This window comes from Gordionus sp. m RMFG-2023, chromosome 1, assembly GCF_954871325.1.
Source record: "Gordionus sp. m RMFG-2023 chromosome 1, tfGorSpeb1-WG-v2, whole genome shotgun sequence".
NCBI lineage: Eukaryota > Metazoa > Nematomorpha > Gordioida > Chordodea > Parachordodidae > Gordionus > Gordionus sp. m RMFG-2023.
Window position 1 is genome coordinate 35,947,423 of NC_088775.1, and position 68,395 is coordinate 36,015,817.

Sequence of the window (68,395 nt, forward strand, 5' to 3'; positions counted from 1 at the left end):
GCTAACATCTTAAACGTAATTTTGAATAAAATTATATAATTGAACTCAGAATTTAACTCTCTATCCAAAACCGCTTAGATGTATTTTTTTACGTTTCCGGTTTACAAAATAATTTTTATGTTGCGAAATCATTTTAAAGGGGAAAGGCTAACATCTTAAACGTAATTTTGAATATAATTATATCATTGAACTCAGAATTTAATTTTCTACCCAAAACCGCTTAGATGTATTTTTTTACGTTTCCTGTTCACAAAGCCTTTCCCCGTTAAAATGCTTTCGCGATATTAAAGTTATTTTGTGAACCGGAAACGTAAAAATATACATCTAAGCGGTTTTGGGTAGAGAATTAAATTCTGAGTTCAATTATATAATTATATTCATAATTACGTTTAAGATGTTAGCCTTTCTTCATTAAAATGCTTTCGCGACATAAAAATATATTTGTGAACCGGAAACGTAAAAAATACATCTAAGCGGTTTTGGATAGAAAATTAAATTCTGAGTTCAGTGATATAATTATATTCAAAATTACATTTAAGATGTTAGCCTTTCCCCGTTATAATGCTTTCGCGATATAAAAATTATTTTGTAAACAGGAAACGTAAAAAATACATCTAAGCGATTTTGGATAGAGAATTAAATTCTGAGTTCAATGATATAACTATATTTAAAATTACGTTTAAGATGTTAGCCTTTCCCCATTAAAATGCTTTTGCGACATAAAAATTATTTTGTGAACCGGAAACGTAAAAAAATACATCTAAGCGGTTTTGGATAGAGAATTAAATTCTGAGTTCAATGATATAATTATATTCAAAATTACGTTTAAGATGTTAGCCTTTCCTCTCTTAAATGCTTTCTCAAATTAAAAATACCTTAAAAAAATTTTGTTTCTTATTTACTTCTTTATCAAGTAATTACAATATATTTATACTTAATATATAAAATCATAACCAAATATTAATTTAATTAAAAAATATTAATTATTATATTATATTATATTATATTATATTATATTATATTATATTATATTATATTATATTATATTATATTATATTATATTTTATATTATATTATATTATATTATATTATATTATATTATATTATATTATATTATATTATATTATATTATATTATATTATATTATATTATATTATATTATATTATATTATATTATATTATATTATATTATATTATATTATATTATATTATATTATATTATATTATATTATATTATATTATATTATATTATATTATATTATATTATATTATATTATATTATATTATATTATATTATATTATATTATATTATATTATATTATATTATATTATATTATATTATATTATATTATATTATATTATATTATATTTATATTATATTATATTATATTATATTATATATATATATATATTATATTATATTATATTATATTATATTATATTATATTATATTATATTATATTATATTATATTATATTATATTATATTATATTATATTATATTATATTATATTATATTATAAATATGGTTTTTAGTATGTTAAATAAAAAATGACAATTTTAAACTCTTTAACATATTAAAATAGAAAAGACAATTTTTAAAAGGTATTTTGAATATCTAAAAACCTTCAAAAAATATAAATATAATATGACATGTAAATTAGTCATATTCAACATCTCCCCCTTTTTCTAAGTGACTCTTCCTCCATTTGTCATCTCCTTCATAGCTCCATTATTCATTTGTCGATCTGGCTCGAATTAGTTTGTACCTTGTATCATCGCTCGTCTAACATCGTTTGTTGATCCGTTGTTTGCATTTGACCTTTCCATTTAGCTTTTAAAATTTTATATACATATTTTATTAAAATCTTTCATTTATTTTTAATCATTTTTTAGATCGTAAGTCATATTTCCTGTTTTGAACTTGAATTTTTGTTTGACTTTGACTTTCTTCACCTCTTCCCCCTCTAAAAATCCGTGTAGTATTATCGTTTGTTATTGCGTTTATTGTTCTTTTCTTTATTTGATCAAGATGTCTCCTAGTAATGTTGTATCCAATGACATTAATACTATAGACTGCCGATCGTAATGCTAAAATCAAGAAGTGGCAAAAATTGAAGTGACTGGTGGCCATTTTGTGTTTGTATCTTTTACGAAAGAAGCATATGATAATTTCATAAATTTCAGGTATATTTTTCAGAGACCTGCAGGCCCTGCCCTAAGCCCGGCCGTATTTTAAATTTTTTAAATATACCCGGGCCGGGCCGAGCCTATTTTTTTAAATATATCCGGGCCGGGCCTAAAAAAAATTTTTTTAATATATCCGGGCCGGGCCTAAGATTGTTAAACCCGGGCCGGGCCTTAATATTTTTTATAAAAATTTTTACATTATGAGTTAAATAAGATTATATTATATTATAGTTATGATTAATATAATATTGGGTGATACCTAACACCCACAGATCGATCTAATTATTAATTTCCTGCAAATTTATTCAAAGTATTAATATATTTTTTTATAATTCATATCTAAATTTTTAGAATATTTACCAAAACAATCAAATAAAGGAATATCATGGCACAAAATACTAATGATATAATTAATAAAATTAAAAATAATATTTATTCTTTTAGAAATACAAATAATAATTTAAAATCTGAAATATGGACTAAATTTAACATCATCATAGATGAAAATAAAAAAAAACATTGGCTACGTACAATGTAAGAAGTGTTCAAGTATATTATCTTATAATTATTAACATGGTACATCACATCTAAAAAGACATAAATGTGATGGTAAATCCATGAAAATTAATAATTTATTTTTACACCTCAAAAACCAACCTATAAATGTAATATATTTTATTTAAAATTTATAAAATAAATTATATTAATATTGTGCAATTAGATTTTTCAAAATACTATTTATTATACATGCATTTTTTTAAATAGCGATTTATTTTTATTTTATAAATTAAATAGTAAATTAAATAAAATAAAATAATAATATTCTCAAAATATTTTCCATTTTTATAAATTAAATATTAGTTTTATTTTTTTAAATGCAATATAAAATATAGTATATGCTCAAAATATTATTACCATTTTTATGAATATTAGTTTTATTTTTATAAATGCAAAAAATATAGTATATGCTCAAAATATCCATTTTTATAAATAACAGTTTTATAATTTTTATAAATTCAATATAATATTCTCAAAATATTAGCTTTTTTCATGTATTTTTTAAATAATAAGCGATAATACTCGCTGAAAAATATGGTAAAATACCTCATAGGTGAATTTTTGTTTATACCAGGTCGAAAATAATTTTAAAAAATTCCGAGCCGGGCCTGAAATTTTTTTTTTAAAAAATATCCGGGCCGGGCCTTTAATTTTTAAATCCGGGCCGGGCCGGGCCGTAAAAATTTTTTTTTAAATTTATCAGGGCCGGGCCGGGCCTTAAATCTTTAAATCCGGGCCGGGCTGTAAAAAATTTTTTTTTAAATATCCGGACCGGGCCGGGCCTAAAAAATTTAAAACCGGGCCGGGCCGTGCAAATGGTGCCTCTGCAGGTCTCTGATATTTTTATTATGTTTATATTTATAATATATATATATATTCTAATTAAACACCAATTTATTATTTACCTTATATATTATAGCATATATGAATCAAATAAAGGTCACTACTGAATATTTTCCTTGAAATATTTCTGCTCTTTATTAACATTTGCAATTTATTATTTAATAATGAATATCTTTTAAATTTAATATTTTTTAATTACTAAAAGATTTAAAATGGTAGTATATTGCTGAGGAAGCAAAATTTCCTTAAGTATGATATCTCAAATTAATTATTCTATTGTAAAAATTATTTATAGCAGATTTCCTATGAAAGATAAAATATTATTACAATAGTGGACCCATGCTGTGAAGAGAGAGAACTTCAATGCAACAAAATATAGTAAATTATGTTCAAAGCATTTTACACCAGATTCATTTATTCCATATGTTACAAATCATGTTCTTAAGAGAGGGAGCAACACCATCAATTTTTAATTTTCCAAGGCATCTTCTAAAAGTAACAAAATAATGAATAATAAATTATAACATGCAGGTTTCCTAGAAGCCAGATTAATTCAAAAATACATGAATATTTTTTTTTATAGAAATCAATTCTAGATTTCTTTTGTATTTTTATAATTTATGTCTTATGCCTTTTATGTTTTATTTTTGCTTATAATTATGTTATTCCTTAATAAATATAAACTATCCCTTTCTAAATATATTTCTTTATTTAAATTTAATTCATTAAAGTATAAAAATCAATAATGTAAATATATATCATGAAAAATACAAATAATATATATTATGTTATATTTACATCAAATAAAATAATTGTATTATTATAATTAATAAGTATCGCGAAAAGAAAATATTAATCTTATAAATCAATAATAAATACAAATAATATATATATGTTATATTTATGTCTAATAAAATTAATTTATTATAACCAATAAAGTCATTAGAAATTTTCAGATAATTTGTTCTTCACCTATAAATATTTAAGTTAAATAACATATTTTTATATTATTTGGTTTATTGCCCTTGAAAAAGTACAGCCTTGTTTAGTTTTTGCCTGATATTTAATTGTAATTTTTGATTTACTTTATTACCAAAATGATGCATTCTTATGTGCAGGTATCTGAAAATAAATTTTTTTTAAAAGTAAATATTATATATACCTATATTTGTGCCTAATATTTTTGACAATATTAGACATTCTATTTTTTTAACAGCATGTCTTTTGGTTATTTCATCTACTTTTTCAAAAGCCCTGAATGAGCTCTCGGTTATTTTGCATAAATTTGACACGCTTTGGGATGGTATTATCAATCCACCATAATTCTTAATTTTTATTAATGTATAATTATTGTCGTTTGCGGAATTATCAATTAGGGAATGTAAACAGATATCACATCTAACTTTCTTTTCTTCATATTCAGTAGTGACCTTTATTTGATTCATATATACTATAATATATAAGGTAAATAATAAATTGGTGTTTAATTAGAATATATATATTATAAATATAAACATAATAAAAATATACCTGAAATTTATGAAATTATCATATGGTTCTTTCGTAAAAGATACAAACACAAAATGGCCACCAGTCACTTCAATTTTTGCCACTTCAAATGTATTAATCGGCAGTCTATAGTATTAATGTCATTGGTTATATCCATTATCTATTCTATATGTCAAGTTTCCTTCCTTTTGTACTACTACTCCTTTATCCCAAATATTTTCTTTAAACGTCTTGTACCAAATCTTGTCTCCTATTTCTATTTCTCTATTCTTTGATATTTTGTTGATGTTTAGCCAAATCATTCACCTGAACATCATCTTCACACTAGCTTGTTCATCTCGTTATTTATTATCATTTTATCAATGTTTGTAAATATATATTATGATCAATACCATATATCTCAAATAATTTTGGAATAATGATAATGGAATAAATAATTTATCAGAAACATTCATAAGTATAAGAATCATGGAATATAGAATATTAGAATATTTGGAATTGGTTCATTTTATATTATAATTTTTTATTTAATTATTTTTATTTTTAAATTTTACTCCTTTATTTTTCAATTTAAACACTTTTTTTATATCATAATTTCTCTTTAACTTGTTCTTTATAACAATTCTCTTTCTCCTTCCATTTTCAACATACGACCTCCATATCGTACTCTTAATCTCCCTTTCAACATCACGATATTTAATCACCTTTGTTTTGATTTTCTTTTCCAAAGTTTATTTAAATTTTTTATTAATTATAAAATTTTTTATTTTATTATTTTCTTCAATTTTTATTTCATTATTGTTTTTAATAACTATTATTTCTTCAATTGTTATCAAATGATTTATTTCTTCTAATTTATAAGAATTTATTTCTTTTTTAACATTTGGTATTAATTTACATAATTTAATTTTATTCAAGTTTTTATTATTATGATATTTATAATTATAATTTTCATGCTTTTTATTATAATATGTACCTTCATAATTTTTACTATCTACTTTACTATTTTCCTCGATTATATTCACGAATTTATTGAGTATGTTTCCAAAAACTTTTATCCACGTCCTTCCCAGAATTGCAATTTTGTCATTTTGGACTACAAAAGCATCTAAGTTTTGAGTTTTGTCTTCATATCTCACTTTTATTTTAACGATTCCTAGCACCTCTATTCTTTTCCCATCATAGCCAGTAAGTTTCATATCCGATTTATTTAAGACTTTGATTCCTATCTTTCTAGCAATATTAATCGGCAATATCGAAAATCGTGATTCAGTTTGTTGCCTGTTAAATCTATTATTATAATCACTATAGTATCGATTATCATTATTATTATTTCTATTATTGAATCTCGAATTAAAGTTGTTTCGATATCTATAGTTGTTTTGGGGTTAATGATGCTTACTACCAAGTGAATGTATGGAAATATTTTAAATACAAATCTAATTTGCTAAATACCGACCAAAAATTATTTAAATGTAATAAGACCCTTATTATTTAATATATTAATACGGAATCACGTGGTCGAGTCCTGCCTTCTATATATCATCCCCCCAAGGATGGAACCACCAAGTTAGAATAAGAAAAAAAACATGATCATTCCTGGGATTCGAACCCGGGAGCTTAGGATAAGTAAGCCAAGCTCTTGCCTACTAGGCCATAGCGGCTTTCCAAAAATCACGATTTTTCAAATATATATTATAAATATATTTGGTAGTGCCTATCCAAATGAAAAATGAACAAAATTCAAATTTGATAGATGGTACCTTAAGGTACCAAGCATCATTAACCTTGTTTTGGTATCGCGGGTTAAAATTTTGTTGTCTTGGGTAGTAATTGTTTTGATACCTTGGGTTGTAGTTGTTCCCTTGATAGTTATTCCCTTGATAAATGTTCCCTTGATAGTTGTTCCCTTGATAGTTGTTCCCTTGATAGTTGTTCCCTTGATAGTTGTTACATCTTGGTGTCCATTGATATCTATTTGTATAATTCATTTGTGTATTTGACCCTTTGTTATGATCGTCATACTTTACCATACGCCTATCCATTGTATCATCTCTACGTCCTTCTATTTGTTTGATAGCTACATTATCGTTTTCTATTTTTATATTTTCTACTTTATCAATTATATTTACGACAGCCTCTTGTTCCTCAAATTCCATTCCAAATTTTAATATCTCTAGTATTGTTATCCCTTCTGCCCTTGCAATTTTTTGTCGTAATTCTTTTTTAATGGACGCACTCTTATTTTTTCTATTGCTCTATCAAAATTAGCATATTTACATTTATTGTTTAATCTACATATTTTGCTTACCCATTGTCCGAACGTTTCACCTTTTACTTGTTCGGCTGCATATATGAATCCACCGATTTCTCTGGATGTAAAAGCTTGAACCTTTCGATTACGATTGACGGGTTAGTAAATTCTGTTAGCTTGCAAATGGCTTCTAATTTTAGATACTCTTCTTCCGGAAGTCTCTGCCGCTTTTTCTGCGTCCGTGTATTGTGGATCTTTTAAAATGGCGTCGAATTCCTTAAAAAATAATCAATGTTATTAGAGTATATAGGGCATTCAAGTAGGCAATTTTTTAACGGTTTCATTTTATTTTATTTTTATAATATTTTAATATTTTATTATTATAATTTATAATGTAATTTATAATATATATGATACTACAACTGTTTAATATCTCTGATACATTTTCCCTTTTATAGGGTAAATTATTAAAAAAAAACAATTAAAATAAAATAACAATATGTTTTTTTATTTTTGCACAACCCTCAAAAAATAAATGACAATCAAATATATAATATATAACAAAACAGATTTAAAAAATACATTAAAAATTGGATATTTTAATTTTCGTTTATATATATATTCTCCTTTTTCTAAATTCCTTTAAAATATATTTCAATATAAATTATATTTTTATAAATTTACCTTAATTCATTGGTTGTCCTCGATAACCAATCTCCAAAAATTGATGCATTTTATTATAATAATTTGAAAAATCAAAAGGAATAGTAAATTCATTAAGAATTGATGTTACATTATTAATTATTTCGTTTCGAGTATTTGGTCGGGGATTGATCGACCTATATTTGTTTTTTAACACTCCAAAAAAATTTTCTATCGGGTTTAGTTGCGGCGAATAGGGTGGCAAATATTCTATTCGCGCTCTAAAACAATCAATGAGGTGGCTTTTATGGATGGATGCATTGACCATAACAATAACTGCATCACTCGGTTAGAATCACCACTTACAGAGGAAGAATTGATCATATGGAAATTATTTGTAATATTAGGTATTGAATTTGAGTTAGATAAAACAGGATCAGAATTTAATGTAAATAAATTTGTATTACTAGATAAAATTTGTCTTATATTAAACATTTGAAAAAAATATTAAACTCTATTTTATAAAAAATATTAAGTTATATAAAAATTGTAAATGCAAAAAAATTACCGTATGTATTTTATAAAAAAAATTAAATTATATAAAAATTGTAAATTCAAAAAAATTACCGTATGTATTTTTTAAATCTGTTTTGTTATATATTATATATTTGATTGTCATTTATTTTTTGAGGGTTGTGCAAAAAAAAAAACATATTGTTATTTTATTTTAATTGTTTGTTTTTTTTAAAAATAATTTACCCTAAAATATAAATCGTTTTCCGTAATCATCTACATATTCCTTGCCATTGATAGACCTATAAACGTGTAGCATGTCTTCTATATTATCATAATATACAGGTGCGATCGTCTTGATTTGTGTCGTACGTAAGTGTAATCATCTTTGATTGCATCATAAAATCGTCTAATAGTATATTTTGATGGTAATTTTATAACTAAAAGGTAGTTCTTTTCTGCCACCATATTATTTTATGGAAGGCATTGCAAACAAGGTACGAGTAAAACAAACTTTTATTGAAAAATTTATATATCTGTTTTTTACAAAAATATATTACACTTTATATACATTTTCAGTAATCAGTTTTTGTAACTATTCACAAAATAAAATGATATAAAAATAAGGTTTTTAGTATGTTAAATAAGAAAAGACAATTTTTAAAAGGTATTTTGAATATAAAAACCTTCAAAAAATATAAATATAATATGACATGTATATTAGTCATATTCAACAATTTTATTTTATTTTATTTATAATTATATATTATCAAAATAAAACTATATTATTTTTTAACATGGCTAAAATATATTGTATTAAAAAATATAAGAAAAGGTATTTTGAATACAAAAACCTTCAAATATAAATATAATATGACATGTATATTAGTCATATTCAACAATTTTATTTTATTTTATTTTATTTATTCAAAATAAAACTATATTATTTTTTAACATGGCTAAAATATATTGTATTAAAAAATATAAGTTTATTTATATGCAAACTCTGGCTACGAATGGTTGGAAGCCATCCCCAGCGCCAATCTCGGCCTCCTCATGACTGGCGAATAGCTACGTATATCTATAGCCCTCCGCCTCGGCTGTAATGTCTTAGTTCCCTCAATCTGCATCGACTGTGGTCAGCCCATTGAATCGAAGGCTTACCATCTCTTGCACTGCAAGTTCTCCCGTGGACGACAACCTCGTCATAAATCTATAATTTTTAAAAGGTATTTTGAATATAAAAACCTTCAAAAAATATAAATATAATATGACATGTATATTAGTCATATTCAACAATTTTATTTTATTTTATTTATAATTATATTATCAAAATAAAACTATATTATTTTTTAACATGGCTAAAATATATTGTATTAAAAAATATAAGTTTATTTATGTGCAAACTCTGGCTACGAATGGTTGGAAGCCATCCCCAGCGCCAATCTCGGCCTCCTCATGACTGGCGAACAGCTACGTATATCTATAGCCCTCCGCCTCGGCTGTAATGTCGTAGTTCCCTCAATCTGCATCGACTGTAGTCAGCCCATTGAATCGAAGGTTACCATCCCTTGCACTGCAAGTTCTCCCGTGGACGACAACCTCCTCATAAATCTATCAATAACATTTTACTAGCCGCCCTCAAAAAAGTTAATATCCCATCTACCCTTGAACCAGTGGGTCTTTCAAACGAATACGCCATACGCCCGGATGGTATTTCTCTCATACCCTGGTCTAATGGTCTTCCGCTAACATGGGATTACACTTGCGTTGATTTTGCAGCCAAGTCTAACCTCTCATTTTCTGCTATCGAAAAGGCAGAAATCCTTAAAAAAATTAAAAACGCTGGCCTCGCCAACACTTTGTTCATTCCTATCGTTACCAATACCCTAGGCATGTTTGGAAACGAGGCCCTCAATTTCATCAAAATCATATGAAAAAAAATGAGACAGATCTCAGGGGACCCCAATGAAAGATTTTACCTTCGCCAGCAGATTTCCCTGGAAATTTGCCGGTCTAATTTTTTAAGCATTCACTCTTCTCTTGGATGATATATACCTACCTTTTTTTTAAATATATATATTTTTTTTATAGTATCCATTTTAATATATATTTTTTAATCCTCTGTAAATTATATAATTTATTTTATAATATTTTTTTAAAAAATAATAAAAAGTCGAATAATTTTAAAAAAAAAAAGTTCATTTATATTAAATTAAATTTAAAAAAAATTTATCATAAAATTTTGAACGGTTTTATGAACGTGAACGCGTTCCTTTTTTTTGAACATGAACTTGAACGTGAACGCGTTCGATTTTTGTCAATGAACGTTACGTAAACGCGTTCGATTTTTTTAGAAATGTTTACAGCACTAATTTTTATACATTCATTTGCAATTTAAAACCTAAAAGATTTATTCTTACTAGATAAAGGGTTTGCCTAACTAACCCGACTATTCTGTTGATAGAATGAAAGATATTGGGTTGGTGAGTGGGAGTGTTAAAAATATTTTTAAAAAAGTGGGTAGGTTAATTTGAAATATATTTCAGGCAAAATGGTCAACTGACATCTATTATTATTAGATATTGTTTTTTTATTTCATAATTTATAAGTTTAAGTAAAAAACATTAAAATAATACATAAAGAACCAAATCAACCAATGTAATAATTTGTAAACATTGGACAGGCACAAATTTTATAAATAAATGAGCAGGCAGATGCACCAAAACTTGCCCATTGCAGACCTCTAGTGAGGATGACATCGGAAACAGCAGATCACAATCGATTTTACCTCTGCTAAAAAATACATTTATAAATGATATACGTCTGCCATTTTTATTTTCCTATGCATTTACCACTATGGGAATTTAGTTAATGCTCATCCCAAGTTTTGCTTGGTCCAATTTCAATTTTTTTAAAGATTGTAACAAAGTTATAAATTGTATAAAGTGGGAATATTTATGATGGAAAGCTCAGAGCACTCCTTGTACAATGTTCTCCATAGTTTTGAGATTTTATTTATCTAAATAAAATTAGTTAAAAATTATGCTTTTGAAAAATGAATATTTCACCTGTAAGAATTCAGTTAATGATAAATACTACCAAATCAAAGTATAGCAATTTTCTAAATACCAACCTAATTTGCTAAATACAGACCAAAATTTATTAAAATGTAATAAGACTCTTATTATTTAACATATATTATAACGGAATCACATGGTCAAATCCGGCCTCTTATATATCACCTCCCCCAAGGACGGAACCACCAAGTTGGATTAAGAAAAAAAATGATTTTTGCTAGGATTCAAACCCAAAGCCATAGGATTTGTAAGCGACACTCTTGCCGATTAGGCTACAGACGCTTTTTAAAATTCACGATTTTTTAAATATGTATAATAAATAAATTTGTCCAAATGAAAAATAAACAAAATACAAATCTGATAGGTACTACCTTACGGCAATACCTATCATTAACCTAAGAATTCTAGTACACATGTTATGGTAGCTTAAATTAATAAATGTTTGATATGGCATGATATTATCATTGACCGAACAAGCTATGATGATTTCTATTAGACGAATATTTTTTAAAGAATACTATTGGTTATTAGGTTGTGACACTGTGACTGTGACACGGCTTTTATATATATTATTATAGATATAGAATAGATAGATAAATATAATCATCTCCCTAAGGATGGAACCAGCAAGTTAGATTAAGAAAAAAAAAGAACTTTGCTGGGATTCGAACCCGCCATCAGATTTATATGCGACACTCTTGCTGATTAGGCCACAGACGCTTTTTAAAACTTACGATTTTTAAATATATATTATAAATTGTGACACTGTGGTGATTGTGACACGGCTTTTATATATTTTATACATTTCGACTTTCTTTAATATAGTTTAAAACCTCCAGTTCAATGTTATTTGTAAACTCAGCAACATTTATTTCACCAAAGAAAAATAATCATCATTTTCTTTATTCGATTTTAAATCTATTATAGTTTGAACTTGATTATATACTGTGGTACTACATTTAGGGTTTCTTTTAATAGTATCTTATTAAAAATGTCATACAAGATGCAAAAGGATATTGCATCTTAGTTACAGGTATTCGCGGTACTGCCCAACTCTGGCAATCATAACACTTCTACGTTTTTTTGGGGGGTGGGAAGGGGGGGGGGGGGGGGTGTACATTTTCAGAGCTCATGGGAAAAGAACTTTGTGAGTACATTGCATAGCCAAGGGGGGGGGGGGAGGGGGATAAGAAACGCCCTTACAAAAAGGTTTTCCTAAATATTATCTAAAAATTATCTCCCTACACACCTTTCACCCCCCCCCCTTCCAATGAATGCAATACTTCATAAAAAATAAAATTCATATAAACAATACATATTCTTTCAACCATATAATTACGAAATAGATTTTTTATTATGTTATCAGATAATTATTTGTATATATACAATATGTATAAAACCTATATTAAACATTTTATAACTATCTATAAACAAAATTTACAATGGTGTGATGTTAAGATTGATTATTAGAGAGATCTCATATAAAAATAACTTTTTGGCTATATTTAAATTTGTGGAAAATATAGTCTATGGACAATTGTTAGGCTATCTGCTTTGCAAACAATATCTTGTTCGAGGAAATTCAACCATATTTTGACTAACGCCAAGTTCTCTGTTACTCACAAACCTAAATATAAGGGTAAATAAGATTTATATATATTGTATTATAAAATATACATTGTAATATGGCATGCATAAGATAATTAGGACGTAATAAAATTTACCAACTTCATAGAGTTGATATTTATTTTATTATGTAATAACAATGTATACAAATACCAAACCCCCAAGGATTCATATATGCATTAGATGAACTGAAAAAACTATCTAAATTTTGCATTTTGAGAGAAAAAAAAAATATTCAAAAACAAAAAATTATTAATTGCAATAAATAAATATGGATGGTTGATATAATAAAAAGAAATTGATGACATATCGAATCTAAATAATAATAAAACATAGAGACTAAATTAAGTTGAACGTAGGTAAAACAAAAAACTGATTGGTATAAAGCAGGATAGATGGAAGAATATATCGATTTAAATATTTTATTGAATGAGGATTGTAAAAATAATCAATAAATTAATTTTTCTAAAAGTGCTAAACTCAACACAGATTCTTAAATTTAATTTGAATAATACGAAAGAGAATTAACACGGCAAGTTTTAATATATTCATACCAATTAGCTCTAAGGATAATATCCCGATATTGCGGATATCGCTGACACCAATATTTGGTCATATTGACAGCTGCGGCTAACTCTTGCTTACTAAAGTTTTGAAATCGAACGCAATTCATGACGGGAACTAAGTAGTGACCTGGGTCATTAGTATTTTTTAGCCAATTATGAGCTGCTAAAAATATCGCAAATTCATTTCGAGCTAGTACGTAATCGTTGGATAATGCGTTCACAACCTTTTCCAAGCTGAGATCATAAAACGATTCTACTAATCCAGGTTCAGGTCCTGATTTATTTAATTTTGCAATTAATGTAGGTAATTCCCGTGGTGTGGATATAGTCGGAAAGTACGTTTCACGAATAAGAGCTGAGAGATGAGGCATTTTGAGAGCTTCTGAGGCCAGTAATAAATTATCGGCATTGTGTACTGTTATTTCTAACACGTCCGTGTACATGTACTTTAGTAAACTACTGAATGTGAAAGCGGAGACAGGAATACTGTCGCACAGCCTAACGGAGATAGTTCCGGGAGCCATCCGGAAAACGTGGGCAAAAAAGCGACTGTGGCATGTAAGAACAAGTTTATGAGCAGCAAACTCAACCCCACCAGCTATAATTTTAACATCAGAAAGCAACTTGCGATCTTGTTGCCATATTAGATCTAAAAAATTTCGGAAAACTTTTTGTTCCTTTTTATCTTCACATCTTTCTTCGTTTTTTTCTTCTTTATCTATTTGAGAGCCCTGGGGCCCATCTCTTTCAAGCAATAATAACGCAACAGAACCAATTCTGTCTCGTCGTTTAATCCCTCCTATGGACTTTTTGGAATATCTATTCTTTCTAATATACTCTTCACAAATGCAAGTACATTCTGTGCACCCTAAACTAACCGACGCTTCTTTGATTTCGATAGAATTTTCTAGGTTAAGACATGATTCTTGGCCATACAAAATTTGTAGCAAATCTTTGAAGGTATCCGCTTGAATGTTTAACTCCCGTGGTATTTTTAATGCTTTTTGATCCGGGTTCTGACATAAGAGATTGGCGAAATATTCGCTGTATATAAATAATATAAATTTGATTGAAAAATATAAGGTAAATCATTAAGATGTATATATTTTTGACACTGCTCACTATTATAGAATCTAAGATTGAACCTTTAATCATTTTCTTATAAATATATAGTGCTGTACACATTTCTAAAAAATTGAACGCGTTCTGGTTCAACGTTCTTTGACAAAAATCGACCGCGTCCACGATCACCATGAACATTCAAAATTTTATGAATCAATTTTTTAAAATTTATTTAATATTTAATTTAATATGAATAAATGCCTTATATTTTTCAACACAATATATTAGCGATGTTTTAAATTAATAGCTTTATTATGATACATCTAAATCTCTTTAAATTAGAACTTGAAGATTTTGAAACTAATAATATACTTTTGGACACATTTTACATCTTGTAAGAATAGAATTAGTTTACTGAAAACTATTTATTATATTTGGACCATTGTAATGTTAATACTTTTATTTTCAAATAAATAAAATTAAGATATTCTAAAATTGAACAAACGCAAAAATTCACGCATTCATGTTTAAAGTTCGTCAAAAATAAAAGGACCTTTCGTCCTTTTTTCAAAAAAAAGAACTTGAACGCGTTCGTTTACATTATAAATATATGATTAAAATATAATGATAACCTTTTGTCAGCTAAAAGGAATTTGTGGGCTCCAATATGTTCTCCGCTATTCAATTCTATCGTTACATCTGGGTCCAATGCTCTTCCATTTTCCCATATAAATTCAAAGTAATTTGTTCCTATGTTCTTGTTTTTAGATAACGAATGACTGGCCATATACCGTAGGCATTGATTTTTTTGTTCAATTTATTAATAAGTGTTCATGCGAGGAGTCGGCTTTAATCAAAGCTCTTTAAAACAAATAGGAAATTTAAAACATTACTAAAATGCGATAGATAATCTAAATAATATCAAAATTTTATTAGCATTTCTTCATAATAAATTATCAAAAAATTAACAAAGTTGTTTAAAAAAAACCGGTAAAAAAAGATAAAAACTTAAAAAGACGATTGAAGAATGGGCACAAAAAAATATTTTGTTATAAAAAATACAATTATAAGCATTAAAATAATATAAAAATTGAACAAACCTAATGCGACAATGATTGAACAATCATTACATAATCAACGTAATTTTTTATTTATCATTTTTTTCTTAATGTTCTTAAAGTATTATTTAGTATAGAATCGGTTTAAAGTAGTTAGTTAATGTTTTCGTTTACACTTAATATTATAATAAAATTTTAATTTTTTATCTATAATTTTTATGTCTTGACTTCTGAGTCCTGCATAAATAGTGATATGAGTATTGGAGTAAAAAACTATCTGACATTTTTAAATAATATATTAGTTGTGACTTGTGAATTTTAATTCATAAGATTAACTATTAGTATTTTTATATCATAGTTTATGATGACTGAGGACTCGGGGTATATAAGACCAGGGTTCCTAAAACGATATTTTTATAGATATAATCAGATGTTCATCAGACTTAATTATATCTCAATTAAAATCAGGTAGAAAAAAATAACACTTTAAAAAGTAAACCTTAAAATTATTAATATACCTTCTAAATCAACTATTATATATAATTTTGCAAAATATTTACATTTTTAAGTTGGATAATGGTTAGAGAAAAAGATTCTCTCTTAATTGTTTAAAAAATGTTACACATATTGAACAATAAATCATATGAACAATAACAGAATTCCAGTTGAATCAATGAATTACATAGGTTTATAAGTAGGAAGAAAAGTGTCAAATACTCTGTCTATATATATATAAATTTAAGTAAGCTTATATTAAATATTATTTGGTAAATCGGTTATTAATAATTGATAACATCAAACTCCTATCTCGTAATTCAAGCTTGGTTGATTCTAATTTATGTTCCAATTTGATATACAGTTGAAATTATAAAAGATGGTTTAAAAATCATATCATGCAATATCCAAGGCTATCTTTAGGTTCAGATCTTAATCCTTTATAATGCAAGGACCTGAATCATTATATATAGTTTTAGGTTAGGTTTAGGAGAAAAAAAATAAAAAGGTTCTTGTTCGGTTAATTTAAAAAATATATATATATCCGGGTTTTATAATATTTGTATATTATTTATATTATATTTTTGTTAAATAAAAATAATAGGCATACAACTTGGATATAATTTATATAAGAGATTGAAAACACCATCTTGTAATTAATTTTTATTATAAGCATCTATGAATTATATATAAAAAAAATATATAAGATTCAAAATAACTCTAAATATATTATTTGAACTTATAAGTAATATATTTTCAAGTATAAATGGATTCCTTTTTGTTTGTTGTGACGATAGCACAAATTTTAGCCCCGAAAAAGCCCTCTCTACAGAAACTTGCGTTGTGGGAACCGCCAGTACTATAAGAGCACGTTTATATAATTCTGGATATTCAAATTATTTCCATTTCTAAAATATAAAAACTGAACCGGTTTAACCGTTTTTTATAAAGGTTCTTTTTACTCCTTCAAAAAATAATTATATCGGTTCGGTTACGGTTGTGGTTCAGATATTTATAACAAAAATAAAAAATTTTTAAAAAAAAATTTAAGGGGATTCGGAATCTTTTTTTTAAAAAAACAATTAAATTATATTTTTTTGCCACCTGACTGGCACCAGAAAATTTTATTTTTTAGAGATATTTAACAGGGATGTGAACCCTTCAACAAAAAAGGGTCCGGGTTCGGGCCCGGTAATAAATTTAAAAAGGACCCGGGTCCAGGGTTCGGGTACGGGTTCAGAGGAAACATAAAAATAATGACTCAAAATAAGACTTTTTTTCATTCATTTTTTATTATACTTCAATATATACACATTTATAATTCGAAATGAGATAATTTATATTTTATTCAATCGCACAATCATGATATCTTCTAAAATATCATCCTTCAGATTTCCAAGTAAATTAGTCAACGATGAAAATCCTCGTTCTACACTTACCTAAAATAGATAGTCATTTTTATAATACATAAATTATTGTACTTGTGTCGCCGGTACAGCCATGACGATTCTAGAAAAGGTATATAATTCTGGATATATTGAAGAATTTTCCTCCCAGAATTTTAAAATGTTTGCATCTCTATTTATTCACATAACTTCCGAGAACTTTTCTATAAAGATACAATAGATTTTTTGCGCCTTTCTATCAGATAATTTAATTTTTTTTCTCTATCTAATAGTAAAATTTCCAGATCATCAATATCGTTATCATATTGTTATCGCTACAACCAGTAGATATTGTTGTAACTAGAGAACTGCACGGGCTGTCCGTAGCCCGACCCGACCCGACCCGACCCGGCCCGAGCCTCGGGCTCGGGTCGGGTTCGGACATCAAAAAAAATTTTTCTCGGGTTCGGGCTCGGGTCGGGTTGTAAAAGCTGTCCGACCCGAAAACCCGACCCGACCCGAAAATATATATAATAATATTAATATCTTAAATAGTTAGTATAATTTATAATATTAATTATAAAATCATATTATTTAATATTTATCACATTTTAGGATTAAAATGTCAATCATATTATTTAATATTTATCACATTTTAGGATTAAAATGTCAATCATATTAACATGTCATGTCATTATTAATTATTATTTTATAAACCTAACAACCCGATACCAAACTATTTTATTACTAAATTGTGTTTCTCGTAAATTACAAGATAAGACATATTTTATGTAAGTTTTATTTATTATTTAACTAGCCTATACATTGTCTTTTTTAACATTTGTTTTAACCCTTCACTACAAAGGTAGAAAAAACTCCCTTAACTACAAAGGTGGGGTCTATTTTACCCCAAATTTTGATTAGATATATCTCAAAACATATTAAAAATTGAGATCTAAAATTTTGAGTATATATTTAAAAAATATTGGAGATAATAAATACAAAATCTTAGATTAATATTTACTTCCAAAAAAAAGTTAGACAAATTTTCCTAAAATTACTGAAATAAAATTTTCTTTTTCAGTACTTCCTTTAATTATTTTATTATCACTAAATAAAATTCAAAAAATTCAAATTTTATTAAATCAATGTTGAATAATGATAATTACATAAATTTTATAAAAAAATATCATATATCAAAAAAAATATTAATCATCAAATATGTAAAATTATTAAAAAATAATAATGTAAATATATATCTTAATATTATTATTGAATATTTTTTTCTTAAGAAACTACAGAGGTGGTAGATACGTTTTTGGACTTCTCTCTATGGGAGGCTGACAATGCGTATTCTGATGCTAGCGCCGAAGTTGACGAGCTAAAAAAATATCTAGATCCGAAATTATGTGTTGATGACGATAATATTTTAAAATGGTGGAAAACAAACCATTATGAGTTTCCAAATTTAAGTATTTTAGCTCTTAAATTCCTGGCTATCCCTGCTTCGTCGGCTAGCAGTGAAAGGGCGTTTTCAGCTGCTGGTAGGGCCTTTGAGGAGAGAAGGACTCGTTTAAAGCCAGATAAACTGGACGCCTCTTTATTTATATATCATAATTATTCACTTTGTGATAATTTTGATAATGATATTGATGAGGTCAATATATAATATAATATGTTCATTATATTTTTTATATATTTATTAACTTTTACATCATATCTATATTCGCATAAATGATGCTTATTATATAATCGTTATAATTTTTAAATTCGCTTGTATATTAATCGTTTTATAATATTTTTTACAAATTTTAAAAATGCAAATATCTTGAATAGATTATGGCCGTCAAATAAACTTTTATTTAAGGTGGCTGAACTGAATAAATACACATAAATTTTTTTTTGGTTATTATAATATTAAAACTTAAATTGCAAAATTTTATTCGGGTCGGGCTCGGGTCGGGTCGGGTTGGATTAAAAAATGTGTGCTCGGGCTCGGGTCGGGCTCGGACAAAAAAATTTTTTTAATTCGGGCTCGGGTCGGGCTCGGGTTGCGAAAAAATTACTTTGCAGTTCTCTAGTTGTAACCACCAATGTATTGTAAATAATAGAATTTTGGGTATGCCATAAATCTTCAAGATGGTCTATAGCCATTTGTTTTTGCTCACTACTTAATAAAACCTGATATCGCGGGTCTAAATATATAGAAGCATATACAACACTATTTTGTAAATATCGTTGCTCTCTTATTTTCGTATTTTCTAATACTTCATTTGAAAAAGAACTTGTTAATCTCCCTAACTCTAATCGACATCTTAACCATATGCCATAAAAATCCGATGAACATAATTGTTCTGCTTGCACTCTTAAAAGGAACCAGCACACTAGTAAGCTCTTTTACTTGATTCCAATTATCACAAAATGATTTCACATGCTCCTATGATAAAATCATTACAGAAATCTTTCAAACTTAATAATCGCTCTAGCATCATACATATAGAGGACCAACGTGTTGTGCAATCTAAAATTGCCATTTACCTTTTCATGGATTTTAATATTCTAACAATTGTGGGAGTTCTTAAATATTTTACAACATACCTTGCTTTATCAATTATAGTTTTAAAGTGATTATTTTTTAGGGAGATTCCACGAAAAAAATTAATAAAATTAAAAAATTATATTTTTACATTAATTTTAAAAAAAAAATTTAAGTTAAAAATTTTTAGCACCCTGAACCCTTGGACCCTCCACTTTTTAAAAGGGTCCGGGTTCACATCCCTGATATTTAATATGTATTACTTTTATGCTTTAAATCATTAAATACTCGAAAAAATGGTCTTAATATAAATTAAATGTACAAAAATAAATGTGGCAATGAAAATATTCACGCCCATTCACGCTTACCACTAAAAAAATTTCGACCCGACCCGCCCGCTCACGAAAGGCAATATTTTGTTTCACGCCCAAAAATTCACGGTGTTTTTAAATTTCTCAAAACATGCTATAATTTTTTACACTTTTTTGAATTTATTCTATTTATTTCTTTAATTCCATTAATCCATAATAACAAAAAATAAAAATCTTTTACTTAGAAAAAGAAGAATGTATATTTTTTTTATTTCAATTGTGTACGCCTTTCCTCTAATAGGCGATTGGCTACAGAAAATAACCTTTCACTAGAAGCCGAATTTGCCAGGGCTGACAAAATTTTACTCTCTAATTTTCTCAAAAAAAGGAAATAAATTTTCCTGCTTCCAAAACTTCAAAATATTGCCATTGTTATTTGTTTTATTTTTTAAATTTTATTTTGATAATATTGATATTAGTATAATTTTAAATAAAATGATAAAACACTAAAATATTAAAACAACTATATAAAAATATGTAAAAATATAAAATTATTAAATAAAAATATATATTGGTCCTTAGCCTTTTTTTTAAAAAAACATTTGGATAATCTCAACTTAAAATTTGTTCGTTGTTATATATAATTTAGTTTTAACAATCTCTAAATGAGTTTGACCTTATTTGACTCAACCTAAAGATACATAGTATTTTTCCTTATTGATTTTTAAAAACGTCTAACTCAATATTACATCCAGAAAAATAAATCATTATAATTTTTTATATACTGAACCGTAACGGGTCACTGCTTAAATGTAATTGTTGCAATAATTCGGATTTTTTATAAATATATTTTGTAATATTTTTTTAAAACAAAAAAGTCAACCTCATCCCTTTTCATTCATTATATGCCTTAATTTTATACTATTTACTTTTAAATTCTCTTTTTAAATCCCTTATTTTGGCCTTTTAATTGTATGGTGCCAGCCGCAAAAAAAAGAGAAGAAAAAGTAATTATATTATTTTATTTTTTTTCATGGGGATTCGGAATATTTTTTTAATATTTAAAAAAAAAAATCCCGAATAAAACGTGGGGATTCAAGATCTTAAATCCCCACGTTGGGATTCCGAATCCCACATGATTATATCCCAATACGACATATATATTGAAATATAATAATAATAAATGAATGAAAAAAGTCTTATTTTGAGTCATATATTTATGTTCCCTGAACCTGGACCCTTTTTAAATTTTATTAATATACCCGAACCCGGACCTAGCCCTTTTTTTTGTCGAAGGGTTTACATCCCTGCTTCTATGTCTTTAAAAAAAGAAGTTAATACAGGTGTTAAATGTAAAACTATGATAAAGGAGATAGAAAATATCGAGGATTAAAGCAAAAAGAATGCGAAGGAGAGGGTTATGTTACAAGAAGAATGGAAGATTTTTGGATAGAAGAGATTATGTAGTTAAAGCGAATAATTGTGGTAGAATGACTGTCGTAAAATGAGATTTTTTGTGATGGTTGATGTTTTTGCAGACGCAACTCCCTTGCTAAAAATGTTAGTAGAGCAAGCACTGGATATGAATGAGTAAAAAGGATCGATTTGGTGATTTTTTGAGATTCAGCGAGTACATCAATGGATAGTTGGATGGAGCATTTGAATTAATGAAAGTGATATCTCAAACCATAAACTGGCCCAGTGGCGTAGCTAGGAATTTTTTATAGAGGGGGTCCATACATATAAACTGGAGGGCTTCGCCCCCCAGACCCCCTTTAACGGGCCTTCGGCCGGGTTTATCTTACAAATCATAACCATATCTTCGATAATATATAATAAATATATTTTTTAAATGCATCAATAATATGTTATTATAATTTAGTAGATTATTCTCAATGACTTTATAATAATACTATCCAGAATAATTTCAATAGTAATATAATATCCTTCCACAAACATCAAAACTAGAAAAATATAATTCATATAAAATCACTTTTAAGTCTTTTGAACGTATAATCTCAAAAGAAATTTTGCTCTGGGAGGGGTCCAAACCCGAAAACCACCCCCGTAGCTATGCCACTGAACTGGCCCCTCGATCAAGGAATTGAGGAATTCCGTCTGAATGTTCCCCATCGGTTCCAAAGATACAGGTTGATTCAGGTTTAAAGAAGATGCCCGTTGACTTAAGGGCATGCTTAATAAGGTTATTGCATTTAATATGCCGCGGGAAACGGTCTCATCAAAATCGGCAGTTACAACAATGCTGTCCTTAATATCAACATTGGCTCCATAGTGCCTGCACTGGCAAGGCACCAATTTTGCATTAAGCCTTAGTCCATTAGCGAAACTTAGCTTATCTGTGGAGAAGTAAATGAGGGTTAAAGGGTATGATTTCCATAAAATCTTAACTTGATGTTTGGTTCACGTGATAAAAAAATTGAGATAGTTGTAATGAACGCTTGATTTTATGCAGGCGAGGGTGCCTTCATTGTGTGGAGGATCCCAGTCTTTGTGTATGTAAGAGAAAGATCGTTGATTGTTTATGAAAAGGAATCCATAAATGAAGGTGCAGTTTTAGAAAGAGTTAAGAGTGATCGTAAACCAAAGAAGCGATACTTATAGCCATGAGTCATGATTAAACCAGAGATGGATCTCTTCAATTTGACAAAAATTTCGAATGATTAGCAAATTTGAAGATGGATGTGGATCCAAAGAATGTAAATAATTTTAGAAATATAGTTTAAAAAAATTAAGAAAAAAAAAGCTTGATGAAAAGGAGGTATTTGTAAAGTGAAGTAGGGAAGATAAGCATCAGAGAAGTTATTGATTATTTAAAATCATTAATTGATAATTAAGATTGATTAGGAAGGAGAGCTAGGTTTTAATTCTGTATTTTATTGTGATTTACATACCTATTAATATTACAAATATTTTTTAGAATTTATGCACAATTTTATGTTGCCTTTTATTAATATTTTACTATATGTCTTCGAAATGAATACTTTCTAAATGATTAGTTCTGATAAATTTTAAATGTTCCAAAAAAATGATTTTAATATTTATAATAGAAAAAATTATCACCCCCCCCCCACCCCTCTCCCCGAAGAAAATTTATGGCCAGGTGCCCATATATAACTAAATAACCTAATCACCAGTTTATAGATTTTCATGTATATTAATAATTTTAAAGCCTTTTGGGACTTTCTACCAACCTTTACGATAAAAGATACCATTTTATACATTTAAATGAAAAATTTAACAAATAAAACTCAAAGCAAAATAGGCTTTGTTGCACATAACCCTAATATTCAATGTCAATGCTATTTTTGAAATATTGGTCCAATTAACTCGTGGACAGTTCATCTTCAGATCTTAGATTGAATATTATGTTTTTTTCCCAGCACACTTTTATTACAAGAATTTGACTAATAAAAAAATAAAAAAATAATAAAATTATAATACAATAAAACATAAATTAACAAATAATTTTACACGACTTTTTTTCATTTATAATTTTTAAAAAAATCAACGTCGCTTGACATGGTTCATCTTCTTAAAACGTCTATTTTGTTTAATGGTCTTTTTGCGTACGTCCTCCTTTTCTTTGAAAGACCGAGCACGACGTTTTCCTCGCATTTTAGAGCGCACCATCATGAAGGGTTTTAATTTTCGTTTGCCACGATTTGTGGTTGCCCGTTTAGGCTGGCATGGGTCATCAGCGGCTGAAAGTTTGCTCATTCTCAGCGCCCGAATCCTATCAGCCTTTTTCATTTTGGGCAACTTGTAGATTCTTTCAATGTCACCAAGACTGGGTAAGACTTCAGAGTCGTCCGATTCATCGTCAGAATCATCGTCTGTTTTTGAAAGATTTTCGTTTGTTATATCATCTACTTTATCTGATCTATTGGCCTTTTGGTTAAAATTATCTATACTTTCCGTCATTCTGGCTTCTTCGTCAAGATGGTCCGATTTCGTCTCGTCATCATTATAATCGTCTGATTCGGAGGATACCACTTCTTTGGCCGAATCAACTAATTCTGATTCTTCAGAATCCCTATCCAATTCATTATATTCTTGCCTATTATAAAAGAAAATTCATTTGGATGAAATGAGGGAAAAATAAAACTTTTTTTAACCGAGGGTAAGGGGGGCAGAATAAATTTTTCCTTGCCCATAATCAAAGATTTAGAGACCCCGCCAGGGTAAATTAGTTTTAAAACTGGAATGTCCGAAGGAAAATAAACGAATAAAAATGTTGGGCCAATGGGGGAGGGGGGGGGCGAGGGTTGGAAAGTTATTTTGGAAAAACATTACCAAATGTACTCGCACTTGACAATCTTTAAAATTTCGGGTCAGGTCTGGGAAAATCAAGTCCGGGCATGGCCTGCAGGTCTATGGCTACATAATAAATATCCATCCATGGTCGCCTTATAAGTAAAAGATAATATTCATCATCCGTGAGTTAATAAATTTATCTACCTTTGCAAACATTAAAGTAATACATCTTGCAACAACAAATAAAAGCATAAGGAAAGAAATGTATAGTTAACAACCATAGATGAATCCAAAGCCAAATGATAGAACTATTTAGTGTTGTTAATTAGTCGAGTTCTTTCGACTATGACTAATAGTTGTGGTCATGGAAATCGACCAAAAACTTTAGCGACTAAATTACGAGTTCTTTCGACGACTAATAGTCGTAGTCATGGAAATCGACTAAAAACTTTAGCGATTAAATTAGTCTATTAGTCGACTAAGTTGATCTATTTACTCAGCATAATCGACTCATTTAGTCTTCATGCTTAATCGATTAATTTAGTAGATTAAATCAATTTTTTGAGCCTAACCGAACCTTCTTCCGACTACTTGAGATATCAGAGAAGATAAACCATAGAAAAGTCACAATATTCGTTATTTTTAATAATCTTTTTGGATCAAATGGGCAAAAATATTCATGTTAAATTAAAATTTAAATTAGGATGTATCATTGAAAAGTGACAATTGTCATAATCGTTATTTTTGAAGTTTTTTGAGTTATTTTAAAGTAAATAAATAAAAATATGTTTTGTAACCTTAAATTAAAATTTCAGTGAAGATGTACCATAGAAAAGTGATAATTGTCATAATCGTTATTTTTAATTTTTTTAAAACAAATAGGTAAAATATATATTGTAAAGATGTTAAATTTAAATGAGGATGTATAAGAAAAGTAAAAATTGTCATAAATCGTTATTTTTAACTTTTTTCGAGTTTTTTGCTGAAATGAGCTTGTTTCTACCCCATGCCCATCAGTTTAATTAAGCTGGCTAGCTAGATAATTTTAAAAAGAGCGAGCGAACCTGTTAAAAGATTTTAGGAATGGGCGGGCTAAAAAAATTTAACACATATATATATTATTTAAAATCTATTAGCTAAACATTAATAAATATGTGCTTCATATACAAATTTTTAATATCAAATTATCGGTAACTGTTGTGGATGTTAGCGTAGGATAAATTAATGAGATAACAAAACTTGTTGGATTTGATTTGAATGGAAGAATATAACATCGAAGTGGGTGAAAATATGAATTCCATTTTCCCAAAAGCAAAAAAAAATTAAATTTTAAAGGCAATGTTTGAAATAGGTATCATCTACGTCAAGATTAAATCACAACATAAGGGTTGATGAGATTGAAAGTGAGGAGAGCTCACTAATTACTTAACAAAACATTTAAATTTTAAAGTAAGGAGATTGATTAATAATTCTGCTACTTAATTTATTTTAAAATTTATAAACAATTTATTTAAATTTAGCATCATTACTTTTTTTAAAAAATATTAACGGTTTCACGATCTTCCTTTAATTATAGTATTATAACCAAAAGAATTTAAAATTCAAAGTTTCATCTACCAAAAATTTATCTTACCCCTATACCCTCTTTAAAAACTTTGTAGGCATTAAATAATTTTCCTAAAGTTGATAAATATTTTTTTATTTTTATTATCACCAAAAAAATTTTAAAATGCAGAATTTTATCTACCGAAAATTTTGTAGAAAAAACTGTTTTTAAAATATCTTAAATAAAAAAAATGATATATTAATTTTAAAAAATAACAAAAAAAATTATATCACCTTCCCACGAAAGTAGCAATAACCTCAGGGGAGGAATTGATTATTTATTTTCTAAAATAATAATTTTAATAAATATACAAAAGATATTACAAGAATGGCGCAGTCGATTAAAAATAGTGCACACAAATTGAGCCTTTCAAGAGCAAATAATGGATTTCAAATGACCTCGTGCAAATTGGTAAAATTACAGTTTGGCGTTAGCAACCATTTTAATAAGTTTGCTTTTTCATTATTTTATTATTATTCGCTGTGTAATATTATATAAAATGTAATATAAATATCTTACTTATATCCCAAAAAGGAATATTTAGAAATTAAAGAAATAAGAACGCAGACGATAATATAATTTTCAAAAGACAAATCCTTTTTTTAAGAACTTATGTAACGCTCAATTTGTGCGCACTATTACTCAAATTTTTTCATCCTACGCTTAATTTAATTGAATTTTTATCAATATAATCAAAAAAATGAGGAAAAATTAATAGATTATATTCAAAATCTTCGAAAATTGGCAACGACTTGTGAATTTGGGGAATATTTAAATACTGCATTAAGAGATAAATTTATATTCGGAATAAAAAATCCTAAAATTTTACAAAGATTATTATCTGAAGATATATAGACATAAATAAAGCTATTCAAATAGCTACTGCAGTAGAAACAGCTATAAAAAATACAAAATTAATACAATGATGAAACTAGAATCGATCAGTTAGAAGTGGAACATAATGATAATATAAATAAAATTAAAAAGTTAATAATGATAATGATAAACAATCCAAGTCATATAATAATTATAATACTAGCTACAAAAAACTAAATTCCTGTCATTCCTGCGGCGGAAACCATAGAAGGGAAAATTGTTTTTTTCAAGAATGCCACTTGTTATAAATGCAACAAATTGGGCACATTGCTCGAGTCTGTAGAAAAGAAATAGTGAATTTTATTAATAATAAAACAAACGAATATAATCCAGAATTTTGGGTTAATGTTAAAATAAACAACAGCGATGTCAGAATGGAATTAGATACTGGAGCTGGGGTAAGCATAATTAACGAAATATATTGGAAAAATAAACTTAATTGTCCTGGATTAACAAATTGCAGGCTAAACTTAAAAGCTATACAGGAACCAATATACCGCTATTAGGTTAGACTGTAATAAAAGTACAATATAAAGGACGAACATTAGAACTAACTCTCATAATTACAAAAGGATATACCAAAAATCTCATTGGAAGAAACTGGATAACTAAATTTCCCAAAATGACTGAAATACCTGAAAGGACCAAACAAATAAATAACATTAATATACAAAATGAATTTCCTCAATTATTTACCAAAGAATTGGGCTGCTTGGAAGATTTTAAGGCACAAATATACATGAAAAACGAGAAACCAATTTTCTGTAAATCACGTCCCGTACCATACGCATTAAAAGATAAAGTTGAAGAAGATTTAGACGGATTGCTAAAAAAAGGAGATTTTGAAAAATAAAAAATTGCGATTTCGATATTTCTATAAATTACTAAATAAGACACTATTGCGATTTCGATATTCCTATAATTACTAAAAAAGACATTACAAGAATGAAATAATTTTAAATTTATATTATAATTTATATTTAAACAAAAAATTTTTAATGTATAAATCTAATCTAACATTATTAATTTTATAAAATTATAGTTATTGAATTTATTTGATAATAAAAGGTAACAAAATATGCAGGCGCGTATGCAGCGCCCCCCCCCCTCCAAAGCCAAAAAATGCAGATGCCGGATTATATTTTATTGTTAATATTTATTCCTATCTCATATATATATTTAATTACATTTATTTATCACATTCATCTACTAAGTTATTTTATCAATTAATTTCGATTTCAAGTTTTCCCAAGCGTAATTTACCTATTATAATTTTAGTGGCGTATTATTTATCTAAATTTCTAATCAAATAATAAATATCTCTGAAACTCCTTGTCCAACAGGGAGAAAGAAATTGCAAGCTTGTCCAACGAGATTGAGTCTCCGCCATCAATAAGTAACAGCTTTTATAGAGTTAGAAGAGCCGATTATTAATGCTATTACTGAAATATCACAATGGCTTGAAAGAAATATTTCTTCAGAAGCAAGAAAATTATTGGATTCAATACCTATTCCAAATTTTTTTTCTCATTAGAATGTATTATTTAATTATACAACTATTTTATGTAATACTTTACAAAAACATGACATTGACTTGATTAAGAAGATGAGAATAGCGAAGAGCATTTTATTAGAACTCAAGGAAATTAGAGCTAATTTGATGAAGAATTTCATATTTTATATGCTATTGTTGAGTAAAAAGCAGAGCTATACATGTTTAATATTTGCCCCCCCCCTTGACTTGTAGCAAGCAAGAACATCGTCAAAATATTAATATAGGATCAGTAGAAGAGTATTATAAAACAAATGTCCCCTCTCTTAGATACATTTATAACCCAAATAAATGAATGGTTTTTAATTCATCATGCAGCACTTACCAATCTGCAGATATTACTTCCACAAAAGTCTTCCCAACCTTTTTCAGATGGCGAAAAAAAATAATATTTGTTAATTTTTATCATGAAGTTGTTAAAATATCCTATGATGCTTTATTAGCTGAATAACTATGATTAAAAGATTAACTATGGTTGAAACAGTCCCAAAAAATGCTATGGATGCTTTGCAGTATTTCAAGCACATTTTAGATTATATTCCCAATGTATTAAAATGGTTATATATATTAGCAACTCTTCCCATTAGTAAACTAATGAGAAAACATTCTCTTTTTTAAGAAGAATAACAGAGCCCTGCAGAGGTACCATTTGCAGGGCACGGCCCAGATTTTTTTTAAAAAATTTTTTCGGCCCGGGTTTTTTTTTAAATTTTTACGCCAGGCCCGGCTTTTTTGAAAATAAAATTTTCAAGCTCGACCCATTTTTTAAAAATAAATTATATTTATTTTTGATTTTTATAGCTAATAATGGCGATTTCAAATATTTGGTTTTAAAATATACAGCTCGACCCGGATATTTTTTTTAAAAAAATTGTCAGGTCCAGCCCGGGTGTTTTTTTAAAAAATTCGGGCCCGGCCCGGGTATGTTTAAAAAATTAAAATACGGACCGGCTCGGGGGCCGGGCCTGCAAGTCTCTGAAAAACATACCTATGAAATACAACTTCTTAGATTGAATGATTTGGATCTTTTGAATATTCATAGGCATTTAAGGTCAAGCAAGGATAGATAATTGAAAAATTAGCTCAAAACATACAAAATACAATTATTCCTAAGAAACTTTTTGCGTGTTAATTTATATTTCCAACATTTAAATTTTTAATACTTTATATATTTTAAAAGCTAACTTTTTGGGTGTTAATTTATATTTCCAACATTTAAATTTTTAATACTTTATATATTTTAAAAGCTAAAAAAATTTCAATTTCAATTTTGGGTCATTTAAGTGATTCATATCGTAATTATATTCACTTTATATTTTATAATTCACATTTATTTTATAGTTTTTCAATGCCGGTTTATATAATACAATTTTTTTGTAATTCACATTAATTTAAAATTGTGTGTTAGAAAAGTTATTAGTCCTAATAAATTTATAGTTAGTATTTTTAATTAACAATAATATTTCTTAAAAAATTTTATTATCCCCCACCAGACCAAATTCCTGCTTACGCGCCTGAAAATATGAATACCAAAACATAGTATAAATAAGAATAAATATATGAAAATTACAGAATATACTATTTTTTCACAATGTAGTTTTTTTACAAATATTAGATTATAAATAATTGAACATAATAATTGAAAAAGTATTCCTTTTTTGTAAATTTAAGGTATGGTTTGTTGGTTATTACATGGTCATCATATTATAGTTTTAGTTATTCCAAAATTTTCACTTGGAATCAAATACCAGATTGAGAACAAAAAAAATGGATTAGACAAGTTGCAATCTTTATATTCTGGGGTTTTACTAGAAAGTAATTCAGATAGGTGATCGATCTCACTTTTACCTAGTTTTGATTTTGAGCCTCACAATATAAATATTGTAAAAGACTTTTTTATAAAGTTTTTTTAAGTTTTGAAAGTGGTTTAATTTATTTTAAACTTTTATTTTCCTGATAAAAAGTTTTAAAAGAATCGAATTGTTAATTATGAAATATTTATTATATCAATTTCTTTAAATGAAAAGTTTGCACCCTTCTGTTGTGATTTAATCTTGACGTAGATGGATGCTAAGTATTTCAAACATTGCATTAAAAATTTAATAATTGAATTTTCTTTATTTTTGGAAAAACGGGTAAAATCATATTTTTATCCTGTCGATGTTATATTCTTCAATGCAAATCAAATCTAACAAGTTTTTTAATTGCATTAGCTTTCCCCACCGATAACATCCACAACCGTTATAGGTACTTAGGTATCAAAAATGTTAATATTTTATGAAGCATATATTTTTATGTTTACCTAATAAATTTCAAATGACAAATAAAAGTTATAATTTTTTAACCAGGCCACTCAGACTATTAAATATAGTTTAGCTAGTCCGCGTAATTAAATGGACCGGCGTAGGCTAAAAACTAGCTCGTTTCGAAATAATTGAAAAAAGCTTAAAAACAATTATTATGACAATTGTCACTTTTCTATGGTACATCTTCACTGAAATTTTATTAGCATGTTTACAATATATATTTTTACCTATCTGCTTTATAAAAGTTCTAAAAAGTTCAGAAACAACGATTATGACAATTGTCACTTTTCTATGGTACATCTTCACTGAAATTTTAATTTAACATGTTTACAATATATATTTTTACCTATTTGTAGTGTTGTTAAACTATCTAAAGTCAACTATAAAACAGCGTAGCCATGTTTTTTACCAAAAATATCCCAATCAATCTTCAAGTTTAGACTCAACTTAGAGGCTTAATTCAATTTTTTAGGCTAAAAGCTTGACTATGCCACAATTAAGATGGTCAATGTTAGGTAATTTAACAACTCTACCTATTTGCTTTAAAAAAATTCAAAAAAGTTAAAAAATAACAATTATGATAATTGTCACTTTTCTCTGGTACTTCTTCACTGAAATGTTGTTTTAACATCTTTAAAATATTTATTATTACCTAGTTATTTTAAAAAAAATTCAAAAAAGTTAAAAAATAACAATTATGATAATTGTCATTTTTCTATGGTACATCTTCACTGAAATTTTATTTTAATATCTTTACACTATATATTTTTACCTATTTACTTTAAAAAAATTCAAAAAAGTTCAAAAATAACGATTATGACAAATGTTATTTTTCTATGATGGTGTAGATCTTCACTGAAATTTTATTTTTACATCTTTACAATATATATTTTTACCTAAAAAATTCAAAAAAGTTCAAAAATAACGATTATGACAAATTGTCACTTTTCTATGGTACATCTTCACTGAAATTTTAATTTAGCATGTACAATTTATTATTTTACCGTCGCTTCAAAATATTCAAATGATTACAAGTAACGATGATAGATAAATGCCAGTCACTATACATTGATTCATCTTCTATGATATCTCAAGTAGTCGGAAAAACTAGACTAATTAGCCACACTAACCCCGATTATGCAGGTTCGGTTTGGCTCAAAAATTTGATTAGTCGACTAATTTAGTTGCTAAAATTTTTAGTCGAATTTTTCGACTAAAACTATTAGTTAGTCGTCTGTTAGTCGGCTAAATTTAGTCGATTAACAACACTAGAACTATTAAATCAAAATTGAATTTTGTTAGATGTATAATATAAGAACTTCTTATGTAGAGATTGAGTCTTTTGACGTTTACTGCTATTTTTAGTCATTTTTTCGTAATCATCATCAGCATTTAATCTACGCTTCCTGTAATTTTTAATCAAACGCAATTCATCTTGTGTTAATAATCGTGATGCGGAAATTTCTTCTAATTGACTTATAGAATTTATTTTATCAATCGCATCGATATTCGTAGAGAAATTAGTGTCGATTGTGGTGTTTTTAACCTGTATATGTAGATGTTATTATTTAAATATAAGAACAAAAGGCTAAAGTTATTAGTCATACATAATAGACAGATAATCAATGTATTAATGGGACTTAAGCTTCATTTATAGGAATCACTTGTAGGGCTCATTGGCAATGATAGCGTAGTTGTATTTTTATATTTATTTGTATTTAAAATGTGCAATGCCATGCTGTGCTATTTTCACGGTTAATAAAAATGAGGCCTAATTGAAATTTATGTCGTTATTTTGAATAAGTTTAATATCATGAAAATAAGCATATAGGATTTTATAATTATATACCTTTTATTGTTTTAAAAATATCGGATATTTTTAAAAAATTCTGCCAATATATATTTTATTATTTTTATACATATTTTTTATTTATTTTTGAACTAATTTCTCTTTCTCGTAATAAATCTTCATAGCTCTCATAAAAAAGCGTGAAGGAAAGAGCCATTAATAATATAAAAACGCTTAATAGTGCACACAAATTGAGTGTTTACGTTTTGTTGTAATTTTTAATAAAAAATACGTAACGCATTCCTTGTTTAAATTGAGGTTGCCATTTTATTAATATCGTTGATTCAAAATTTTTAATAAGTTCTAAAAAAATGGATTTGTCATTGAAAATTATATTATCGTCTACTTTCTTATTTTTTTTTAATTTAAATATTTCTTTTTAGGATATAAGTGTTATTTATCATACATTTTATATAATATTACAAGGCGAAGAATAAAAAAAGTAATGAAAAAGCAAACCTAATTGCGTTTTTTAAAATGGTTGCTAACGCCAAACGGTAATTTTACAATTTGCACGAGGCTATTTGAAATGCATTAATTGCGCTTGCAACGCAGCGTTTGAAACGCTCAATTTGTGCGCACTATAATGCATTTTCTTTTTACATTTTGTGACGAAGAAGATGTAAAGTATATTAATCGGAGACATGAGTGGTGCATGGCTCGAATTTGCTAAAAAAATTGGCCCGGCCCGGGTTTTACAATTTATCTTATATAAAAATTTGCGGTCAGTGTGAGTCAATTTTTTTCGACCTTGGCTTAAAAAAAATTAAAATATATATTCAGCATTTCGCGGATCGTTTTTTAGCGAATATGCCATATATAACAACTTTTTAAATTATCTTTCTCCCCATTTGTCGTAAAAGGAGTGAGTTTGGATCACCACACTTTTAATTCAACTGGTCGATAGTAATTCTTTATTTACTGTTCCTATTGTAATTTAATAGTCTTTTATATAAGTATCAATCATTTTGCGCTCTCTCACTGGCAACATTTGTAATTGCCTGAATTTGAGACATAGAAAAAGAAAAAAATGATACTTATATTAAAAAAAAATTTCCCTTAAAATGTGTATTATCTTATAAATATTGAGTGTATCTTTGTTGCTTTTAATTTTATTAAATATCACCTAAAATAATGATTAGTTAATAATTAATTTGAATAATATTTTACTAGAATCTAGGGAAAAATGGAAATTGGATGTGATAAATGTGATATATTGTTAGCAGGGATTCGAACCGAACCCGAAGAAGAAACCCCGGGTTTTGGGGAAAAATTCCTGAACCCGAGCCGAACCCCGTTTATAAAATTTCTAAAACCCCGAACCAAACTGATTTTTTTGAATGCGGGTTCAGAATTTTATATTTAAAATCATATATTAAGAAATTTGTATAATTATAAATACAAATATTAATAATTGAAATGAGATTTTTTAATATTTTCAACTTATTTAAATATAAACGGTATAAATCCTTAAATATTATAGATATTACTTAGTGATAAAAATAATTTGCAAAAGGCATCATGTTAATATATAGTCCATTTTATGATGATAATAATTCGAATGAAGTTATTATAAAAGATGATTTAGAGAGATTGATATAACTTAAAGAAAGGCATGAGAAAATATTTGAAAAAGGGATAACGATTGCAGAGAATAGTATTGGAATGATAATTATTGGATTTTGCGATTTTAAAAGTTTAGATAAGAAGGAAAATACTTTGGATTTTTGGAATTCTGCTAAGCTGGAACACTTGATTTAAATATTTTATACAAAATCTTATTTGCTGCTCCTGCAACCCAAGTTAATTTATCATATTTCCAAATAAATATATTTAATATAGGTTAGCACTGAAAGATCCTTTTCACATTTGATATTCAGCCTTTCACTTAGATCGAGGTTGAGCGAACAACTCTTGGAAGATATTATGCTAATATGTTTAAATAAATATATCTAGCCTCTAAATAAAATAAAAATTTTATTATTTATAACAAATTTATGTCTAGTTTTATAATTATGATTTAAATATAGAATTTTTTTACAATTCAATTATTCCTAAACCCGAAACCAAACCCGGGTTCAAAAATATTCCCCTGAACCAAACCCACTTAATTTTTTTACCTTGAACCGAACCCAATTAATATTTTATCTGGTTCACATCTCTGATTTAAAACATTAGGACTGGTCCTATATTCAAAAAAAATTTAGGCTTAGTCCGGGAACCAAAAAAAAATAAAACCTGTCCCAGGTATAATTTAAAAAAAGGCCTGGCCCATGTACCTGGCGTTCAGGTCTATGATATTAATAAACAAATATAAAAAAGTATATTTGTCTATTGTTTTTATTATGAGAGAACTTATAAAAAATATAAATCATGTAAATTTAAATTATTAGCTTTGGTATAATTGATTAAAGTCCAGCTCAAGGAAATTAATTTTAATCACATGACCTGTCAGATTTGATAAGTTATTAATAAAAACCCCATTTTTAATATCTTAATCCTAGCCCATATCTCACAAACCTTTAATTATCCCCAACCCTAACCTTTAATCCTACATACTTATTTAACTATAAATATATTTCATCCAATTAAAAAATTTCCTTGAATAGAGTTATTATCGGCATGACTTTATTGTAATTAATAATATATTCTTTTAAAATCTTTTAATTATTTCTATTATGTCAGAAATCTAGAATTTAAATTTATTCTTATCTTTATAAAGAAAAATATCCAATATTATAATTTTAATAATTAGTTTATATTTCATTATTATATTATTAATTGATATTTAATTTGTTTTACTTTGTATTCAAATAAAGTTACATGGTTTGTTATGAAAAATAATATCAATATATATATATAGTGTGCTAGCAGGATTTAAATTTATACTTATTTGTACTACGGAAAATTCTGTTCATCATTAAAAAAATAAATAATAATATGTAACTATATTTATTCAGTAAGGGCTATATCTTAATAAAATAAGACATTATTCACTATCAAAGATCTGCAGTCCCGGCCCTGTTCTAAGCCTGGCTAAGGTCTAAAAAAAAATTTTTTAAATGTCGTGCCGAATATTTTAAATTGCCATTATCTATAAAAAATTAAAAATTTATATAATATAATTTTAAAAAATCCGGACAGGGCCTGAAAATATAAAACCAGAGCCGAAATTTTTTTTCAAAATCCGGGCTGAACCGTGCAAATGGTACCTCTGCAGGTCTCTACTATATATTTATAAATACAACTCTTTATCTATAAATTTTAAGATAAAATATTTAGAATTTTAAAGCCTTGAGACCTTTTTTGATTTTTAAGGGCCAGGATAAGTGAATATTCTGATTATAACGCCTTAAATTTATACACCGATTTTTTTATTCTATTATCTTATATTATATAAAATAATGACAAAAAATAAATGTAAATATCGGATCTGATAAGTAAAAAATTGTGGAATGGTGCAGTCCTAAAAATATTTAATATAAAGCAAAAGTTTAGGATAGATAGTTTCATAAATATATTTTAATAAAAAGATTCAACATTAAATTCTATATATACTTTATTGTAATCAAAATAACGAACAGCTGACTCTAACTAGTAACGTTTCATATTTTATGTTAATCTAACGATTGTCAATCTAATGCTATACTTATAATATTTTCTGTCATAGGAATGTGTATTTTTAAAAATTAATGTCACAATTCACAACATCACTTATTTATATTAACTCTATGAAGCATGTTAAATATTAAAGTACTTGTTCTTTCGTCAGCCCTTGGTCTTTATCTAAATTGTGATTCCCTTTCGAGGATAATTCCAGACATTCGATACCTTCGATATAGGACTTCAAGCAAATTTTATAAATTATATATTTAATTGTTTTGAATTTCGAAAATTTTATACAATAAGGTGATTTATCCGAATTCCTAAAAAAAAATTCCTAGTTATGAGCAATTCTGGTTTTAATTGCTTATATATTTAAATTGATAGCAATAAATATAACTTACTATCACATCACTGTGACCATAAGGTTTGGGTTTAATATTTTTCCAATCCTTGGCCACCTTTCCCCTGTCTTTCCTGAGAAGCATAGATGGATCTTTTTGGCGAAACAAGTTTATCAATGATCTCGAAGCCATAACCACATTTTTATTTCTTATATTAAAAAAAAAATTGTTAAATTAACACAAAGAATCCGCGTTAGTTTAATTTAGAAGAGGAAAGAGGTATTTATATAATATAATATAGATTAATAAAGTATCCACAAAAATGAATAAAATTATGATGATTCTATTTAAATCTTAATATTTAGGGGATCTTTTCTTTTAAAAAAGGGGGGAAAAGGTATGTTAAAAGGATTCCAAATGATTGTCTGTTAGACTTCTTATTTTTAAATATAAATAACAGAGTCCTGCAGGCCCGGCCCTAAGCCCGGGACAGGCCATATTTAAATTTTTGGGCCGGGCCTGAAAATTTTTTTAAAAAAATACCCGCGCCGGGCTGGACCTGAAAAATTTTTTTTTAAAATACCCGCCGTAAAATTTTTTTAAAAAATTTATATAACATGATTATATTTGTCAATTAGATATGGTTATAATGATTATATATAGTTATGATTAATATAATGTTGGAAGAAAGTTAACATAACACTATATTATCTATTACATAATATAATTATAGTTTTCCTGCTATGGAATAAATACGCAAAGGACAATAGGTAATAAATACATTATTATATAATATATAATATATGTTATATTTTTTAATTAAAATATCAGTTTTATTTTTTTTATAAATACAATTAATATAGTATATACTCAAAATATTATTTACACAAATTTTTTATAGTATCAATTTGTAATATAATAAATATCTGTTTAGAATAAAAAAAAATAAAATATGTAATTAATCCAGAAAAATATTACGCAAGCCTGAAAATTTTGTTCATAGAAGGAGCAAAGGTCTAGACATATAATCGAAATTTCGAAGCTAAGTCAATATTTTTCTAGCGAAAATATTGAGTTCGCCGTTTTGAAAAATCGGCTCAAAACGAGCCGTTTAAGAACATTAGCTAATATGCTTGCTTATTTAGGTGAATTTTTTGTATATACCAGGTAAAATATGATTTTAAAAAATTCCGAACCGCCTAAAAAAAAATTTTTTTAAAAAAATCCAGGCCGAGCCCAAAAATTTTTTTTTAATATCCGGGCCGGGCCTAAAATTTTTAAACTCGGGCCGGGCCGTGCAAATGGTACCTCTGCAGGTCTCTAATAAATAATAATAATCAACACTAATATTGAATACTGGTTCGGAAGCATACAATATTATATTTGATTAGCACATATGGACTGGCCACAATCGATGCAAATGGAGGGTACAACTGCATTACAACCAAGGTAAATAGCTAAGGTTATGTGAGTAGTTGTTCACTAATCATAAAGAAGCCGAGATAGGAACTGGAGATGGCTTCCAACTGTTCATAGCCAGAGTTTGCATTTAATATTATGTTATTGGGGTTCCAATAAGGCGCCTGTTCAAAATGGAAATCAACAGAAGAAGCATCGAAGGAGCATCCCAGTCTTTTTGAATTATGGAGGTTGGGCAGTAGGTGGTGGGTAAGCTGTTGCTATCCCAAAAGATAAGAATCTAGATAGGTCAATAGAAGTGGATTGTTAATTATAACTTGAACGGCTAGAGAGGATGAAATAAAGGCTGAAGGAGAAAGTTCTAGCGAAGATGAATACCGATGCCACCTGATTTAAAGCCTGGATGAGTATGGAAATTTTATGTTCAATATATTTTCGAGGACACTCTAGATTTGGATTTCATGATAAACTAGCAAATTGCTGCATTTGTAGATCGGTGTCGATCTCAGGGCATAGAGGATTTTGAGAATATTAAAAGTTTTTAATTAAAAAAGGATTGCAATGCAGGAAGGTAATTAAATAATAAGCTTAATTTAAACAAATTGCTAAGGAATTTTTTAAATGTTTAAATGGTTTTTTCTCTGTCGTTGGGTGCTCCGAGATGTGTCTCATCCCTGTTGATGACTTGGTAAGTGGTGTCTGATGGAATGGACGTAGGATAGGAAACATATCTCACACTTAAGGTGATTGAGTGAAAGACCTGTAATATGTGGGTTTCCCAATTATAAGTGGGATATGGTAAGGTTGCCAGCAACGATGTCATCATCGATATACCAGGAATTTAAAGTGATGTTGGAGTTAGATTGAATTTCCTGAATTATTTTGTGGATACCAATGCAAAAGAAGGTAGGGCCTAAGGGTGCTCTTTATTGAATTCCCTCTGGAGATATGATTATCTTATTATTGTATTTTAAAAAAGTTGAGTTTGATTTGTTGTAATAAATGTATGATGTGTATTCTGGATATTTTTACAGAATAAAGGAACAAAGTGTTGTCGTTTATATATTGAATCAAGTTTTAAAACTATGCTATCTGGAATGTTATTTGTAATCGTTTTACGAAAGTGATGAGCGGAAGTTTCTGCGCCTCCAGCAATTTCAAATCCTAATTGGAGTGGCAAGAATGAGGAAAGAGATTCTTTGATACGAAGCAATGATTTTTGAAACAGTTCTTAGAAAGAAAGACCCTAGCTTGGATGAATCCCTCCGTCCTTTTTTAAGCTATTAAACAATCCCCGAGAATAGAAATGATGGGTGCCAGAAGAGGTCTATTGAGGATTCTATTTAATAACCGGGTAAAGTTTGGTAAAAGTGCTTTGCTTGGAATGTTGGATTGGATCAAATATATTAATCTTTGAACAAAAAGGCAAAATAAGGGTTGGAAATTTAGAACAAAAATGGAAATTTTTTTTTATCGAAATTGAAACGAAAAAGTCAAAAAATTATATATTATCAAACTTTAACTTTTCAAATAAATAAAATTCAGTGATCAAGTATATAATAACAAAGTGTCGGGTTACCAAATGACTGAATGATAAAATGACATCGTGATAAAATATCATATAGATTTTTTAAATAATATAATATACCGTATATATTGCATTGAAAATAAATTGGTCAAGTGTCATTTATATTTTTGCTAAAAAAAAATTATAACTTTTTATGTTAAAAAAAAGAATGTATATAGTTAAGTCTAAAAAAAATGTAAATAGTAAATAGTTATGTTTTGAAAAATGCTACTAATCACTAATTATTTTTGAAAAAATGTAAATATGTACGTTAAAAAATTATAATTGGTAACTATAGTTGGGTAATAATTATTATATTTTTAGCCGTATACATTTTTTAGCCAAAAACTATCACTCTAGTCTCAGGGTTCTTCTTAAAAATTTAGCAGCTAAAATTTGAAAGAAAATAATATAAATTAAAACGTCTTAATGTTAACAGAATTTCTCCGACATGCGCCTGTAGATTGGGCCAAATTCGCCAACATTTAGCCATTACCCAACTATACTGGTAACTAGTTACTTAAAATTTGCTAAATAATATAATATATCTCATTCATTATCTTTACATGATAATTTCCCAAATTTAAAATTATAGTTTATTAAATATAATGTCTTTAAAGTGCAATTATTTCAATATTTAAATAGTCATTTAGATTCCTTTGATTAAAATTTGTAAATCGCAAAAATATTTGTATTATTTTGTATTCAAAGTAAGAACTAGTTACCTTTGAGACATAATTGCTTTTTTGGAAAAAGTAATTTTCATCAACAAAAGAAGCTAACTATAAACATAATGAGATAGAAATAGTTAACAAAATTAGAACAATAGTAAGAAGTTAACTATAATATAAACGTATTTATTTAACATTAGGTAGGATATGTTAGTCAGACTTTAAAATTTATTAACAATTAAAGTTAACTATATGCGTGTTAATTATAACAAGATTATACTCTATATATCATAAATATTCGCTGAAATTAGATAGGATATATAAAACATGGAGAATAAAAAAAATTTGATCAACATAATAATTTATAGTTAATAAAACTTATAGGATTTATAGAGCTCAAGATCATTCAGAAGATCTTTTTCCATGACCAAGGGGTTACGGTTGCACAATTCCCTAATACTGTTAAGACCGACGGTTATAACTTCCCCACTATTTTTCTCAGTTATAAAATTATTCGCGATTTTGATTATAAGCGGTTTTAGAATCTAAATTTAAATATATAAAACATTCGAGGTTAAAAAAATAAATAGATATTAGTTCAAACTTCGGCTGGAAGGAAATCGTGAACGGATTGAACGAGATACAGCAAAAGACGAGTGACATTGGATTGATGTGGTTGTATGTAGCGTTCCATGTAGACATAGAAATTCAAAATTTGCAACTGTAATTAGAAGAATAGTTTGGAAATCATTATTTTTTACTTTTTAAAAATGTGGGGGGTGGGGGGGGGGGAGGCGGATTATGGAAAGGGATGTAAAAAAAAATTGCAAGTGATAACATTACTTTATGCAACCCGATGATTCGAGACACTAAATCAATGGTTGCCATTCTATGATCAAAGCCTTCGTTTCTTTGTTGCAATTGTCGGAACAATTTTTCTGCGAATTCTAGATTGAAAGTTCATTTTTTAAAAGTTATAATATACTTGTGATTGATTGTAGTTTATAAAGCTAAAAAAAATTCAAATGAACATCTCTAAGGCAAATATTTCTTTATATTGGATGATGACTACAGAAGTGAGATATTATATAGACAGGGAAAATTCGGATTAAGGCTGTTAAAACTCTTACCAATAATAAGTGTATTTATTGATTGATTTCTGGCGAGACATCAAAAATATTTTTTAAATAAAATGTATTTAAAAAACAATCTTGTAAAAGCAGCTATCAAAATATTTTTAAGTAGCAATCGTAAATGAGTAGCTAATTAACAGCACCGTTATTTTTTCGAGTAGCTATAGATAAAAAATAGCTAAAAATAGCTACTTTTAAAAAAATAGTTGCTAATTTTTAAAAAATTTAATAAATTTATTAAAATGATGAATTTACTAATTTATATTTATAATTTGAATAAAATTCGTTTTTGTAGGTAATTTATTTTTCATGTTGAATTTATCGATTATATAATATATCGTTGCCCGAGAATTAGATTATTCCATCTCAATTTTTTATAATTTTACAAAACGAGAAATCGTGTTCTCGAATTATTAATGATATTTCCTAATAAAAATATTATTGATTATAATAAATTTTTTGAGATCATCCATAACAGATTTCGCAATATAAAGAGTTCTCTCTTTTAAACCCACTCTTGATAAAATATAATACCCCTATCCAATCCAGTTTTACTGTTGAGAGATTATTTAATTTAGAAAAGGATGTTTTTGGTAAAAAAAAAAGTTTTTATTAGAGGAACTTTGAGAGACATCTTATCTTTAAAAGCAGGTTTGTGTATTTGACGGGCCAAATATAGTCAAATTCAAATAAATGTTTTTTAAGACAATATTAACTTAATTTTATAAATGAATCTATAATATTTTTTAAATTCATTGTCATTCAATAACTAATGTTTCGCTCTCAATGCCAGTTTTATTTTGATTCATATTCAATATTAAAATTTTCTTTAATATTTATTAATCCGTTTTCCTGTTGTCGAGATCTTCAATCGATTTTTGTTTTAGTAAGAATATTCCAAATCGATGAAACGGGAAATTGTTAGTGAATGCTACTTCTCCTAATGGGCATGGTGGGCAAAACCCTATCCAATAATTTGAGGACGGAATCTGATTCTTCGTATATTTTCTATTAAACATGTCGCTTTTACTTCTGAAATTTATGTCACTTGAAATATTTTGATTTAGAGATCTGCAAAGGGCCTAATTTTATTTAAAATAATTGGGTTTGGGCCGGGGCTAATATTTTTTAAAAAAAATCGGGCTGGGTTCGAACCTTAGAATTTTAATAAAAATATTTGATTTTATTTATTGAAACTAAACGACATATAACATATGTCTTTTATTTTAAGTAATTTAAAAAATTAATTTCTATATTTAAATAAATTCGGGCTGGGCTGGCAAATTTTGGGTTCGGGCCTTACCGGCAAAACATTTTTAAAAAATTTTCGAGTTCGGACCGGCAAAACATTTTTAAAAAAAATTCGGATTCAAGCCGGACCGGCGAAACATTTTTTAAAGAAAATTTCGGGCCGGGCTTGAAAAATTAGGCCCAGATCACTATTTTCATTATCACCACCCTGTAAATGCCTAATTTCAGAGTTATATCACTAACTTCATTAAAACTAGTAAGATGGTCCCTTGATATTGCGGACCCATTAAATAAACAGCATTGTGATCACATGTATTTATATCTTTTTTAAACATTATTTTAATATTTTTTTCTTTCATTATTTTAGAGCATTTGACCGTGTTTGATCAAATCAAATATTCCTCCTGTCACCAACCCTGTTTAAAAGTAAACTAATTAAAATTATATATAACTAGTGCTGTAAACATTTCTAAAAAAATCGAACGCGTGCGCGTTCAACGTTCATTGACAAAAATCGAACGCGTTCACGTTCATAAAACCGTTCAAAATTTTATGATAAATTTTTTTTAAATTTAATTTAATATTATAACTTATATTTTTTAATACAATATATTTTAGCCATGTTAAAAAATAATATAGTTTTATTTTGATAATATAATTATAAATAAAATATAATATAATATAATATAGCGAATAAAAAGATATTATTTATAAAAAAAATTTCTTATTAAATTTTAATAAGAATTGTTTTCAAAATATTTATCTGATAGACAGGAACACTTGGCAGTTAATACGGCATTAGCTATACTAAAAACGCGCTCTACAGGGGCAGATGAGGGGATTGCGGTATTATACTTAATAAACAGCTCTTTTAACGTGGAGAATTAATTAAAAACATATTGTTTTGTTATTTGCAAAAATTTGAGATAAGTTATCCTGCTCCAATCCATTCTCTATTCTACAAAAAAAAGGATATCTCGAAATTAACAGTTCTCTATGGTTTTCATAGCATTTTTTTCAATGACGCTATATGTTTATTTTTAATAGGTTCGTTCTGTGGAAGTTTTATCCATGGCCATTGAAGTTTGAATGCTGGATGTATAATTGCAGAAAGAACATATTGATCCTTATATATATGTTCAAATCTTTAAAAAAATAAAATATATGTAACTAATTGAGAGTAATAGGTTTAATACCTTTTATTAATCCCATTTAATACGGCATCTATCAATGGTTGACTATATTTGAGGCCACTAATTTTTTTAATTTTAAAATAACTATCGTTACTGTTAGGGTCAAATATCCCAAATGCATTATTTCTTGAAATTTAATGATTTAACTAAATTTTTAAATAAAACCTCATAAGATAGGAAAATATCATATAAAATCAAGTAATTAATATTAAAATCAAATGTCGTTTTAAATTGGAACCTGAAGATTTTGACAATATAATACTTTTTGGCCACATTTTACACTTGGTAAGCATTGGATTAGTTCCTTCAATATAGGATGTTAATGTAAAACATTTATCATATTTGGCCATAGTAATGATAATTCATCTGATTTTGGATTTTCAGAATCAGATGAGGAGGATTAAATAAAATATCCATGCTTATGCTAATCTATTATAAAATATAAACAATAATATTCAAATTAATAAACTATGTGTTAAAAAAATTGAAATGTGAAAAGGAAATACACAGCCGATTAAAAAATATAAATAATACATTTTTTAAAAAAATTCGGAAAAATTAAATTTTTCAAATAAATAAAAATATTTTAAAGAACGTTAAATTCGAACGCGTTCGTCATAAAAAAGGAACGCCCTCACGTTCAAAGTTCATCAAAAATAAAAGGAACGCCGTTCATCAAAAATAAAAGGAACGCCGTTCATCAAAAATAAAAGGAACGCCGTTCATCAAAAATAAAAGGAACGCCGTTCATCATTATTTTCAAAAAAACGAACTTCGTTCATTGAACGCGTTCGTTTACAACACTATATATAACTAATATTTTATTATAAAAATATATTTTTATATTACGAATTTGAATAAAAATTTCATTTATGATAAAAAAAATATTTAATTGGGGTTGCAATGTTATTAATTGTCCTTATTTGAGGGATAGGGGGGAAGGGGGGGGGGGGGGGGGGGTGTAGACATATTTTTTAAAGTAGCTACTAAAATAGTTATGTTAAATTTAAAATGAAATATCTATAGTGCGCTATATTTTTAAGAAAGTAGCTAATAGGAAAGCTACTTTTTGGGGGAAATAGTTGTAGCTATAGAAATAGCGTAAAGAGTATTGATAATAAACACCCACTTATCAATTCGTGCTATATCAACATGCCAATCATGTTTATATGTGGGGAGGTAGTCACTTAATTTAAATTAAGATAATAATAATAGAAACTAGGCCTCCATATAAATAATACCTTGAGAATCGTGCAACAAATTTATGAGGGTGAGAGTGTTGACATTTGTTTTTTCTATGCTATTCTCATTTTCTAATCTTTTATTATGTTTGATTGACTTTTTCATTTTCCGAATTCGGCTTTTGGTCTTCTTGACAATTTTGCTGTTTTGAATCAACTGTTTAGTATCGATTACCGGCTAATGAAATAGAAAACATATAAAAATAACGAATGCTATATTTAATATTATATAGTAATTTTCCTAATATTAACTTTTAATAATTTATAAAGTTTAATAATCAGAATAGAGAATTTGCAAGAGACAAATTATTTCGAACTAGAGGTGGGTGCGGGCCAAATTTTTCATTCACGGCCTACCCGCTCACGGTGGCAAATAAAAAAAATTAACGCCCATTCACGCTTACCACTAAAAAAAATTCGACCCGACCCGCCGGCTCACGAAAAGCAATATTTTGATTCATGCCGTTTTTTAACTATTACTATAATTTTACACTTTTTGAATACATTCTATTTATTTCTCTAATTTCATAATCCATATTAATAACAAAAAATTAATACAATCTATAAATCGAAATTTATTTAGAAAAAGAAGAATGTTCATCTTTTTCTATTTCAATTGTGTACGCTTTCCTCTAATAAGAGTTTGGCTACAGAAAATAACCTTTCACTAGAAGCCGAACTTGCAGCTGACAAAATTTTACTCGATAATTTTCTCAAAAAAGGAAATGAATATTCCTACTTCCAAAACTTCAAAATATTGTCTTGTTATTTATCTTATATCTTTTAAGTTCATCCTCACAGATTTCATCGGTGATGTTGATGCTTCGTCAGAATCATCTAGAAATTCTCTAACATTTAGAATATACGGTCTTTTATGAGTATAGGATGAATTAGGACAGTTATAAATGATACCATTTAGAATATACGGTTTTTTATGAGTTTAGGATAAGTAGGAAAGTTATGATAGTTGGCATCGACTTATGCATATCATCTAATTTTATATCATTTAGCATTTTTAAGATTGTTTTATATATATCATCCTTTTCTTCTTTTCCTAAAAACTTAAGTGTTTTGAAATTCGGATCTAGAATTATGCCTACCTTATGTAGTGGTTGCATAATAATCTTTTAAAAGAAATCTTGTTCTGTATTTTAAGGTTTTGATTATTATTGTATCACGTTCAGAAGGTTAACAAAATTTTACTAATTTTTGTTTCCATAGACAAACCTCATTTATTGTGGGACGAGAATCTGTTCTCAGATTATACGAGCATTCTTTGAATAATGATAAAATTTATCTAACTCGCGTATGATGCTGATATCAATTGTGGCTAATCTATTTAATTCTTACTTACTAAACAAGTACACCTGTATTTCAGAATATGATTTTAAGAAACTCTGTATCATGATATATACAGAGTTCCATCTCGTTATGACATCTTGTATAAGGGTGTGGCTTAGTTTGCTATTAGCTGTAGATTGTTTGAAATATTGTACTATTTTTTTTACACCATTTATATTTAAGGCTATTTCAGTTAAACAATTGTCAAAAATATAATGCATAATATTATTTATGGCATATACATGCTAGCGTTTCGTTATCTTTGAATGCACTTATAAGATTTGCTCCGTTATCACTCACAATTATACATTTATTTAAGTAATTTTCTACTTCTGTATATTCTCCTAAAATTGAATTGACTACAATTTTAATATTGACGTTTTTTTTCATCCATTGCCCTTGTGGCCAAAACAAATGTTTTTAATTTAAAATCTTAATGAATTTGTCCTGTAATGGTTAAAAACTTAGATTTTTATAGTCATCCGTCCAAATATCCGTGATTATGGACAAGTAATTGATCATGCTTTTAATCTTAAATTTTATTTCATGGTATATTTTTGGACCTATAGTATTCATGAGAGTTTTCCTGTTCACAACTTTTATATTTTATTATCCATATGTAACACCAACATTTATCTCTTAAACTAGCTTGTAAAATCCTTCACTTTCTGTTGCATTTAAAGATTGAAGATCTTTACAAATAAAATATAACTGACTTTTCTGTAAAAAGTTTAAGCAACATTTAGCATAAAGTCTAGCGATAAAAAACATCTAAACATAAAAAGAAAAAGATACCGGATGTTGTTTATAAAATGCGGAAGATTTTTAGTTTTCATAAATTATTCTTTTTTAAAAAAGAACTAATTAAATAAGAAAATATATAATATAAATATAAAATTGCAAATTTATATTTATAAAAAAACATTTTAAAAATTAAAATTTCCGTGATTCACGGGAAATTTATGTTCACGCCCGATCACGCCCGGGGAAAATTTTGAGAAGGCCCGTCACGCCTTGGAATTTAAAATTTAATCACACTCACGTAATTTCACGGCCCGCACCCACCTCTATTTTGAACCAACCTGAACCGTAGAAAGAAACAATTTTGTATATCAAGTTAGGTAATGCAAAATATCCATAATTGCAGTGATATCTATATTGGTATTATTCTTAGCTCCGGAGAGCAAAGTAAAGATATTTTTGGTACTGACTTGAATATAAAAATAATTCCATATTCATCACCTAACCTGACCCCATAATCAAGATATAAAAAATTTTTATTTATTTTAGTAGTATTTTTAAAGCCAATTTTTAGCAGTAAACTATCATTTGGCCTAGAAGTTCTTCTTAAAAATTTAGCAGTTCAAATTTGAAAGAAAATAATGTAAATTAAAACGCCTTAATTTTAACGGATTTTCTCCGGCATATGCCTGTAGATTGGGCCGAATTAGCCGACATTTAGCCATTACCTAACTATAGTTATAAGAAATAATCTAAAATGAACAAAATCGTAAAATATTTATAGTCAAACCATGATTTATTGATAACACTGAATAAATTCAAAATCCTTTCCAAATCAAAACCATCAAAATTTCCCAATCCGATTTAACCCTAGGCCAGATGAATGTTTTTCGGAATTCAATTTATTTGTAAAAAAACCTATATACTAACCTTTTGATTCTGATCGTCGGCTTCCTGGTAAAATTCCGGATTGAGAAAAAAATTAATAGCCATTGACATTATCTTTTAGTATTTTTATTTTAAAAGGTATTCATTTTAATTAAATCAAAATGTCATCTTGTTTTTTGCGTGGATTCAAGATCAAATTGTATCCGGTCTATATTCTTTTAATTCTATAAATTGTTGATTTATATTTTATAAAAAAAATGATAGGACTTAAAACTGTTCATTAAAATGAAAATTAATTTGATTAACTGTTAACAAAGTTCTCCGTATCAATATATAAAAAATATTAATTAAGGATAGGAGCACAGTGAAAAAAATTGTTGTATAAATTCCATGAGGTTAAGGATTTTCAAATAATCTCTAAAAAATGTTTTTATAAACTATAGCTCAAATATGATGTAAGTAAGCAATGTTTCGTTACAAAAATAAATTCAATAATATATCAAATTATGACTATCGATAAAAGTGCGAAAAATATTAGTATATGAAGCAAGCTAACTCGACTCGAGCTCGAAAAACAAGCGTGAGCCAGAAAATTAACAGTTTTGGCGTCTCTCCAAATGCCCTTGGCATACAAGCGGGTCATAATGCGCAAGGCAAGGCCGGCTAATCCGCTGGCTTCATCGTCGTTCGGGGGAGGTCCATTATGAGGGTATGAATGCGACGAAGAGGTGGCAAAGCGGTGCAACAGATTTTGCAAAGCTGAGTTGAGGTTATTATCCCGGCGTTTAAGGTTGCGCGACACCGTGTCAGAAATGAGAAATTCTCCAGCGATTTTTCGAAGCATTTTGTCGCGTGTATCACCAATTAACTCGACCGCATTTCCGCCTACGTATCCCCTATGCGGCAAAAGGTGATCAAAAAGGAGACGAGATAAATCGAGGAGTTCCACCAGTTCAGTGCGTCTCAGAGTTATGAGAACCTTTAGAAATACCTTTTATTAAAGTAGATAGATGTGATTGATAGATAATATAGCAAACTAAAAATTATCATTTAAAAAATTCAACGAATAAATTTAGGGATGTACCGATATTTTATATCGGATCGGGCCGATATTTCGCTCATTTTAAAATATCGGTTATCGGCAAATATTATAAAATTTTCCGATCCGATATAAAATGGCGCTTTTAACAAAATTTAAAAAAAGTTATATCTAAAAAACCATTTATTTTTATAAATAAAATCGAAATACATTTTTATGTTTAATTTTTTTAATAGAAATAATTAGTTAATAAACATTCTGCAATATAGTTATTTTTTTCGCATTCTGTAAGTGTTCATTAATCTCTTCAGTATCTGTTTTTAGTGATGCTAGTGATATTAACAGTCCCCATCACCGCCGACATATCTCTGATATGAAAAGAAATCTTCGATATATTAATTTTAAATATTAATTTCAAATTTTATAATATATTTTTTTATTACTAATTATGTAAATAGATTAATGTTATTACTTATTATATAAATAATAGCAATTGAATTGAATATAAACTATAACTGACCATTATAATATATTTAAATGACATATGTTATCGTATAGTAAAATTATAGATGTTGTACTAATAAAAAGTATATTAAAAATTAAAACCGGTATCTTTGCAGAATACAAAATTAGATATGATATCGAATCGGTTATCGGCTGATATCAATTTAATATCTGAAATATCGGATCGGATCGGCCTCCAAAAAGTGGTATCGGTACACCCCTAAATAAATTATAAATTTTTTTAAAAATTTGCTTGAAATGGGTCTATTTTCTAATCAAGCAATAATTTAGGTAAAATGTTATATCATCAAAAAAACTATATTAATTTATTCTGAGAAGAAAAAAATTGCAATAAGACGCGTTCGGTAGAGCCCTGAATTTTCTTATCAATTTATAAGTCCAGCCCGAAATTTAAGCTCAATCCAAAATTTTTATTTTTAATTATGTTGTTAAAAAGCCAAATTTTGATCGATTTTTAAAAATGGCCCGATTAAGATTTTAGAAATATCATGCAAACCTTTCTGCCAACTATGAGCAAAATCTCCAAGCTCACATAACATTTATCTTGCTTTTTAACAACTCTAACTTTTAGGCCCGATTTATTTATTCTAATTCCAAATAAATATAATTATCATTTAAATTTAAGCCCAAGTATACGACTGTATTTTTTTTAAAAATTTTGGCATTGCGGGAAATCAGTGACAAAAACTGTGGGTTCTTGAGAAAAAAGAGCAGATGGGGATGGGATAAACTATTCTCAACACTCCAGGTGACCATTAGCGAAAGGCTTAATTGTTAGATTGTTTAAATTAATGAAAAAATGATAAAAAGTAGAATTTTCATAATCGAGTAAACAATCGCTTTTACCATCCGGCGCTAAGAAAATTTCGTAAATCTACATTCATTTTTATTCACTTCCTTTAAGCCAAAAATTGATTTTTTTCAAAATCTTTCAAAGATTTAAAAATTTTAACGAAAACGAATGTTTATTCTTTTGGAATCTTCTAAGAACATGTTTTGTACATGCTTTTATTTTTCGATTAAAAAATAAGGATTATTTATTTATTTTCATTAGTCTTCGAAATTTGTGAAAATTTTTTTTCAAGCTTTGGGCATATCCTAAAAAATTACTCACATATTACAAATATTACAACAAATTTTTCACCGATCTGATATTTAAATTGATTTCAATTTACCATCAATCTTTGAACTAATGTCATAAAAGATCAGTATATATTCTATGCAAAATAAAAAAAAACTATAAACTATGAACAACACCTAGTTGCAAATAATATTATAAAAAATAATATCACATTTTTTAGCTCTATTTTCTATTAGAATAATACGATTTTTTTAGATATAGAAAAATTGGTTTTTGATTTGTTATAAAATAATCATAAAATAAATCGCATCGGCCTGGCCGGCCTGATTTAAAAAACGGTAAATATTGGCTCCGATCTGATCCGGTATTTAAAATCAGCGAAGCCCCAATTTTTATATTATTGATTAGTAGTTAAATGCTATTAAAAAGATTTTTTCTTAATACTTCACTTTTACTTTGAATTTTAATTGAAACCTCTCTCTATAACTTATCATATTCAATAGCTTTGTCTAATTAATTTGACACGTTTCAATTGTTTAATCGTTCTAGACTGTAATACCTGTGATAAAAAGTGCAATTTATTTTAATATACCAATCATCGGAGTTTTTAAAATTTTCAGCAATGACCTTCTAGCAAATAATTTACAATAACAAGCATGTAAATTTTAAAATTAAAAATACTTAAACAACCAACTTAATCAAGCTACAACAAGTCGAAGCTGGTTACATTAGTGGATAAAAGGTTATCGATGGGTTAAAATCGATTACTTATTTAAATTCAAATTGAATATCCATGCCCCCTTTATGGGAGAAAAATAATGTTTTGAAGAAACTGACAAAGTTAAACAAATGCGCTGAGATTGAACATGTGCGCAAATCGACAGCAGCCGCTTATTTTTTCATCGACGGGCCGAATAGCGGCAAATTTTTATTTTAATAAATTAAGTTAATTTTAAATTTAATGCATTTTTATAAAATTTATCTGGTCACTCTTACACTATTACCAGAGTTCCTGACTTTTTGCCCAATATAAATTTAAGTTATTTCTCATTCTCCCAAAAGAGAATGTAGTGGAATTTGTATCAAAATATTCAGGAATAGTCTTAAAATTACGAAATCTTGCTTCGCTAATAATTAGTATTCAAAATATTATTTAAAAAAATTTATTAATAAAAATATTAAATAATAAAACTTGAAGTTCGGTAAATGGAAATGTTTTATTTATCAAATTTTCTTAGGGAAATTATATCAGAGATATGAGATAAAATAATTTGTAAATCGGTTTCCATTTAGCTAGTGTTGTTAAGACTCGATTAAGATTTTAGTCAAATAATATTATGTAACCTCGAGATTTGGCAAATAGTTGTTCAAATCTTTGTGTCATCTATGAGTAAAATCTTCAGGCTTGAGAAATACTTTTCTAAATAGAATACTGAGTTGGTCGTTTTTAAAAATCGGCTCAAATGGAGCGATTTTACATCACTGCTTTCGATACTGTGCCAACGGGTAGGGCAATTAAATTATAAGGTTTTAATATGAATCGAATTGTCACTGTATTGCAATTTATAACATCACCGAATAAGAATTGTTAAAAAAGTGTTCACCCACGTGGTATAGATCAATTAGAGTATCAATATCTAAAATTTGCCCTAATTTTTGATCATTCAACAAACAAATAAAAAATATTTGCAAAATACTTCTTGAAAAAATTATAAAATATATCTATTTTATTTCAAAATTTAAGCCTGGCCAAATTTTTTCATAACCTGGCACGTTTAGAATTTAGTATTTTTCCGGCTCAGTTTGACCAAATTTGTATCCTTCCAGGCTCGTTTTTTTTTAATTCAGTAATATATCCTATGGAAAAATAACCAATCATAAGGATTTCAGTTTCTTGATTATCTTATTTATAGTAATAAACACAAAATGTAGGAAAAGGAAAAAGAAATCGTATTTATGAATGAATGATCATAGTAGTAGGTCATTTAATCATTAACAAAATTATAAGCAAAATAAAATTTATTATTTTAGCAAAATTAGGCCTTCGAATAATTTTTTTTCTATTCTCTACTAAAGCATGGCAGGCATTTCTAATTTTTTCAAGCCTTACGGTTAATTATTTTGCCTGGTCCAAATAATATAAATTGATAAGTTATCTGGCCCACGCCGACCTATGAGCTGATCGGGCATTGCAGATCACTATCAGGAAGAATTAAAACCCGGCGTGATTATGCGAGGAGGGGCTTCAAATAATATACATGAGTTTTTATTGACGGGTTGTAGACCAATGTGCAAGATGAATGAAAGAAATTAACTTACAATATGATTAATTTTTTGTACTTTAAGAGCTGCCTAACTAAAATACTAAATTTATAAATAAAATTTTAGTTTCATAAAAAAAATTATGATATGATTTAATAGAAAAAAATAATACAGATATAAAACGATTAATATAAAATGGTTGTTATAAAAATAGATAACCATAGAGTAAAAATATAAGAGACTTAATGGGAAAAATCATATATAGATATCAGAGATGTGCATGCCTGGCAAGGCTAGGCAGTATCGTGGATATTTGTATCTTTTTTAAATTTTGGAAAGTATCTTTATCCAGTATCTAAGATACATATTATTTAAAAGTAATTGTATCTTAACCAACTTTGTATTCAAAAAGATACAGATACTTTTAAAAAAATTTATATTATATAATATAAATAGTATTAAAATTTAAAATGATATAGTTTTAAAATTTAAATGAAAAATTTAATCAGAAATTTAGATATTTTAAGATAATGTATGATATATGACGTTGGTCGTCATATAGCAATTTGCTAACAATTAGAACTTCCATATATTATTTGAATCGTTTTATATCCGTCTATTTTAAAATAATGGAAGAAGAAAATAGAATAATATGTTTATTTTCGTCTTCAGATGATTTTCCAACCAAAAAATATTACTATAAATTTAAATTAAGTATTTTAAATGGGAAATTTTTTCAAGTACTTCAACATGATCATAATAAAATTACTGCAGAATGTAAAGAATGCCACAAATCTATAAGTGGTTCAACAGACTCGTCCTCAAATTTTGTCAAGCATCTAAAAGTATAATATATAATTATATATAAATCACATTTAAAATCATATTAATTATCATTTCATATTCCATATATCTGTTGCTAAATTTAGAAGTATTTTAAAATTTGATTGATAATGAAATTAAAATGATATATAAAGGTCATCTATGAAAAGAATAAGAAAACTAATATTTATAAAAAAAGAGGATGTTAATTTGAACACTAGGCCAAAATATAATCTAAATATTTGGGGCACCATTTTTATATGATAGATAGTACTTAGCAATATTTAATCCACCTTTCATATGTATTTTTTTTAATTTTTACATATATGCTTAAAATATAATTTTCTTTATAAAATTAATAGAAGATCATTATATTGCATTTAAAAAAAATTCTTACAAATGTATTTTGTAAATGATTTTACAAAATTATTTATAAAATTTTAATGAGTATTAATTATTATTTATAAATAAGACAAAAGTTTCATAATTATTTTAATATAAATACATTCCATCTAATTTTATCATTTCAAAGTAGAATTTTTTACAAAAAAATTAGTAAATATCTAATATAAAATATTTTATTACTTGTTTCACTTATAGAGACGTCATCTGTAATCATATAAAAATTATATGACTCATCATAAAATATCACACAAACAGAAAAAACAAAAAGAAATAGTGAAAACTGCATCATTAACTCAAAAAACATTAGAATTTTCAAATGATAAAAAGAAAAAAATATCTCAAGATAAATATAATAATTTATTAACTTCATTTGTTGTAAAAGGAATGTATCCATTATCCATAGTTGAGCAAAAGGAATTTGTCAAAATGATGGACGGTAAATTTAATTTTTTTTTCTCTTATCCTTATCTCTTCTACTTGTCAATTTATTAGAAATATTATCCTGTATTGGATTACCATTACCAATTAAATTTTTTTCTCGAAGATCTTTGCAAAGAAAAATTGATGAAACTGATTAAAACAGTTATTGAAAGCTCAGACATATATTTGCACTGCTGCAGATATTTGTTCTACTAAGACTAGAAGCATTCTTGGAATGACTTGTGGGTAATAAAATAATAGACTATTTTATTTATAAATTCAATTAAATAAATATTTAAATAAGCTCTCAAGTGATAGTTTAAAAAGACAATCTCGGGCCCTTGTTGTAAGAATATTTTTAGGAAGCCACACATATGATAAAATAGCAGAATTAGTTGATGAAATCCATTGGAATTGGTGAAAAAGTTATAGCAACTTTTACAGATAACGGCTCTAACTTCAAGAAAGCTTTCAAGGAGTTTGGATATTCCATGGTAGGTGTGGAGAATATTTTTGACATCAATGAAGAAGAATGTATAGAATTCGAAATCATTGAAAGTATTATTTAATACTTCTTTTATAGTAAAATTTATTATGATATCGTAAATTTAGTAAAAATTTTTATTCAAATAAAATTATTGATTTGTTTAAATTTAAGGGTCTAAAGAAGCCTCAATAACATTCATCTGTACATTCGATAAGTCTGGGACACATTTGTATTTTTTTTTTAAAAATAAATAAATTTCTTAAAATAAGGTTCATTGATAACTTCATAGGATGATCGGGAGACAATTCCTAAATAAAGTTCGCGTCGAGAAAGCTATTAAGGATTCTCCTAACATTTCTAAAATTCATCATCCCGCAATAGCCAAATGTACTAAGCTATGGAATGCTAGTAATAAGTCCAAAAACTGCAGAACTTATCAAAGCAATTTTAGGAAAACAATTAGTTACACCTTGCTGTACAAGATGGAATAGTATGTTTGATAGCCATTGTAGTTTATTAAAATTTATAGGCGAACTTCCTAAATTATGTCAAAAATTAGAATTTCCAAAATTAAGAGATATTTAAAATTAATATTTAAAAGAATATTGCAATATAATGTCCCCATTGGCTATAGCGATTGACAAAATACAAAGTGAAATCAACTGCTATTATGGAGAATCAGCTCCAATATTAAATGTCGTAAAAAAATTACAAATTTAATTCAAACTGTTTGCAAACCATAAGCTATTGCAGTTGAAAATTCTTTAAATAAAAGTAAAAATGTATATGAATTTGATAATAACTTTAAAAGCGCATTTTTGACAACTATTTCTCATCCCTATTTTAAAAATCGTTGGATTGATGGTGAAAAGGAAAAAAAATACCTTCAGGATTTGTTAATACATGAAGCTTTAATTATTTTTAAAAATAATATTGAAATTAATACGTCAACAAAATCTTCAATTGATGAAGATGATAATTACTTTTGTTCTAAAAGTACCACATCCAATTCTAATAATTCAATAAATGATATTGAATTAGAGGTCCTAAATTATATGAAAGATGACAGGCGCAGTATAAATATGTTAAATAGTTATAAATATATAATAAAAATATTTAAAATATAATACAATATAACACAATATTACCCTCCTCTGCTCCCGTTGAACGATTATTTAGCTTTGCTAATATGGTTAATAGACCAAATCGTCAAAGATTGAACGATAGATTATTTGAAAAATTAATAATATTAAAAAATAATGCTGATTTATTATAATTTACTAATTATACAATTATTAAAAAAATATCGCATTATCTTGTATAATAAATTTGTTATTTTCTACAATTTATTTTAAATTTTTTATAAATTTATATTATAGATAAGAAAATAAAGCTTTATACATTTTGATTTTGACTATAAAAAAGAAAGTATCTTGTATCTTATATTTTATTGAAATTTTTCTAAAGTATCTAGTATCTTGTATCGTAAATATAAAATTTTATAAAATTGTATCCGAATACAATTTTCTGAAAATTTGCCCAACCTGATGCCTGGATGGGCAAGGCTGTAAAAAAAATTTTTTTGAATAAACCCGGACCAAGACTAAAAATTGTTTTACTAAAGCTGGGCTGAGCCTAAAAAATTTTTTAAATATCCAGGCCAAGCCAAATATTTTAAATCGTGACCATTATATAAATTTAAAAGTTGTTGTATCATAAAGTAATGTTTGACATACATCCACTTCTCATATTTCCTATTTTCATTTCGATCGTTAGAAAATACTTAATAAGTTTATAAAATAAAGATAAAATATTTTAGAAATTATTCAACTAATTATAAATTTTATATTTACACCTAGATATTTCACAACTTTTTCTGATATAAAATTAAAAATAATCTTCATCTATCATTTTAAAATAAAGAAGATAGTTTTAAAAGTTATTAGATAAATATTAATATTTCATATAAAAGTGAACCATAAAATGCCAATTCTAAAATCCAAACCAAAAATTTTTTAGAAACATTGGCCATTTATTTATAAACCATGGTTGTAAAAAAAATTTTTACATCTGGACTGGGCCATAAAAAAATAAAATAAGCCCGGGCCAGGCCTAAAATTTATTTAAATATTGGGGCCAAGCCTGAAAATATAAAACCCAGACCATTGGCCATAATTTTTAGGGCTGTGCCGATATTAAATATTGGATCGGCACCGATATCTAGCGTTTTCAAAATCGGATCAGGCCTACATTTTTTAAAAACCGATCCTATATATTTTTTTGTTTCTATGAAAAAACTAATATAAATTATAAGTTCAAAAATCCATGACAAAATTATACTAAATTCATAAGGTAGGTATTCCAAACATGATGGAATACATTTCCGGTAAATCAGATTTTTAAAATTTAAAAAACGCGCTCAAAAATAATTTAAAGTTGAAAAAATAACATGTTGCTGGAAAACATTGCCATTAACATATATAATCATATTTTTTTTATTTTATAAATAATTTTATAATATGGAACTAAAATACAATTTATCTGTTGTAATGTTTACAAAAAAAAGTTTCAAATTTAACACTATTTTTTGTTATATTATCTGCAACAAGAAGAAGATTTCAAAATATCTAACGAGTCACATTCAGCTAGTGTTGCTAAACAACTCGATTTATCAAATTTTAAAAAAATGTTGACTATGATTTTGACCAAAATTAATTACTCAAGCTTATTGATTTAGCCCATTGATAGAAAAGTTTCGATTTCTATTGCCGAAAATTTGAGGCTTAGGTAATAATATTTTGACTAAAATTTTGAATTAGCCCTTTTTAAAAATTGGTGAAATGAAGTTTGACAACATTACATTAAACCATAAACATTGCAAATATTTTAAATGAGATTAGATTGGAGAATAAAAAAAAATAAATCACACTTTCATTTGTGAAAGTTAGTTGGTTTTTTTTAAAATAAAAAATATTGATATATTTATGGTATTGATACAAAAATTGATGGTAAATAAAAATCAATATAAATATCAGATTTGATTGGTGAAAAATTTGTGGATAAGCATAGCCCTATTTTATAACAATCTGGTCTGGGCTATATTGTTCAAATGGTATCTCTGTAGGACACTGATAGATATATACATTAAAAATGCCTGCTCTAAAATTTTGTCTAAAAAAATGTAATAATCTAAGCTAGGTCTAATTTTTTGTAAAAATTTTATGTACTAGGCCTAGATGGGCAGGATATATTCTAAATAGCTAAAAATTGGGAATCTTGCTTATATCTTATAGAAAAATTTTAAAGTAAATTTGAAATTAATATTTCTAGATGCTAGGGAAGAAAACACTTATATTTAGATTGAATTTTTTTTAAACCGCTAAAAATTGAATAAATATTCTCGATATTTCCAATTCCCAAATTGTTAATTAAATTGGGAGCAATAATAATATTTCCTCTATTTTTAGTAAATTTTTTAAAAACTCAACTTAAATATAAGTGTTTATTTAGGGTTTGGCAACATTTAAGTAACAGGCTGGTCAATTTGCAAAAACTTAACAGGCTAAAACAAGTCAGGCTTTACAGATCATTTATATAGATTGTTTAAAATAATATCAATGAAACTTCTTTTGTGATTCAAAGTTTATCTAAAAAAATTTTAATTACTATTAAGCAAACCAGATTCTATTTAAAATTTCTAGGAACTTGAACATCAATCAAATTTTGAAATATATTCCAAACAAAAACTCCATAATCTAGGTTACATGTTTTATTTATACTGACTAAATATTAATTTTATAGATAAAAAAATATTGTTATGTCATGACCATTTGGTAAAAAAATTTGTTAGTTTTAATTATTTGTGTTTTATTAATAATTTCTCCAGAACTCATATTAGAGGTACTGTAAAATTGAAAGTTTGAACACCATTGGCATGAAGATTGAAACAAAAATGTTGATAACAAGTAGACAAAATTTTATATTAAAATTAAATACCCTTTAACAATAATTTCTATCATAATTTATGTTTTCCTTTATTCAGCTTCATTAAATATATAGTAATAAATTGTAAAGTAAAAATATAGTTAACATTACAAAAAGATTATAGTAAAAAAAATATAAAAAATTAAAGTTAAAAATAAAAAATTATAAGAAAAATAAAAAAAATTAAAAGTAAAAAATAAATGAAAAAATTAGTCACTAAAAAATTGTTAAACCATTAAAGTATAAAATCTATGCCATTATCTTACAGTTTCATCTAATTTACATAACAAAATTATTTATCTAACAAAATATACTGTCTGTGCATAACCAATCTTCATAATTCAGAAAGTAAACAGGGTGGGCCACCTTGGCACAAAATCAAAATATTTAAATATAGACCCCAATCAGATCCAAAATATATAATTTTTTATTAAAAATCAGTCATAGCCATATTTAAAGACCTCTAACTCAAATAACCTTATTTAAATTCCAATATTTTTATAAAATATTTTATTTTAAATTACATCAAAAATGCATGTATATCAATTATAATAAAATATGGATTTAACATTTCACAAGGAATATAAGTTAACAATTTAGGAAAATGTCAAATTGGAATTTTATTATATATAATATTTACTTTCTTTTCAAAATTTTTAAATATTACTGTTTAAGTTTTAAAAAAATTGGATATATTATTTTTTTTATCTTATGAATAATAGTCATAATTTTTTACCAATTTCATTTCTGCATGAAGCATCATACATTTTTCTTCTATAAATAACTTCAAATTATCCAAAAATTCTTTTGAGTGTCTTTTATGAAGATGTATAACCTGAGACAAAATTAAAAAAGGAGTTTAAAATAAAATTACTCTAGAAATAAAATTAATGGCATTTACAAAATCTTTATTATATTGGGATGGATTGAGATTATAGAGAGAGAAGAGCGATAGATAGTGTAAATATTCTTGATCAAACTAAAAAAAACAGTTATATTTTATTAAAAATAAATACTTCTTCTTCATAGAGTAAAGGGCTTTTTTTAATTAAATACTGTAATTGTTTCATTTGATTATCTATAGTTTTTATTCTCATTGTTACACAACTCTATCCCTGTGTAGAATAAAAAATGATGTAGAGCAGTCAGTTATGACACAATGTCAAATTGGGAAACGACAGATATTACATATAACCTGTCATGTCGCCATTATTTTTTATGGTAAATTTTGATTCAATTTATGTCAAACAATGTAGATAAATTTAAAACTCCATGGTTATATCAGTTGAAAATGGATGATATTAAATAGTTTTAAATAATTTTCCTTAATATCCAAAATATATATGAAATAAACAACATGAATAAAAACATAACCCACAAGATTCAGGTTAATTTTTGTTTCATTAATCTTTTTATTTTATAGACTCTCTCATCAATTTTCACACATTACTACAACTCACACATTAATGAAACTTGTTCTCTACAAAATTTTTAACTTATTTAATAATCCTTATTATACTCAAAATCTCATTACATATATCACAAATTTCTATATATATATATATATATCAAATTACATAAACCAAATTGAAGATAATCAAGTATATTCAAATATTTATATATTCTTATCCTAATCTATTTCTAATCTCCAATTCTTATATATAACTTTTCTTTATTTCCCCTCTCCCAAAGATCTCACCCATTTATCAATTAATTTTTTCCTTCTTATTCTTTTACCTATTAACAAAAATTCCTTCATAACATTATAAATTTATTTAATTTTTTTATAATTAAATTTTATTTTTTACATAATTTTTTTAGTCTATTATTTTATCTATCATACAACTGATTAACTTTATTTTTTTCAATAACACTACACTCAACATGTTATCTTCTAACTTTAAATTAAATCGTCTGATTTTTTCCTCCTTATTTCTAAATAAAATCAAATTGTCTGTTTTCATTTTTAATTTATCTAATAAAAACCAAAACTTAATTTTTTACAATTATCTTATTCTTAAAATTATGTCTTTAAATAGAAAATTAATTATTTACTCTTATAATATACCTGGTTACTAAATAAAATTACAATATTAAAAAAATTAATGGAAGAAAAAGATATATTTATATTGACACAACTTTAATAACTAATAATTAAATTAAAAAATTAAGAGGCTATACAATCTTCAATTCTAATTTTTCTAACTATCATAATGGTGTATCATTTATTATTAAAGATTCTATTCTAAAATATACATCCAATTTCACTCCAATCAGTGATCGCATTGTTTCAATTACACTTAAAACTAAAGGAAAAATTACACATCTTATTAATATTTACTCCGGTCAATAATTCAGAATATCCTAATTTCATTAATTCTCTAAACAGCCACCTTAAAGAAATAAATACCAATCATTTTATTAAGTGGCGACTTTAATATGAAAATAGATAACGTATATAAATAATACTATAGGTTTTGCTGCACTAGATCAAAAAACTAATCAAAATGGTAAAAATATTATTGAAACCTGTAAAAAATTCAACCTTAGAATTATTAATACTTTTTTTAAACAAAAAAACAATATTTATTTTACTTATTTCAAACCCAATTTATTATACGAAAGTCAACTTGATTTTTTTCTCACTAGTATTAAAATGAATTTTTTTATTCAAAATATTACAATTCTCAATGAGATATATTTTTTATCAGACCATCGTCCTATTGGTCTACAACTTTTCATTAAACCCATATTATTAAGAAATCTTAATATTGCCAATTCAAAAAAATCTACACCTTCCACACCAAAAAGAAAAATACAATATCAATAATTTAAATATCCAAACATTAGCTAATAAATATCATTCAAGTCTCAAATCAATCAATAATAACAATTCATGGAACAATATTTAAAATTCCATTATCAATTCTGCAAATCTTCGCTTAAATATTAAAACCATTTATCCTGATTGGCCAAGTCCTCATACTTCCAACCGAATCAACTCTCTACCCAATAAAAACATTAAAAAAACAAACTAGAAAAAAAGAACACATTAAAACCAAACTTAAAATTATTAAAAAATCAATAAGAAGAGATAAAAGAAATTTTCTTAAAAATAGAATAATGCATTTAAAACATTAAAATTCATCACTTCTTCCAATGATAAAAAAATAATAACTTGAAAATTGGTAAAATCATTATAAAAAAATCCTTTAGATCACTTAATAACAAATTTCCTTGCCCCTATTCCTTATCTTCATCTCAACTTATTACTACTCCCCAAAAATGAATCTAAAAAAACATAATGATAATATTCATAATGAAATATTAAAAATATTTCCAAATACTATCACCGATATTATCTTTCTTACTTTAAATACTATATGGAATACAACAATCCTACTTACCAATTGGTGTAAATCCACCATCATCAACCTACCTAAATTCCCAAATCCTTCCTCTATCCATGATTACAGAGGTATAACTCTTTCTTCCCCTTTTTACAAGATTTTTACTAAATTTATCTACAATCTTATCTCTAAAGACATTAACAAAAATATTCATAATTCTATAGCATCCTTCAGACCAGGACGAAACACTATTGAATTAATTACTTCACTTAAAATAAGATTAGAGAAAGCACAAATTTATAAAACCGACACATACATTATTTTTATCGTATTTCTAAAGTATTCGAATTCGATTCCATAAAGCATCAATATCTTTGGAATATCTTCTTTAAATATAATATTAATATTCATACTATTAAAATTATAATGTATATTTATGAAAACAGTTTTATAAATATTAAACATAATAACCTATCTTCACCTTACTTCAAAATCAAATGCGGCATCAAACAAGGATGCCCCCTCTCTCCTTCCTTTTTTAATTTATTAATTAGTGACCTCATTTATTCTTGCAATTTTCACAACGTTGATTGGCTTTGTTACGCAGACGATATATGTATTATTACCGAAGACTTTAATTATATAAATAATATTTTTACAAAAATATCTTTAGTTCTCCTTAAAATGAATCTTAAAATTAACTTTAATAAAACTAAAATACTTTCAACTTCCCCCTTAAATCTTAATCTTAAATTTAATAACAATAATATTATTTTCACTAAATCCTTTAATTATTATTGATTATAAAGGCTCTAAACCTAACATATCTTCTAAACTCACTAAAGCCAAATCAAAATTTTTTTCTCTTAATAAATTATGGCATACTAATATTTTATCAAATAAATTTAAAATTCAAATTTTTAATACATATATTATTTCTTCATTAACCTATGGTATAGAAACTTGGGACTTTACCAACTCTAATTTAAATAAAACCCAAGTTTTTATTAATAAATCTTTAAAAAATATTTTAAACATCAAATACCCTTATATCATTTCTAATTTTAATCTTTGGAATTCCAGCAACATTCTCCCCCTTCACAGACTCCTTACCTAGAGAGAACTGGAACTTATGTGTCATTCATTAAGACATTCATACCACAGCACTATAACAGATGCCCTAAAACATATACCTTCAAACTAAAAAAAACAAAAAACATTTACTCATATCAAAAATCTTGGTACGGTCATGCCATCAATATTCTTAATATCAACAAAGTCAATGGCCTATTCCTTATAAATATTTCTCAAAATAAATCTCATTTAAAATCTTGGCTTAATCAAGCAATCCTCGATTAATCATTTTCATCAAACCAATTTAATAATATTAATTACTAATTTATATATACTAGTAGAAAGCCCGTCAAAAATGACAGGAAATGAGATTTTTATTCCTTTTTTACGATAGATGTCATGCCAGATTTAAGCTCACAATATTAGGAAGCATCCAAGATTTTATAATTTTAAAAAAGTTTATCAAACCCCAACCCTTAATAATTTGTAAAAGATATTCCCAAGTCAGGTGCAAGGTAATATTAATTTTGAGGTTCCAAGCCCAGTCCTACCCATTATAATTTAGAAAATTTTTTCCCGCCTCGGAGATAGTTAAATTTTTAATTGATTTATCATCACACGAAGGGGAAATATCTGATTTACCAATTAGTCTAATATTCAAAAAATACATATTCCGTATTAAGGGAAACTGGGAAGCCCTGGGCAAACCATTTATTAGAGAATCATGACAAATAAAATAAAAATAACCGACTCTTATACTTTTTTGTAATATGATCAATTAAAATTATATCTAAAAAATATATTGTTGTTTATTATATAGGGTTATTGTTGTTTTTCAGATAAATTTAATGTATGTTTTGCATTTGCGAAATTATTTGTCAAAGAATTTGATAAAGGATATATATTTTTATGTTAAGTAAAAAAAAAATGCTAACTATTTAAATTACAAAGATGACATTAAACACTAATGAAACTTATATGCAAATTATTTATATATATTTTTTAATATATTTTTTTTTATTGACATATAAATTTAGGATAATTTTTTAAAAAAATAATGAGGATTAATTATTATGTATTTGATAAAATTAAGAGCAAATCCTTGTTGACATTTTAATTTTTGATGGAAAAAGCGACAAAATAAATCTGGGCGGTCGTCTGGAGAGGAAATAATTAATGTGTAATTTTATATCATTTAGGGTTATAGATGAAAGTAATGACGGATTAACAAAGCTGTGTACAAAACACATTACGTCCTGATAAAGATGATATGTCTATGCCTTGGGATACTGGTAAAAGAAGAACGCAAAACGATATTTCTGTCAATGTAAGCATTGGTATCCCCCTCTAAAATAGAATCATGAACAACAATGTTAACTCAACAATAAAACTAAGTATTGTTATAAAGGCCACGACAGAACTACTGCATATTTTTCCATTAATATTGATGAAATTGGCCGTACTGTACATTCAAGTTTAAACATTCCTCTAAATATTCATGAAAGTTTTTCAGAGAATTGGATAAAGTAATATTTATATTAACTCCTAGTGAAGTGAATGTTAGTACGGAATTAAATGCTTATATTTGTTAAAAAATAGGCGGAGGTGGCATAGGGATTGTGGTAGTGGTGATAGAAATATCATTTGGAGACCTGGGTAAAAATAAAATAAACATAGATATAAAACATAAGATAAAAAAAACAATATTAAGCTCCAGATGAGTTCATTTCAAGCGTAGTTCTTTATTATTTTGTCTACCAGTAACTCTAGAACGGGTAAGGCGTTTGTTTAATCGTCAACGTAGATGGGTCAATATTAGTTGCATATTTCCGTTAGATGGCTATCATCAAAAAAAATTTTTGGAGGACTTATTAAGCCTATTATGATATTCTAAAGGTTTATTTTGCATGTTCATTATTAATGGCTGATATATCAATATTTGAACAATTATAAAGAGGAAATAAGATGGGGATAGTTTTCTAAAGTAAAAAAAAAATTATTAAGTTAATTTTATAAGGTAGGATTAAAATAAAATACCATTCGGAGAGACCAATTGGCAAACTTAAAAAAAAAATAGGATCCTAGTGAATAGTTATAGAATAATTAAAATAATATATAAATACCGTAGGACCTGGCATGACACTATCGTAAAAAATGAATAAAAATCTCATTCCCCGTCATTTTTGACGGGCTTTCTTAATATTTTCCTATGTATAAACATAGGTATAAACTCAAGACTTGATCAATGGACATGGGAATATCTTTTACAAATTATTAAAGGTTGAGCTGGGCTTGATAAACTTTTTTATAATTATATGCTACCTAATATTGTGCCTCCTATAGTTGCATTAATTTTGAAAAAAATTTCCCAAGCCTAGAGATAAAAATATTAATAATTTGTAATATTTAGTAAATAATGTATTACTTTTTGGTTTTAATATAGCCTCCTACAGTTGGATAGAAAATTTAAGTTATAGGAGCATCTGTTTGTATTAAATAAATATATAAAATCAACAATAAATAATGTATTACTTTTTGGTTTTAATATGGCCTCCTACAGTTGCATAGAAAATTTAAGTTATAGGATCATCTGTTTGTATAAAATAAATAAATAAAATCAACAAATAAATAAATAAATACGTACCGATGATATGACGTAACGATGACATGACGTCACGATGACGTAGTGAGGACATCGGAAAATTATAATATAGATAATTTAATTTTTTTATATTAACTAATGTCACAATCTTTATATTAATATACATAAATTTATAATTATTAATAAATTAATAAAATAAAATGTTTCTTTACATCTCATTTGCCTAATAATCTCTATATTTAATTCTCAATTCTTTCTTTTCTCTTTTTACTAAATTCTTATCTTTATATATCCCACTACCTTTTAATAATACTTTATATATAAAACTCTTTTCTTACTAAAAATTTAGTGGATACTTGCTTTAACCACAAGAGATACCGTAACCTCTCTTAAATTAAGCGCTGATAGTAGGGTAAATTACTATCAATATTTTTTGTGAATCTCTATTCATTCACGAGAGGTACCATAATTCCTCTTAAATTAAACGGGCCCAGACAGTAGGGTAAATTTTCTGCCAAAATCCTAAGCATGAACCTTCTTCACATTTTATTAATTCGGAATATGATAACAAAATTATATTATTTAAAAACCACACCATTAATATAAATTTATCAGAAGAGGGCATAATCCTAATTTTAGATGAATAATATATCAAAGGAAATTTTAAATGACATGACAGGCATAATGAAACAAAAGGTGGATATGTATTATGGTACAGCATTGAAGAATGGGCCAATGTTATATATAAATGGGCCATGAATAACGGCTTATTAAATACTGTTTGTACATTTTATGAAATGATTGAGGCCCCTTTAAACAATTTCTGCTATAAATAAATTTTTGGGAATGCCAAAAAACCTTTTTTACAAATTCTAAAACAATTAGAAGCTCAAAAAAAAGCTGAAATAATTATTAAGCATTAGAAGGTGTTAAATTTTTTTAATCAAATCAAGTATAGATTATAATAATTTTTTAGTATTAAAAGAATATATATTTCTAATAAAATTATAAATATTTAGTTAACTGAAATTTGTACCTTGAGTTGTAAATGAATCATTTTTTAATTATAATCTGCAATACTATACTTAAATATTATTTAGTAAAGTCTGTATGTAATGCACTTCAATATTCAAATCATACTTTTATATAATAAGCCTATGCCCATATTAGATATCAGATTGGGACAAATACATAGCATTTTAAGAAATATTGGATCTTCTTGATATTTCCAAAAAATGCAGTTTATTATTAGCTATTTTGATTATATATATTAGAGGTCGGCAAATGGCAGAATTATAACCTTTTGTTATTTAGATTTTGCCCAGCCTGGCCTGACCATATTTTTACCTGGCTAAGCCTGAACCATTTCAATTTTTTTTTATTAAGGTTGCCCAGCCTGGTTTTTTAAATACAAAACCCAGCCTAAAATTTATATAATTGAAAACTAAAATAATCAGCTATTTATAATATTGAGGTGTAGTTATTATGAACAATGCACTTTCTGGATTATCACTTCTATCAGAATTCAGCAATAATCCAAACCAATAAAATTTTTTGCCAAGTCCAGTTCAAATAAAAAAACAGAAGTTACCAGCCCATGAGTCAGGCATTGAAGACCTCTAGTATATATATATATTATTTATATGACTATATGTTTGATTTATAACTGTTTCAAGAATTATTTTTATATTATGCATATATTATACAGTTTGATTTTAATAAAATAAATCCATTTTTTATATAAAAAAATTATAATTTTTGCATATACTTTTTAGAGATATAATATTTTTGATCTAAACTATTGATAAATTCATTAAGAATTACCTATATTATATTTAAAAAAACTTATTAATCCTAAGAG

General features: G+C 26.7%; 1 protein-coding gene across 2 annotated transcripts; it reads right to left on the bottom strand.

Annotated features, from left to right (window-relative positions):
• Window positions 1–24,029: 24,029 nt before the first annotated feature.
• On the bottom strand, window positions 24,030–60,612 carry LOC135922892 (protein SDA1 homolog). Of its 2 annotated transcripts, none has more exons than XM_065457402.1 (13): window positions 60,525–60,612; window positions 60,410–60,487; window positions 60,245–60,343; window positions 49,040–49,474; window positions 48,526–48,597; window positions 45,514–45,691; window positions 41,539–41,642; window positions 41,300–41,416; window positions 41,074–41,240; window positions 37,099–37,246; window positions 36,849–36,935; window positions 32,562–32,788; window positions 24,030–24,705 (listed from the first exon to the last, which is right to left on the bottom strand). In XM_065457402.1, exons 1-13 carry the CDS (start codon window positions 60,603–60,605, stop codon window positions 24,153–24,155), a joined length of 2,346 nt encoding a protein of 781 aa, XP_065313474.1. In that variant the 5' UTR covers window positions 60,606–60,612; the 3' UTR covers window positions 24,030–24,152. The 2 variants fall into 2 exon arrangements, with proteins under 2 accessions (XP_065313474.1, XP_065313473.1); XM_065457401.1 differs by having other exon boundaries at window positions 60,383–60,487.
• Between the last annotated feature and the right edge of the window lie 7,783 nt (window positions 60,613–68,395).

Excerpts from the sequence above, each read along its gene's own strand:
- LOC135922892 (XM_065457401.1), bottom strand. The coding sequence starts at position 60,605 with ATGAGAATAAAAACTATAGATAATCAAATGAAACAATTACAGTATTTA. Across the intron at positions 49,475-60,244 it reads TTCATGCAGAAATGAAATTG|GTATTTCTAAAGGTTCTCAT; the intron begins GTAAAAAATTAT and ends CTTTAATAAAAG. Across the intron at positions 24,706-32,561 it reads ACTCAATCTCTACATAAGAA|GCAAGAATATAATGAATTGG; the intron begins GTTCTTATATTA and ends CTTTTATAATAG.